The following is a 72,089-nucleotide window of genomic DNA, read 5'->3' as shown; positions in this document are numbered from 1 at the left end:
CCTGAATTTCTTCTTGTGCTGGTGCTTCCTAGCACGTAAGCATGAGCATGTGTGGTCTGGAGCCGCTGGACCCATCGCGTTCCACTGGCACCGGTTTTGGGACGGCTTTTGATTCAGAAGCTCTCAGGGTCAAGTGGAAAGATCACTGGTGTCTGGAGTCTGTGGGTCCTTCTGGCCTTTGCCACTCACATTAGATAAGTGACCTTGACTATGTTATGTAACTCTCCAAGAGTTTATCTGGGAGGAGAAACATGTTGGAAGGCAGCATGTCTCAGATGCTCTTGAACATGGGGATCATCTAGGAGGCTTGGGGAGTGCACAGATCCCCAGTCCCCCAAGAGCCACTGATGAAGAATCTCCTGGAGTGGAGCTTGGGAATCTGTGTTTCTAATCAACCTTCAGGGGATTCTTATGGGAAGTGTGGTTAGCGCTGTTCTAGGGAAACCATTTGACTGACGTCCTGCTCACTTCCCTTCTATCCCTAAACTTGTTCATATCAGCTGATTCCGACTGGCAACTGAGAAGGTGATGTTGTGTCATTGCTGGGGGTTTGTTAGACTATAAAAATATATGAAACTTTAGGGGTATCTGCATGGTTCAGTGAGTTGAGCCTTTGCCTTTGGCTCAGGTCATGATCTCAGGGTCCTGGGATCGAGCCCCACATCCGCCCTCTGCTCAGCAGGGAGCCTGCTTCCTCTCTCTGCCTCCCTCTCTACCTACTTGTGATCTCTTTCTCTTGGTCAAATAAATAAATAAAATCTTTTAAAAAATATATGAAACTTTGAAATATCTGGCCTGAGGACTCATCATCCCTACCTCTTACTGTGAAGTTAGTCTTGTGACCACTTCAATTTTCTTATCTATAGAATAAGCTGGTCATAATACATACGAATGAGGTGATTTTTGTTCTGAGTTAATGCTGTATAACTGTCAGCTATTATTATAGAACTTCTTGAGCCTCCCGTTGCTTGTTTGGTTTCTGGGGATTATGAATTCATGGAAAATTGTGGGAAACTATAGTTTTTACATATATATTTCCATTTCCACCATAACTCTTCTTTCCTTGCATCAGTTGCGTCAAGACTAAAATGAGAAATGTTTTTTAGGATTAAAAATTTGGTTCTTTCATACCCAGTGACAGAAGAGAGTGCTGGCTTCCTCACAGTTGTGTAGAAGATACACTAGGTAGTTAAGGTAGCCTACAAAAGAGGATTTATCCAGGATAAAACCAACAGATTAACAATAATCCGATAAGAAGAAAGATATAGTACAAAGGTTTAAAGAAGATTTGAGGACCATTTTGCACGATGTGCAGGCAGGTAGGAAAGTCTGTTCCTGTCTGAATCATTATAATAAAGTAAGCCTTCCTTGAATGTATTTGAGACACTGGATGAAATACAACCCCGGTATTCTTAGCCCTCAACATAGCCACAAATAGATTAGGAGAGCATTTGGGGACAGAGGGTCAAGGAAGGTTTTCAATGAAAGAATGTTTGGGAGGAACAGCCAAGGTCAGGCGGAGTGAAGCCTAAACCTTCTTCAGTGTGAGGTCACACTCAGCAGAAATGAAGCACAGTCCAGTCCCTTTGGCCCTTCCTGCAAAACCCTCTAGATTTTCAGTTTTATGGCATTGGCAATAAAGATTCCACTAACCTCCCGGAATGCCGACTCCACCTCCTCCCAAGACTCCAGCAGCCTCAAGGGTCATGGCCTGGCACAGAATGGCATTCCTGGGGTCACTGCAGAGTTGGCCACTAAGCTCTGTCAAGACCAAGGTCCAGCTCAGATGGATCCTAGCTGTGTGTGTAAGCCCAGGTGGGAACTACTGTCACCAGAAATGCAAGGAGCTACACTGTTCAGCTCAGGCCAGCTGGAAAAGATTTATGAAATGCTTCTTAAGTGCCCAGATACCCCCTAGGCTCTATAGAGGAGGCCAAAGAAATGGGATTTACAGTGCCCGTCACAATTAGCTATTGGACCTAGGTCAGTTCCTGTAGCTTGCTGAGCAGGTATTTGAAATATGGGGTTAATAACGCTGCTGTCATGCGGGCTACTATGCAGAATACATAGACACTGTGTATAAAGCCCTTAGCATTCTGCCTGATACACACTGAGCACTCAGTAAATGGGAGCTCACGTTAATATTATTGTTACTGTTACTTGAGAGGCTTATCGTTTAGTCGAGGTTGAAATGTCTGATTATATGAATCAGGAGGAAAACCAAGCTGGGCAAATTCAAGCATGGTTCTCAGGGGCTGTAATTCTCCAAGCGCAGCTGGCAGGAGGGTCCAGGCTGATCTCCTGTGGGACAGACCCACAGACCTTGGCTGTTTGGGGCTTTCTCTCCTCCCACTTGGGTTTATGCAGAAATGGAGTCACCTGCAGGACAACCTTACTACCATGTAGAAGGGAGCACTCATAGACATCTATTGTTATGATCACCCTCTCCTTGCTGCCTCTTTCCCTTCTATACTGACCCCCTTAAGTCTCCAATCTCGGAGCCTTATCTCTAAGTCCTTTTGAAATAAAAGATAAACCAGATAAAATGGGCCCGTGAAACTGGGATCGTGGTTTGGAGTTCATTCGTTTTGCCAGTCCTCGCTGGACACCCCTATGGGTGGATGTTGGGTGGGTGGTGAGTAGGTGTGGATGCAGCTGTGAGTGAAAGAAACTGTCTCCCCTCTGCCCCCACCACCCCCCAGAGAAGTCAGGCCATTGAAAAGAGGGCTGAGGGAGAAGAGGAGCCCAGAGGCTGGGGGACCGGGCCTTGCCTGCAGGTAACTTGCCTCTTTGAGCAGATGGTGCTTCAGTTCACCTCCGCAGACTGAATAAGAATGGACAGAGCCGGGCAGCATACAGGAGGTGCTCAATAAAGGCGAACTGAATAGGTGGACTAAAGAGGAGGCACAGCAGAGGGAGATGGAGGGAAAGGGCTGAGTACCCCTCCAGACCTGCCTGACTGGAGTCTGGGGAGAGAGGCGCTGGCTCCGGAGTGCAGATAGCAAAGGGAAGCCTGTTTCCTTGCATTTGACAGCTCTGATTTCCTGCTAATACTCCTACCATTATTTTGTCGCCCCTAAAAGTCAATTCTGGCAATTCCAGGACTCATTTCTGGGACTTCTTAGAAATGAAATTATACTTGGTGCCATTTCCCTTCCTTCTGAAATTACTATTGCTGTATTTTTAGTATGTTTTAGGGGAGTAAAAAGCATTACTTACCTCTAGTTTTCCATATAACCACTTCTGATGACTACTCCTTTTAAATACCTCTTCTTTTTTTCCAGGCCATCCAGCCTGAATTAACTTTTCTTTAAGAAAAGGCCTTTCGTGGTTTATAAATTTTAATGCAAGATGCTAACTGCCAGGATATTTTTGGACCACAACCAGGGATTTAACCAGCCTCCCTTAACAGATGAAACGAGGCGAGCCTGTATGCACCTGGACACAGGGGCCCTTTCATCGTTCACTTTCAAAGTCATGACACCTCCTGGTTTTAACCTCAGGACGTCAGGAATTTTCTTTTAAAACCTGTTTCCTGGAAATAGGTCTTTGCTGTGCTAATGGATAATTTTTCACTTCATATTTTTTAAGGTGCATAAATTCTATTTTTTTCCTCTTGCAAACACACACACACACACACACACACACACACACACACACACACCAGGGTATGGAGGAGCATGGTAAGAGTCTCCTCTGTATTAAATAGTACAGACCATCCCTGTCCTGGATTTTAAATATTTCATTAGCAACAAGGGATTCTTACACTGCCCTATTCATTCCCTGTTCCCCTCGGACACTGGACTGATTATTTTGATTAAAAGTGCTGAGTAAGAGAATGTGGGCTGAAAATTAGCCTCTTAAGCAAACGCCAGAGCCTTTAACCACATAAGGACCTGCTCCTCTGGCTATTTAGAGTTCTTGGTTCAATGCTGTAATTAAGGAAAACTGATTTTTTGAGACTTGCCCCCTCTCAGTGTTTCCTTAGTCTTTCTCCCCCTGTGCTGGACAATTCTCCTGATACAGAGTCACTTTAAGCTGGGAAAGTACCTTTGTGCAACATTTTGAAAAGAGTTCCCTCTAAGGCAGTAGACTTGCAGGAACATCCTTCTATATGTCTCATGGGCTGAAGTCTTGGTCAGCTAGCATCACTTATGGGAGAAGAAAAAGGCATCTGTTCCTTAGGCTTAGCTGCGGGAACACACTGGCTTACCGTCCATTTGCCTCCTGGAAGAGCAGCCTTGTGTGGTGTGTGACCCACACACTGAATGTGCACGTCCGGCTGGAACCAGATCTTGCTCTTAGTCTGCTCTCCGTTCATTCTTGTTGAACTGCTAAGAGTTCATCCTTAAGAATGTAAATAATGCATTTGCGAAAGCTTAGTGGGTTTCCTGGGAAGGCAGTGCTTTAGGGAGAAGAAAAGCTAGCATTTGCCAAATGCATCTCCATCTGGATGGAGGCAAAAAGTTGTCTTGGGCCCAGTGGTCCTGCTGGGAGAAATTGCTTGAGTAACCCTTCTGGGTTATGTAAATAAGAAAATCACAGAAACCACTGCCTCCAAGATAGGTTTCAACAGGCTCCTTTGTAGTTGGGCAAAAACTCCTCTCCCAATGGTCTTGGTGGGTGAATGCTGAAAAATGCCCCTAAGGGGGAGCTCCTAGAAAGAAACAAAATGAGACCTTCGCTTTTCTCCCCGAAGTTATTAAAACACATCTGATGAAGATGAAAGTCTCCAGTCTGGAAAGGGTCCAAGAAGGCCTAAAGAGAAACTCCCCTTGGGGGGGTCTGGCCCACTGCTGTAGGGCAGGGTTGCCAAATAAAGCTTAGGACCCCCAATGAAATCTGAATTTCAGATAAACCGTGCATCATTTTTAGTGTAAGTCTGTTCATGGAATATTTGAGATGTACATATATATCTTAAAGTTACTCATTGCTTATCTGAAATTCAAATTTCTCTGGGTTTCCTGTAGTTTTATTTGCACAGCAATGGGGCATGGCTCACAAATAAGGCTGCCTAACATGTGTTTGTGCCTGGGGCTGGTTGCTAAAGCCCCAGAACCTTGGGTGTGATTGTGGACTGAATACCTGACAGAGGAGCTTAGCTTGAAACTCCCAAAGGCTGGGTGTTATCAAACTCTTTTTTTTTTTTAAAGATTTTTTAAATCTTTATTTGACAAAGAAAGAGCACAAGCAGGGGGAGCAGCAGAGCTAGAGGGAGAAGCAGGCTCCCTGCGGAGCAGGGGCTGGGATCCCAGGACCCTGAGATTATGACTGGAGCCCAAAGAGGACACCTAACCAACTGAGCCACCCAGGTACCCCCAGACTCTTTTATTTTTAAGCTCTTTCTTCAAACATTGCATGATTAGGTAGGTAAAAGACTGAAATGGCCCTTCCAGATGGCTTGGTACAAACCTCTCGTTGTATAGCAAACAGGCAGGTTTCATTGTACCCCCTTTGTCTTATATCTGAAAAACTCCTTAAAACAAATAGGAAGAAACAAAGCATGCTGCTCCGGGACCAGAGTGACCGGACGGGATGGTACTCCCCCACCCCCTGCCCCCGCCACTCTCTGATGCTACTTGTCAAGATTTTGTGGCACCTGGGTTCCCTTTAAAAATTGAATTAGCCGCTCTACAAGTTACTGCGCACATTGCCTTGGATTCATTACTTCACTCTTCTATGCCTCGGCTTTCCTGGGTGTGGAATGGAAGAAAAGTGAGCAAGATTGCGGTGGCTTAAATAAGAGCAGGGCCAAGCCATTGTGAAGTCCTCAGTAAATGCTAGCTAATAATAGTAATAATTACAAGAAGAATAAGTAGGAAAAGGAGAATTTAGGAACCAACCAGGCTACTCTTTTTTTTTTTTTTTTTTTTAAATTTCTGAGCTCTACCCCCTCTACCCCAGACCCATAAAATTAAAATTTCTGATCCTTATATTTAGGTACAACCCCTAGTAATTCGTAGGTATTCTAAACTTTTGAAAACCCTGCCTTTTTTTTTTTTTTTTTTGTCTTTAAAAGGATTCCTGTCTGTGGGCGGCTTCCCACCTGCTTTTGGGTGAGATTGTGTCCTTGAGACTCTGGAGGAGAAGGGGAGCTTTCTAGTGCCTTCCTGTCACCAGCTCGGGGGCAGTGTCTTCTCCTGGCATGCCCCCACTCTTCTCAATTTCCATTTTACCTTGAAAACCCCTGTGGGGCTTCCCTGTGCCTTGCTCTTTCCTTGTGCCCAGACTCTTAGATTAATAGAATCCCAAGTTTTTGTGTTTGAGGCAGAAGATTGGATCCACTGTATTTTGTTTTAAAGAGTAGTAGTAATTGACTTCAATTTTGTTAATGGAGCCAGTTCTTTAAGATTAATAAAGATTGCCAAAGAGACCAGAAGCAGCCAATTCTTCAGGCCTTTGGGGTTCCACCCATCTGCCTGTGTCTACACTCTCTGAAACCACACAGTAGACTTGACTAGCGCCACATTTCAGGTAACAGTATCTGACACATATTTATAATTCCAAAGTATTATATACCACAAAATTGGTCTTTCCTGCTGTAAGATAATAATCCAGTCTTAAGATATTTACATAGAAATTTGTTTCAGCTTGAGTTATCATTTGGTTAATTATATAGGAAAGAAAAGCCAAGGGTGTGAGGGCTGTTTTTGGTCTGGGGTTGCTTTGAGGCTTTTCCCTCTGCTTCTGCTTTTCCCTCTGCTTTCTCATCTCTTGTAATGGCCTTACAACTCTGGGCAGGGCTTTTGTGTCTTCTAAGTTGGAGTGAGGAATTTTTTCAATGGCTAGGAGAGTGCACCAAGGATGGAATTTACTTAAGCAGACACCGAGATCTGGTTTCATGAAAACCACTCACCTGCAGTCTCCAAACACTTATAACTATTTCCTGGCAAATGGCTATGGCTTTGTGTGTACAGAGCTCCTTCCTTCCTCTCACCTCCTACATCTTCTCTGCTTTTTATTACATCTGTCTGTAACTTGAAACATTGTACTTTTTTGCAATTCTATAGTTGCAGAGTCTCAGTACCATTTTTGGACTTGAACAAGCATTACACGTTTTCTAAATATGTTGGAGATGTTGATTGTTTTTTAGTCTTTTTAGAAATGCCTTGGTGCCTCTCAACTCCATGAGACATTTGATAGTAGGTACAACTGATAAGGAGAGAAGTCAGCCAAGAGAAAAGAGCCCAGCACCAATGGCCACTACTTGCTCCTTGGTAAACTCAATGTTAGTGTCTTTGAAGATGAGACCAGGAATGCGGACCTTGGTATATAAGAATGGACCTTCCAAACACCGAAGTCTTTCCACATTGGAACATGACCGTGACGCCATGAGTTTGTAGCTGGACAACTATTTGTCAGGGTTTTAAATGAGACACGTTCACATGCCTCTCCAGACTATAGGATTCATCGATTGAAAAAAACATATATATTTTGAATATATATATATGAGATTATTTTGAAAAGTGCTCTGCATGTCAAGATTTAATTCAAAAGATGCTAAGTCTAGCATCCTACTTAGCTACACAATATGTTTTTAATTTTAATATAGTTTTAGTAAGCTTGAGTTATTTGTGACGTGAGCTTGAACTTAAAAAATTATGTTTCTTAATAGAATATGAGAATTCTCCATGAGGATTTCCCTGTCAATCTTAATCATCATCAAGACATGAACTAATTTTTCATTTGTCTGCTGCTGTGCTACATGCAGTGTTTAGAAAGACTACATTGTGCTCTAATATGTTCACGCCATCATGATGAAATGGATTCCCTGAAGATCTCCAGTAAATAATGAACTGTGGAGTAGATTCGAATGTCTTGGATTATTCCACAACTGGCCATAAAGGTCTAAAGGATGAATTTCTGTAGTGTGAGTTTACTTGGCAAAAGAAAAAAGAGGCTCTCTTCTTTCCTCCACAATTTCCCTTATGGCTCTCAGTGACCCTTCTCACTTTCGTTTCTCAGCACAGGGTGACTAAGATCTTTAGATGCCTTTCCGCTTGGCTGCTCCTCAGCTGGTTCAAAGTTGGAAAACCCCTTCACAGCTCCTATAGATTTGAACCCTCTGGGATTCCTGTTGTTTTTCCTTAACAAATCCCTAATCCAGAGCAACCCCCCACTGGACCCTCAGGAGCAAGAACATTAGGATGATGGTGGCTAAGCAGCTGCCAGAATGTCCTTTATGTGTCTACCTCACTAGCACAGGTGCTAAGTGAAAAGGAGAAACATCATTCTTGGTTACAGTGGAGACTAAGGGCCAGTGTAAAGAATATCAGGAACAGTCAATAGAACTTTGCGTAGAAGAGCCCAGAAAGAGATAGGTTTCCCTGAAAACTAGCAACCTAATGAAAAGTGTCTGTCTAGCCAGATATGACTGGAGCCAGAGTTACCTACAACCCAAAAAGTTCTACCTGAGTGCTTACTGAGGATGCGAAAAGCCCCAACTTTATTAGGTGTTTTGACTAAGCCATAAATGAAGAGGAAATTTGGAGAAAGGATTCTAAATGAAAGAAGAAATGCAAACCCTAAGGTGTCAGTGAGAAAGAAAACCTCAAGATAGCCTAGTGTGAGGGCAGTCATCCAGTTTTACTGAGAGAGCTTTGAATCTTTTGTACTTTTGACTGTTTGAATGCTGAATTGCTTGAGCAAATTTACTTCACTGCAAACTTTAAAATACACTCTTTTTGATGCTGCACAGGGATGAGAAGGCTTACCTTTAAAATCTTAGTCACCTTAATAGTTATCAGACAACACAAAACTTATTTTTTTAATTAGAGAAGTAACAATATGAGAAGTTCATATATCATTGAAAAAATGTGAATTAGTAAATGTAAAAGTGAATTATTAAGGTGATATAACAAGGGCTCAAACTGTCTTGCCAAAATTGGGGCAGCCCACTCATAATTAAAATATTTTACATATAAGACACATAAAATGGTTTTACATAAAAATCTTCATATTTTCATATAATTTTAAAAATATTCATTATACATTCACATAATTTAAAGAGTCATAAAGTTCTATAAATTTTTGGTGATAAACAGTGGTCCCTACCCTTATTCTCTATTTCCCCCTTATCAGAGGCAAGTATTTTCATTTGTTTTATCTGATTCTTTTGTTATTTACCTGTCTAAATAACATGCATGTGTTTTTTACCATTTCATATTTAGGCTTCTTTAATTGAATGCTGAAGAAAGAAAGATAAGAATTAAGTCTCTTTCATCTCCCGCCTCCACCACACACACACCCCTTTGATATCCGGCCTACTCTCCTCATTCTCCCAATATAATTGTAATTTTTGGTTAAATAAATTTTCAGTGTTTCAATTATGCTGTTTTTGAAAATTCTATACGTGACTGAGAGCAATGTAGAATTTCACTGTGTATTTTCATTTCTTGCTCAGCCTTTTCTTTTCCCTGGAGTTAATAGTTGCTTTGATTTTAAAAATTTGTTTATTAAAAAAATTGTCATTAATTCCAAACAAAACTATTAACTGCCTAAATCTTTTCTACAAAATTTCAGATATATTAGGTATCCTATCGACTTTATATTCTTGAAGGAATTTCTCCCAGACTGCTGATCAATCTGAACTTTAATTTGTTCTATGCTGGTTGCCACCTAGGCCTGAAGCACAGTTGATATTCTAGGATTTCTACTCCCGCTCAGTGTAGAGAGATCCTGTCTACTATATTGGGTATCTTCTGGTAGATATCCTTTGTTTTTCTTTCTCATTTTACTCCTTTGTTTAGATAGAACACATCTTCTAGTAGTTTCCTGGGAAGTGATGGAGAGATATAATATTTTGAGAACTTATTTTACATATGTACTTGAATAATGGTTTATCTGGTGTATAATTCCAGACTGGAAATAATTTCTTCTCAGGATTTGGAAGGCATTGTAACTCGTCTTCTAGCTTTCATGTTACAACGAAAAAGTCCCATAAGTTCAGAATTCGGATCCTTTGTATGTGGCATATATTTTTCTCTTTTTGCTCTAGCAGCTGTGACAGACCCTCTATTTTTTCCTGAAATTTGGAAATTTCATAATAATAGACCTTGTGCAGTTGTTTCATCCATTGTGAAGGATGTTGCTGGGCTCTTACATCTTTCAAGCTGGGAAATTTTCTTGGAGAATCTCATATTTCCTTGTTCTTGAGCTTCTAGTATTTGAATATTGGGTCTCTTAGTCTAGTCTTCTAAATTTCTTATCTTGTCACTTCATTTTTATTTTCTATATCATGCTCTGCTTTCAATGAGACTTCTTTATTGTGGAAGTTTTCTACTATCATAGTATTAATTTCCAAGAATATTTTTGAATTCTCTGAGTCGTTCTTTTTTAATGAATCCTGTTCTTGTTACATAGATTTAATACATTTTCCTATTTCTCTGAGGGTGGTGATGAGTTTTTCAAAAAGCTTTCTTTTCTGCCCATAATCTCTGTTTTCTCCAATTGCTTTGTTTTATTAGTTTTAAATCTCTGTTTTTCATGTTAGGGCAGGGATCCCAAAATTTGTCTGCATATTAGAGTCACCTAGGAAATTTGAAAAAAAGTCCAAACTCTTGGCCACATGCCAGACAACAATTTTTGGGAATAGGACTTAAAGATAAGCACATTTGAAGGTTTCCAGGTAAGGTTATGGGGTTTGTGGGACAATTTAAGTTCTCAGTGTTTTCCTCTTTTGTCTTAAGATTCAACTCTCCTGCATATGCCCAGTTGATTACCACTTATTCATCTGCCTCCAGCTTCCAAAAGTCGATTACTGTCATCTCCTTTCTTTTTTTTTTTTTTTTTTTTACTGTGTGTTTGTGTTTTTGTCACTTTACAAATCCCTTTACTATTATTTTAAGGGGGTTCAAAGAAGGAGCAGAGTGTGGAGTTAGGAAAATTTTGAATCCGAAAGTTCCTATTGGTACATTTACAAATATATCAGCTGTGATTTCACTTCACATAACTTTTTCAAAAAGGGCTATTAGGTCAAAAAACAACCCCAGTTTTCATTAAATATGAGAGCATATTAACACAATAGTCTCACAGTAAAACCTCATGTAGTCCAAGTTTGCTAACCTATCATTAGTGATAACGGAATTGGTTAAAGTTTAACTTTGTTCAGCTTGGCAGGACAGGATTTGCTTAAGAAAAACTACTTTTGTTCTACTTGGTAGAGGGAGGATTTGATTAAAAAGATTAGTGTAAACAAGATTCTAGATTAGCAACCTAGGTGAGAGAGAAAACATTCAGGGATATTATTAGAACTTACACGTAGAAAGACAAACTAGTTCTGATTACAAACGCTACTTGTCGATGTGAATCTGATATGGCATGTACTTGAACCATACTTTATTAGCTATTAATTTGTATTATAGAATTAAAAGACCTGGATTAAATTTGCACTTCTTTTTAAATAAATTTCATACTTTTTTTTAATAGACTTCTCAGGTACCTGAACTTGGAATTGTTAAGAACTTACTCTAATGAAAATAACAGAAAGACAAACTGTGAAATATAACATGTCATTTATAATTAATAAATCACTAAACACAGGCAAGAAATTCAAGGGCTATAAAATGCCATGCATTTTCACAGTCAATTAATACTAAATTATTTGGCACATTCAATTCTGTAGCTGGGTGGGAAAAATTACTATGTTTAATTGCTTTCAAATTCACAATTTTACCTGTGAAACAGTGGCCCTCTTTTCACACTCTAAGGGACTATTATAAAAGATGGGGAAATTGTGCCTCAGCTTTCCATTTCACAGGAATGTTGTTTGTTCTGCTTCTTTTTAATACTACCCATTGCTCTTTTCTTTCCACAGCCCATTCTTTCGTTCTTTCCTCCTGCCCTACCTTCCTTCCCTCCTTCTGTCCTTCTGTCCTTCCTTCCTTCCTCTGTCATTCTTCACTGATAAACATTCAATATGCTAATCTTTATGCATAAAATTGGAGTGTTTTCTGCCATGTGGATGGATGTGATTCAAAGAAATAACCCAAGATTTAGCTGCACTTCCTGCTCTTTGAAGAGTCTTCTTTGTGAAGAGTGCTGGCTTTCCCTAAGAAGCCCCAAGAATTTTGCTTAAAATTAGCTCCCCATTTCTGCTCACTCCCTGTTTGTGTGATGGGTCTGCAATAGCAGTCCAAAGCGATGCCAGTGGAATGGTGGAAAGAGGACCCCACCATGAATCTAGAGACCTGGACTTACAAAGTCACTTAGGGATCTAATGAGATTAGTGACTTCCAGCCTTATTAATGTAAAAGAAAAAAGGTTCACAGACTCCCTTACAATAGCAGCCATACTTCTGTTATTTCCTGTTGAGAACATACGTGACTGAAAGCTATTTTTATTCAGCAGTTCTTTCAAGTAAGTCTGAATTTTACTAACCACACCAGTATAAACAAACATTTGAACAATAGTCCCACATTCAGTTTGTGCTATTATTTAGCCAGTATATCACTGAGAAATTTTATGTAGCTTCTAGACAGAGAGCTCTAGCTATGGTGGAATAAACACATACAGATTTAGACCCTCACAATAAAGAAGGCCAGAGGTGTTGGCTTATAGCCAAAGTCTCTGAAATTCTCTGGCCTTTTCTGCATGGTCCCAAGGTGGTTGCTGGAGCTCCTGCCACAATCTCTGCTTTTCTTAGAGCCTGAAGAAGGAGGGGCAATGGAGGGAAAAAAAAATCTTTAAAGCTTTTTATTCTTTTATGCTTATATCTCCATAGCTACCCCATTTGCCAAGGAGGTTGAAAGAATGTAGCACATTATGCAGTAGCTCAGGTATCCGTTAGAAGGGAAGATGGGAGAAGGATGTTGGATAGGCAATCCATGACACAGGCTCTAGACAATGCTTAGGGTACGTATGGAATCATGGGCAATACAGGGGGTTCTCAGTGTATGGGTTGGAGACCACAGGGTAGATGTTTAGGACTTCTTCCATCTTTAACACTCTTTGATACTGTGACATCTTGGTGTGCTGAGTTTAAGGCATTTCTCAGAGGAGGCAGCAGGTAGTGAAAAGAGCACTGAATGCAGAATTAAGTTGTGGCTACGAATCCTAACTATCGGCCAGGAACTTGGGCAAATTGTGTAACTTCTCAGAAGCTCAATTCTTCCCCTACAAGAAGGAAATCAGAATGCTTTCCCAGAGGCTCCCTGTGAGGATTGAGTGAGACTTTGCACAGTGTCAAACACGTAGGTGCCCACTCTACGTGACTTTGAGTTGAGGAGTGTAAGGTCATGGTCTACACTCAGATCTGGGGACGACCAGGGGAATGTGATGATGTGCTGGACTTTGCCTTGAATCCCACTCGGTGGTGCTGAGGCATACATACCCGTCACAAGGCCATTTCCCAATACCCAACAGTGTGTTGCAAATGACTCGACCCCAGAAGCAGGTGTCAATCGGATTGCAGAGGTGTGAGGCCTGCTCCATCCTGCGTGTCTGTGCTCTGGAGGTCTGTGTCGGTATCTGCTTTATATTTCAGGATTTTCATTTCTTATACTAGTTCATTTACAGATGTTTGATCAGGTGTGAACTTCTACCAAGAAGACTATAAAAAAGCAATTTAACAAGTGAGTCTGAAATACCATATGAAGGGTCAGACTTTACACAAATTACGTACTGGACTTTAAAAATGAACAAAGTTGCTCTTTCTTTTTCATTTCCTTGAGACGCTCCTGGAAGGAAAGTTCAGGAGTTCAAACTGCCTGTTTTGGGCTGCTGTCCAGGCAGCCACCTCGCCTTGCCCTTTCTCACACTGTTCTCTTTCCCTGAAATGTCCTTTTCCTTCTATTCACTGGCAAAAATGGATTTATCTTTTAGGGCCTGGCTCAAGCAACGTCTTCACTTCAAAGCCTTTGATAACCTTGGACAGAGGTGAAAGAAATCTCTCTTTGTCCTATGCTGGTGTACTACCTATCTCGCATCTTTCCCATAATAACATTAGGAGTTTCGGGAGAACTTCCCATGTGCCTGACACTGTCCTTAGTGCTTTACATATGTTCATTCAGTGCTCATAAAAACATGATAAGGTAGGAGCTCTGATTATCTAGGGTAGGAGCTATGCTTATCATTAGCTGTGATTATCCTATTGTGGATGAAAATTGAGGCACAGAAAGGTTCAGTAGTTTTCCCAAAATCACACAGCTAGAAAATGGCCAACTTAGAATTTGAATCCAAATTCTTAAACAATTACAGCACACGCATAATTATTTAATTATTTATTAATGTGCTTATTAGATTCTCTTACTAGATTATAAAGAATCCTCAGGGGCTCTGTCTTATTTCTCTGAGCATATCCAACATTATTTCTTGAAAAAAATATATATAGTGTGTGTATATATATGTATATGTATATATGTACATACATATGTGTATATGTATTTATCTTGAATATATATATTGTGTATATACATGTATATGTATATATATTATCTATATTTATTGATATATCTATATATCTGTATCTATATATCTATGTCTATATCTAAAATAGATAATATATATAGGCCTGGGTTAGCAAATTCAGACTGTAAGAAAACTTTATTTTATTTTTTTAAAAAGATTTTATGTTTATTTGACAGACAGAGATCACAAGTAGGCAGAGAGGCAGGCAGAGAGTGAGAGGGGGAAGCAGGCTCCCTGCGAAGCAGAAAGCCCAATGCAGGGCTTGATGCAGGGCTTGATCCCAGGATCCTGGGATCATGATCTGAGCCAAAGGCAGAGGCTTTAACCCATTGAGCCACTCAGGCGTCCCATGTACAGAAAACTTTAAAAGTGGACAGAGATTACTCTGTGGTCCCAATTCAAGTTTCTCTCTTCACAGTAAACACTGTTAATCATTTCTTGTGATTTCTTTCAGAAGTTTTTATGTACATATCAGTATATATGCAAAGGCTTTAAAGGATTTATCCCAATAGGATCACACTTACACACATTCTGATCCTTGCTAGTATTTGATAGTCTATTTTCAACCTAAAAAGTAAAAGAAAAACCAAAGAAGAGATAATTCATGTTTTGATTATGATGCCTTGAAAACTTCACCTCCACCAGCTTCAATGTATATGAAAACTCCACCGACCTAGGGTCCATAAAAATTGTTGTCATTTAAAATTGTTGACCATGGTACTAAATCCTGTTTTTAAAATGTTATAACCACATGTTAGTAACCTCAAATTCTTTAGGGAAGAGAAAAAGAAATAAAGAAAGAGATAATTATCTAGCTTAACCAATGCACTTATCAACAGTGCATATGCAGAATCTTTCATTTTTGTTATTCTTGTGCATTTACAAAGAAGTATTTATTGGAGGTTTTTTGAGGAAAGGGAACTGGGGAAAAGAGAGCTTTGTGTGTGGTGTGAAGACTCAAAAATTCACAGTGGCAGCAGTCTTGAGAACCTGGCCGGTGGGTGTGTAACAAACCATGGGTTCCTGCCTAGCAGAGAAAAGGTTCCATAAATCTTGGATTTTCCAAAGAACTTTAGTTTCACACATGCTCTGAGTTCTTCTACTGTGCAAACATTTCATCTCCTTCTCTGGCAGGGAAAACACCTTCATTTTCCATATGGTGCAAATATGTACCTCTTTCAGAAATGGAAAGAGAACAAGTATTTCTGCAAAGGTGAACCAGAGACAAACAGGTATTTGTTTGTGATTTTGATCCTCACCTACAGACTGGACACCTGAAGCAGGACCAGCTCATTCTTGAAAGTCATCAGAAAGCTTTGACTCAGATGCCCTTTAGGGATGTACTCCTTTTCGTCTTAGCAGATAAAATCTTCTGTGCTCAGCCTTTCATGTAGCCAGGAAACCTTAACATGGCACTTTTCTCTGTCCACAATTGTCTGGTTAGCCTACTTTCTCTCCAGAAAGTCCCCCAAAACAAAACATATATTAGCTTCAATGACTTAAAAAATTATGGCAAAATATAGTTTAAAATAGACCATCTTAACTATCTTTACATGTACAGCTCTGTGGCTTCAAAGAATATTTACACTGCTGGGCTATCGTCACCACCATCCATCTCTAGGACTTTCTCATCTTGCAAAACTAAAGCTTTGTACCCATTGAATACTAACTCCCCATTCTCTCCTCCAGCTCCTGGTAAACATCCTTCTGTTTTCCATTTCTATGAATTTGACTCTCTTAGGTACCTTGCTTATGTGGAATCATACACTATTTGTTTGCAATGGGCTTATTTCACTGTGCATGTTTTCAGAGTCCATCCATATTGTGGCCTGTGTCAGAACTTCCTTCCTTTCTAAGGCTCTATGTAAATACCACACTTTGTTTATCCATTCACCTGTCAATAGATCCTTGAGTTGTTTCCTCCTTTTGGTTATTATGAATAATGCTGTGAACACGAATATACAGATGGTTCTTTGCTTTTAGTTATTTTGGTTATTTTGGTATAAACCCAGAAATGGAATTGCTGGATCATATGGCAATGCTATGTTTGTTTGTTTATATATGTATGTATTTTTGTTTTTCGCTGCTATATCATTCCACAGTAGCTGCACCATTTTACATTTCCACCAACAGTGCTCAAGGGTTCCAATTTCTCCACATCCTCACCGACACTGTTTTTTGTTTTTTTCTTTGTTTTTGTTTTTGATAGTAGCCATCCTGATGGGTAGCATCTCATGGTGGTTTTGGTTTTTGTTACTTTTCACTAAAAAAGAAATTCATTCTTCCTTTTGGGTTCAAGTGGGAGTGGCCATGACTTATTTGTGTTTTGAAGACGAATAAAAAACACAAAGTTCTGGACTGAATGGTAGCTCAGGGCACATTGGCCAGCCTATCCTTGGTCCTAAATATGGAATACGACCTTTAAATGGTACTGGCTGGGAAACTCTGCACCACCTGGCCATCCATGCTGGTCCTTAATGACCTCCCCAGGGGATTTCTGACAGTTAAGCGTGTCCTGACTCTTGGGGTGGGGAACTCCCCCTCTCTCATGTAATACCAGTGGCGGCTTTGTGTGAACTCTTATGTAAGAGGGAGACTGTTCTTCCAAGCATCAGGGTCATGCTTGGACACCTTCTATTTCAGCAATGGTGACAGTCTAGATGTAGAAATGCACAGAAATGTCTCCTTTGCCAGTAAAGAGAGGATTCAGAGCAAACACCATTTGTGCAGACACTTGAGAATGCTTGTTTGAGGAAGACTAAATCGTAGTGTTTAAGTTGTTTTTCTTTTTCCAAAAACACTTCCACATTTGTCCCCATATCTTAGCCTCCTAGTAATCTTTGGATCTAGTAGAAAGTATGTCCATTTGGCAGAGAAAAATATAGTCTTTGAGATATGAAATGCCTTCCTCAGGGACACACAGCTGGTAAGCAGAAATAGAACTAGAACCCAGGATGCTGGGTTCAATTTTGTTGGAGATGATCCCACCTGGGAGTTAACATTTTATAGGTTTGAAGAGCCTGTTTTCTCCAGGACTTTTTATGACTTGAAGCACAGTACCCTGCCGAGCAGTGCAGAACAGCTTGTATCTGGCCCTTTCACCATAAAGTCTTAGTGTGAAAGGAGTAGGACTCTGACTCCTTGAAGATAGGCATACCTCACAGGGCCTTCTTCACCTCAATACTCCTAACCCTTAGAAATTTGGTTTGGTTAATCTTGCTTTAATTAAATTTAGAAACCACTGCTTATGACTTTCATGATCATTAAAATCAACTTCTCAAAATATGAGTGTTATAGACTATTGAATATTCTAGGTTTTTATTGTTAATACTTTGCTTATCTCAAGTCAGAGATCGCTTGAAATTTTGTATCACTGATGATATTCTCTGAATAATTGGTGGTTTCCTACTGGGTTTTAAAAGGCCCGAGGTAGACACCCAGGCCTGGGCAGAGCTCATCAGGCTATTTGCAAACATGCAAGCCTCTGCATAAATGGTCCATCCTCTGGAATTTGCTAACTTGAGACCTATGAGACCTGCGTGTCAGAGAGAGCACATGGGTACTTAAGAACACAGCCGGTGAACACCACTGATAGACAAAAGGGAACCAGCTGGGACTTATGGCTTCTCTCCACAGAGGTCATCCATCAGCTCAGGTGGCCCCTGATGAATAAGAGCCCCAGAACATGATGAAGCTGTTGTTACTGGGAGGGTAGTACCAGTGCTTGAGGGGTTTAGATTACGATGAGTATTAGTGGGAACACAGTGACCGTTTCTTTAAATAAACCACTTAACAGTAGTCTTTCTTCTGCTTTAACCTGGTGATTCACAGACCTGTACCCCTGGGGATAAAAATATATGTTTATAAAAAATAAAAAATTAATAAAAAAAAAAAAGAAATGCAACTATAAAAAAAAAAAAACTAAAGCTGAGAAAAAACTTACTTCAAGTGCAGACTCTGATATGTGCTCTAAAACATATTCCCCTGCATAATGTATAACTATTATTTTTATTGTTTATATCAGTGTAGAAGTACCTTTGGAGGGAAGAGCATTAGTGACTGTAGGAAACAAATATTACTGTATCTTGCTCTCGAGAGTGAAATCCTCAGCATCTACTTTAAAATTACAGACCTTAAAATGTGCCTTATTTTTTTGTTTAACCAAATATACCCAACTTTAAGCATTACTGAAAAACTGTTTTTAATTAGTGGATTCTATTACATGCCAAACGCTGCCTCAGATCCCATTCCAAACTATCCTGACACCTCATAGAACCTCAAATAATGCCGTCCCGTTAAAGCTTATTCATGTACCATCCCACGGGGCTGACACCCCACAGAAGAACTCATGGAAAACAACCAGAAAATTTTCTTCTTGTGCCATACTAAAACACAGTTTTAAAATAAAAAGAGACTCTTCTGCTCATTTTATCTCATCCTTACTGAGACATTTGCAAGAGAATTTAATGAAAAATTGGAAACTAACTGGTAGTTAAGAATATTTAGTATATAGCACCATCTGGGAGTGAAAGTAGGGGTTTGCTAACATATCAACACTAACAAAAAATTGTAGCTTGCATTCATCAAGAAAATGTCATGCTAAACTCATCCCTTTTCTCATGGGATGTGGGAATGCCATGACTTAGATTGATTTCTGCAATTGAAATCTATGTCTAGTGGGAAATTGGGAAATTCAGAGACATATAAACTGGATAACGGAAGGTTGAAGTTGTAAGTAATTAAAACACAAGACTCAATGTGTATTAATGAATGGATTGATAGGAATCTAGAGCTGTGGTTTTCAGTATGTGCTCTGCTACAGCATGCATGGAAGATGACGGTTGCTATCCTTAGACTTGTATACATGGGTGCGGGCAGGGCTGTGCATAGCACAGCAGACTGGCCACAGGTCCACCCCATCTGTCTCACTCAAGAAAAAAACACCTGACAGGGCACCTAGGTGGCTCAGTTGGTTAAGTGTCTGCCCTCAGTTCAACTCATGATCTCAGGGTCCTGGGATCAAGTCCCACTTCGGTCTCCTTGCTAAGTGGGGAGCCTACTTCTCTCTCTGCCTGTCACTTCCCCTTCTTGTGTTCTCTCTCCCTGTCAAATAAATAAATAAATAAAATCTTAAACACACCTAGAGATGAGTTAGTGCAAGTTATAGTATTATGAAAAATCAACATACCACTCTGATTTGGAAAAGAAAATAAAAGGCTTACAGATTTCCATACCTTGTGCATTGTTAGTAACAAACTATTTGTGATGCTGTGAGATATCGGCTGTGATATTGCAGTACTATAAAATACTCAGCCCTTTGTCCCTTGATCTCACCCTGTTCAACATTTTAAAACCAACTTTAAAAAATACTAAAAAGTGTGCTTTGAATCTCCTAAGGAACCACATGGCTTGAGAGCTTCTAACACTACCAAAAATGAAAGTGGAGAGCAGGAGGGAGGCATCATTCAACACTGGAACTAGCTTTCAGCGCCGGAAAACCTATAGATGAAGGAAGCTTTAATCCAATATCTAAAAAATTTATTTTTAATAAGGTACCTTTGATAGTTCTATTTAAAGAGTTGTTTTCCTATAAGTCATGTTCCAAATGGACTTTTCTTAAAAGAAATAATGATAAGAATGTCAATGTGATCAATTACTATCTAGGTAATTATTTTTTAAAAGGTGTTTCTTATTTTAATGGAATATATGTGCAAGTATGAAAGATTTTATTTATTGTCAAATCTTAGCATGTCCTCAACACACACTGATAGTTTGGTGAATGAATCTCTGGTTCCCCAGACCTGAAAGAGGAGTCTGAATGTGGTGACAGAATTCACTTTCCACTAAGACGAACTTTGCAAATTCAAGGGATAGCACCCTAGCAAGCTAACCCTAACGCACTTGTTACCAACCCTTGACTGCACATTAGAGTCACATAGGTTGCCAGAGAAAATATAAGGCACCAGTTAAAATAAAACTTCAGATAAACAATCAATAATTTTTTAGTATAAGAATATTGTATGGACCATAGTTATGCTAAAAAATGTATTTGTTTTTTATTGAAATTTAAATTTAACTGAGCATCTTATGCTTTCATTTGCTAAATCTGAGAGCTATAAGCCTTGAGAAAATACCAAAGTGTGGGCTCCACTCCACAATTGTGGATACAATTGGTCTGAATGAAGACTCCAGGATTGGTGTTTTTCAAAGACTCTCCAGGTGATTCTATCATGCAGCTAGGACTGGAGGGTCATTGCCCTGTCATGAATGTTTTGACTTTGAACGTTGTTCCATGACTTCCGAGTGTAAGCTTAACCTCCTTTTCAAGGGATCTCTTGCCTTAGTTTCTCACAACCACCATCAGTGAGCTGTGGATCCACAGGCTTCATGTAAAGTGAGAACCACTAGGCAGCCTTGACCTCTCTGACATTCCTTAGATAGGGGGGCTTTTATTTTAGGAATTTCTCACTATTCAAATATTTGGGAAATGAAATGTTTCTGTGCAGATACTGGGTTCCTTTTGGTATCTCAAACCATTGCATGAAGCTTAAGCTGATCCAGGCCTCAACATAGTTCACATGTGTGGCTTACCATTGTGGGTTCCCTGAATCCTCATAATGAGCCTGTTATACCTGAACCCCTACACCAAAATACTCCATCTCCTGAGGATGTACCAGATACTAGGATTAGGCTCTGCTGGTCCCTGTTTAAATTTTTTTTTTTAAGATTTTATTTATTTATTTGATAGAGATTACAAGTAGTCAGAGAGGCAGGCAGGGAGAAAGGAGGAAGCAGGCTCCCCACTGAGCAGAGAGCCCGATGCAGGGCTCGATCCCAGGACCCTGAAATCATGACCTGAGCCGAAGGCAGAGGCTTTAACCCACTGAGCCACCCAGGTGCCCCCCTCTCCCCCATTTAAATTTTTGATGGTGTGTGCAAGAGCTGAGTCTAGACCTCAAACCTTGGTTGTCTTTTAGAGGCCGGAGCTGTATCATTAGACCTGAAATCAGTACATAGTTCATTAATAACCATGGGCAGACCTTTCAAAATGTCTTCTTGATTGGAATTCACAGCAATGTTTCTCTGGATTCCCATTTGTTCCGCTTTGTTCATTTGTTGGATTCCTGTCACCATTCAAGGGCTCAAACATTGGAGCTTGCCATGGCTTTGGATTCTAAGATAGGTGAGCTTATTTTATGAACTATGCACAGTGGGAGGATGGAGGGTTCTAGCGCATGGCCCAGATCTGGCCTTGTCTTGCACTGAGTGGGACCTGACGCTTCACTAGAAGATTAACAAATAGGAGACAAGTATCATTGCGCTATTGACAGAAACTGGAATAACAGGAAGGCAAGCCAATGTGGGGTATCAAATTGTTAAGTTTTAGTTTAGATATTCAGAGTTCAAAATTCTTATACCATGTCCAGATATTTAAGATCTAGTAATCGCTGGGATTATGGGAGTAAGACAGTTTTAAGATCATTTGTATGGAGTTGAGTGAAAGAATTGGTGAATTCTTCAAGAGGAATAAATCTTAGATCAATGTTCATAGATGTCAACTATACCGGTAAATGAAAAGACCGGTAGAGTGTTATGATGACCAAAATAAGAAGAAATGTCACACAGCTATCAGTTTCTGATGACGCATGAATAATTAGTACCACTAACAGGATAAGGTCTAAGCAGAAGAAATCAAGGGATCTTTTAAGAGAACAGGAACCATCAGAAATCTGATAGGTACATGGCTTACCAAGAGATGTTAAAGTTTTAAGATATTTTTAAAAGTGTCATATCAGAGTTGCTCATTTAGAAAGAAACCAGATAGTGTTTGCAGGGTGATGTGCTAGGTAGGAAAATACACTGAGGTGTTGAAGCCAGAAGGTGAACCCAGGCCTTCCTATAATATAAAGACTTCAGCATTGAGGGAGCCATGTAAGGAGGAAACCAGAACTTGTAGGTGTGAGTTGGAGTATGTGAGTCACAAGCCAAAAGATTAAGTGGACTGGAACATATAGTCCTGGTAGAAACAGAACAACAACCCTGGTGAGAAGCTGAGAGCTCTCAGAATCTCTCAGTGTGTTAGGAGGAATCTCTCAGTGTGCGACTTATCCCCGCACTCCCTCAGTCTAATAAGACTAATGGCTTAAATCAAAGCAAATATATTTTTTGATATTGGATAATTCCTTCTGTTTTGTTAGCAGAGGAAATGGAAAGGTGAGCCATGATTTTTTTTCCCCACAGCCAAAGTTTATGGCAGTGAAACCTATATTATATGGCAACTTTGTGAAGCTGAACTTTGATAAGTAGAGGTCAACTCTTTCATATCCTCTGGAAAGTGATCCGTAAAAGCATTGAAGGAGAATGTACCAAAATACAATGCTTCAAGACAAATTTTTTAAAAGTGGAACTTTCATCAAAGAATATCAATCATATGCACACAGTTCTATTATTTCTAAGCACAAGGATACAAATATATTTATATACTCACTGTCAGCTTTTTCAGGTTCTAGTTTGGAGCTAGTATTCTTTGACTGGAACTTGAGCTTAGAAAGGGAACTTATTTTAACATTATTAGTTATTAAAATGAAACATTATTTAGATATTAGGTTGGGGGTAATTCTGTTAAAATTCTTATTTTTAAATTTTAATAATGATATGAGGTCATCTAAGGGGAAAGGTTATGTATAGTCTGCAGACATTAATTTGGTTAAATCAGTATTGATGGGGCAATATTTAATAAAAATATGGATGATTGTGAAATGTATGTGAATGGTATGCTGTTTCATTAAAATATATATCCACATTATATAATATACTAGCCCTACTTATTTAATCATTTTTAAAAAAAAAATTTAGGATTTTGAGTTGAGGAATTTTTGCAGCTGGAGTCTCCATTTTATAGAATATGGATTTTCATAGGAGTTGTAATTCTCATCTGGTTAACTCTCTTTAAAATTCTAAAGAAAAACTGCATTTGACTTGACATTTATTGTAACAACTTTCAGTAGAGAAAATTTTGTGGCGATTCTAATTATAAGAATTCATAAAATGTACTTAACACTATTATAACATCTACCTAGAACTTACTTATTTTTAAATAACACTACTTCTCTATTAGATGGGAAAAGTTGGTGCCAATAGAGTAATTCTGTGGGAGTGAACAGAAAATGAACAACAACAAAGTAATAGTATGTGAAGAAGTTCAGAGTTGACCGATATTGCTAGTAAGTTATATATATAGGTGTGTGTGTGTAAATGTATTCCACCAGTAATGAGGTCAGTTTGAAAAATATATTGCTTATAGCTGAATTAAATAAAAATGAAACATTTTACAATAATTGTTAAATGCCAAATTGAACTGATCTCATTAAATGTGAAATTCAAGTATATTTAGACTATTGCCTAAATTTTAATACATGAACATAATGAGATATGACCAGAATAGTTGGAAATAGTTACTTCTTTTTTTCCTTTTAGCAGTTTCTCATTTCACAGTTTAGATTTATTTTCTGGAATTTGATGAGATAGCTTGGTGCATGAGTATGAAGTATGTAGACCCTTTCAGTCAATGGAGGAGGAGCACACACATGTATTGGTCTATGCTGTCTTATACAAGTATTTTGCTCATAATAGTTACTTAAGACTAGCTTTGAGTGTAAGTCAGTGTTCACAAAGAAGAGAAAGTTCATTAAGCACGTTGAGAGAGGTGCAGCTGCATGTAGTAAACACAGATGGAGTACACTTTTATGAAGGCTCCTAACTGAAAACAGACTTTAATCCTGTTCCTGGAGTACCCACAATTGAACTTTCCCATCAGTGATTGTGCATTTCTGCTGCAGAGACCAGCTGTCACCTCATCATAGGCATGTATTTATGTCTTGCTCTCTGGGTGTAGTCTAGCATAATCCCCAGGAGGGTAGAAGTGCAAGTCTGCAATTGTTTTTTGCTTCCTATGGAAATACATGGCATGCATGATAGTGCGCTCCTCTCACCTCACAGAGAGTTCCAAGTGGGGCTCTTCACAAGCCAAGGAAAATAAGCCAGCCACTCCCCATTCTCAGGGGATGTCTAGCCTAAGGCTAAAGATTCTCTTCAGATAGTTACTGCAGGTGCTAATAGAGTTTTCTTAATCCTATCCATCATTATGTCTTATTTGAGAAGGATTTGTTTATCCTCCAAACAAAAATAGACACTTTAAAGCTTACTTGACCTGTGTACTTCCTACAATAGTAACCCAGTACCAAAATATATTTTAATGCTTATGCTTATGCCTATACCTAACACAATCTATAGCTCCCTACTTTTTTTAAACATCATAAAAAACTGACATATAATAACAAATGAAAGGCCAAGAACTATGTGTACATTCAAAACTGTATTGTGGTGGGTGGATTTTTAACGAGAAGAAATAAAGGTCGAGACTGTATGCCACAATGTCCTATTATGTTTTTAAGGATGAAGGTGCTGTGGGAAAAATGACCAGTAGTATCAACAGCCTTCCTCTCAGCAGGAACACGTTAAACATGGTTAAATTCTATACTTAGGTGAAATTGGATAGAAGCTGATTTCTCATCTCCAGTTGAGCTGATTGGGCTACGTTCTGTCAATCTTTTAAAAGAGAAATCTAGTTTATTTAGGAATAACAGAGGAATTGCCATTCAGGACAAGCAAACTAAGGCAACCACTTGCCTATGAGAACAAAAAAGGAAAGTGTCCATTTATAAAGAAAAGGAAGAATTTGAAGGTGTTGTTTTGAACAAAAGTTTATTGGAGAAAGAGAAGTTTGGAGTGGTGGCAGCTTCTCATTGGTTGCAGGCACTGGAACTAGTGGTGGCCTGTCATTCGCTCTAGGTTGGGCAGGGAGAGGAATTCTCCCTTTTTCTTGCTGGGTTTTGGAAGCTGTGACAGGTGCCATGAGCATGAGAATTACCCCCTTCATGGCCTCCTGGCTCCAATTTTGTATTAAGTTTCCTTAACACATTTTCACATTTCCCCCATTTGAAAGAGATCTTTCTTCAAAAAGATTGCTGATCAAGAATTGGATCATTTAGCTCTCGGGGCTCAGACCTAGTTTGAGGCGACATGGCTAAACGCACCAAGAAGGTCGGAATCGTGGGCAAATATGGTGCCTCCCTCAGGAAGATGGTGAAGAAGATTGAGATAAGCCAGCACGCCAAGTACACTTGCTCCTTCTGTGGCAAAACCAAGATGAAAAGACGAGCTGTGGGGATCTGGCATTGTGGCTCCTGCATGAAAACCGTCGCTGGTGGCGCCTGGACCTACAACACCACTTCTGCTGTCACAGTAAAGTCTGCCATCAGAAGACTGAAGGAGATGAAAGACCAGTAGAAGAGCCGCCATTTGAAACATTGCTAGCCTATAATAAATGGGTTAATTTATGTAACAAAATTAAAAAAAAAAAAAAGAATTGGATCATTTATTCCTCGGTACCAGGAAGGACCGTTTCTGTGAGTACTGGGATACTAAGGAAAGCACTACATAAATCGATTATGAAAAAAATTTGCTCTCAGTAGTGATGGAGGTAAATAAAGTGAAGGTTGGGAAAAATAGAATGGTGGGGGTTGACAATATTGTTTATGGCTTGGAAGTCCCAGACGAGCTATTTGGTTTCTTCACAGGTAAAAATAAGAATGTCGCAGGGACTGATACAGGGGATAAGGGGGCCCTGGCCCTTACCGTTTTATTATAGGCTTAATGTCTTGAAGGGCCTCTTTATTAACAGATATTGATTAATTATGGGGAGAGGTTTTGGGGGATCTATTTGTATCTTAATAAGAGATGCACTGTATATTCTGACAATATCAGTTGAGGATTTACCCAGAAGGGTGGTAGCTGATCCTACAGGGACAAATGATTAGCATCCTTGGAATTAGCTCTAGGGGCGATCAGAGACATAGCAAATAAAAGATGTTGAGTGTCCTGAGATTTACCTAGTGGGTAATTTTGGTTGCTGCTGTGAAATTCTAGAATCATTTCCCTCTTTCAGGAGAAAGAACTTCCAGCATGATATTTTCCTAGGAAATCTTGACCCAATAAACCAACAAGGGTGGAAGAACTAAGGAGAAAAGGATGGGTATCTCCTAGAGCGCCTAAGCAGAAGCGGATCATTAGACATATCAACCTGTTACGGTTTATCAGAGACTTTCACTCTTTGAACGATTTAGGACGCTGAGGCAGGGGATGTTTAATGGTTGTGGGTTTGAACACTGGAGTGTAGCTCCGGTGCCAATCAGGAGAGAGAGAGACTCATTTCCAGTCTGGAGCGTGGTTTCTCCAAGCACATTCCAAGTACAGAGAACAAAGGAGGAGAGTGTCCTTTCATGGAGGAGAGGAGGAAGTTGGAAGAGGTTGTTTAGAACAGAATTTCACTGGTGCAGAAATGAGAGTTCGTAGTGGTGGTGGCTTCTCACTGGCTGTAGGTGTTGGAAGTGAAGGGTCCTCTCATTGGCTGCAGTTTAGGGCAGTTACCAGGGTTGATAGGAAATCTTCCTTCTTCCTGTGGAACTAAGCAAGCTACAATGAGTAGCATGTGTGTGACCATCCCAGCATGGCTTCCCCCTTCCAGTTTTGAGTTAGATTTCCTTAACTCATTTCACAATGCTCTTTAAGATCTCTCTAGATTCAAATGGATTTTATGATTTAGTAAGTTTTTGAATTCCTTGTCTTGTTTTGAACTCTTAGAATATTGTGGATTTTGGGGAGTACATTGTGCGGTTGAGAATACAAAAGAATACAAAAGTTATGTATCTGACCCACTGGACTGTGAAGCAAACTCCTTCCCTTCCTTTAATTTCTCTCTAAAACCTCATTTAAATTTGTGATGTTAAATCTAAGGTGTTTTTTTCAGGCTCCTTCCTGTTTTGCCATGAACCAACATGAAAAGTAAATAGCTAATTTCCACAACATCAAAAAGGTTACCTTTTGCTTTGTTTTGCCTTTGTCTATTGAAGTAGCAATCTCTTGGCTTTGAGAATAAGGACATTGTTCTTCTCAGAATCAGCAAATGAAGCTCTCTGCCATAGCTGCCTAAGACCATGAATTTGGAAAGGAACCTGAGCAGCATGTTTTACAAACTCAACCCCACCTCACCAGTCACTACCTCTGAACAGTGCTTGAGAAGACACAGCAGGAGAATTCTGAAGAACTCAGAGACTACTCCCATCTCCTGGTAGCAAGGAGCAAATCAGAAACTTTGCTGATAAAATCTGGAGGAGAACTCCTTTGGTGTTGACAGGGCTTAAAGTGGTTGAAGCAAAGCCCTCACCCGCTGAGAAATGGAGACCTAAATAAATAGCACAAACCAAACAAGCATGATTTTTTTTCTATGATCTGCCATAAAGACACTTTTACTTAGGCCTTACTTCGATAAATCATCCCCATAAATAGATGCCAAGAGACAAGATCCATAGAAAAGCACCAAGCAGCAGATTCTTGCCAGCGTGGGAAGCTTCTGAGCATGCTCTGTAAGTGTGCCAAGATTTATTCTTGATTCTGTGGCATCACAGAACTTGAGCGCTAAAGGGATGTTGGAGTAATGGATATGATGTCTGACTTAATCACCATTAGAGATATGGTAAATGGCTTTGGCAGGAAAATGCAGAGCCATTTATTTAGCATCTATTTTAATGTTGAGTTAGGTGCTCTCCAAAGAAGCGTAATCAGACACTTCAGAGGAGATAGGTACTGCTTGTCTCCTTCATAATCACAACAAAGTGAAATGTGGCAATAACAATATCTAACCTCTTCTCATTTTATTACCAAAAGTATCCTTTAAGCAGTTCTTGGGGCACCTGGCTGGTTCAGACAGTGGAGTGTGCGACTCTTGACCTCGAGGTTGTGAGCCTCAGCCCCAAGTTGGGTGTAAGGATGACTTAAAAATAATAAAATCTTCTAAAAAATATATTCATTAAGTGTTTCTCTATGTTAGTGCATTATTGAATGTTAAAGTTATGGTTGATATAGGTATATGAATAATAGATCTTAAATATATGCATTAAGCAAATGAATATTTACAGGACATGTTCTGATTTTTATGAGGTCTAAGACATTTGCTGGGAAGGTGGTCAAATGATACGTTAGTTCAATAACCCACACTCAGGGTGGACTCTCAGATGTGAATTGGTAACACAAGCCTTTAAGTTCTTGCAAAGGTCTGAGAAGACTATGAGCTTTCTCCTAGAGGTTCAGGCCAACAAATTTCTCTGCATGAAAGAGGGAACCTCTGGGTGCCACAGGAGACTAAGGACAAGACAGTCAAGCCTGAAACCAGATATAATAAGGGGTGTGCTACAGCACCCCTTCTGAAAACTACACAGCTGGTTGAGATGCTCAGTAAATACTGCCCCACATCAGCCCTGACCCCTATTTTCTACTCAGTCTGTGTTTATCTGTCGAATGCCGTGTGAGATGCTAGAAATACCAAGATATGCAGGCAGAGTCAGGTGTGAAAACAAATAATGCCAACACAGTATGATAAATACGTGATGGATGTATCATCAATAAATGTGGAAGAAAGAGTGACTTCTCTTCTGGAAGAAGGATGTGGAACCAGAGTGTTTAAGGAAGAATTCACAAAGGGAAACTTCTTGAGGTAGGGTCTTGAATAATGAGTAAGAGTTTCTACACTTTCTGGAAGTATGATCCCTGGAGCACTTACAACAGAACCATTTCCAAATCTTGTGAAAAATGTTCTTGCGCTGCAGCCCAGACCTACTGATTAGGAATCTTTGGGGCAGGAGATAAACTTTGGGCCACTATCCCAGTGTCTAAGGTGGGCAAAGGTATTGCTGATAGAAACTCTCCTACCTCTTTACTCCCCTGCACTGCTTTCTCCTTGAGTGTCAAGGCACACTTTCCAATTCCTATGAATAATTAACTTCTAGGAACAGCACAGATAATATTCCAATATTAAAAATTATACAGCCATAAGCCTACTCTTGTGGCCAGGTGCACTCATACTATATTCATGTTTGCTGATGCAGAACTGAATTTCATAGCTGGAAGTCTGCAGTCACTCATCTTTCAGAGTAGACTGCACTGGATGGTCTCCATGCACATAGACGTCCCAGCCAAGCCAGATACTGACCTTCAAGGTTTCGGATCTTAGGAGGGTCCTGAGGGTGGTTAGGTCGTGAGTTGTTTGGGAGGGCTCAGGACATCGTCCAGGATGGAAGTGCTTCCCTATTTGTATAACTGGTAGAGTACCAGAGTACCAGCTGAATACTCTCCTGTGTGTACATAATAAAACAAAAGAATGAGATAAGAACACGGAGAGTTCACTAAGGTGTTCAGAATGTGCTCCATAAATTGAGCCTTTAAGTCTATCTTAGGAGTGAAAGCACAGACAGTTAGATGGTATCAGACGTTATGTACTATCTGTGTACTGTAAAATTTTTGTTTCATCAGAACTGGGTTCAATAAAATTTCTTTTGCTCCTTTTAAGGGGTTGATAATCACCTTTATAGCAACCAAGTTATAGCACTTGTGTTAACAATCCTAACTGTATTCTTTGCATTTTTGAACTGATCAGAATATATTACTGATTTCCTGTAGAGTTTACCATTGGCACGGTTTCCTTGTACCTTAGGTCAGGTTGTTGTAACAAAATACCATAGACTGAGTGGCTTGCACAGCAATTTCTTTCTCACAGTTCTAGAGGCTGGAAGGCTGAGGTCAGGGTGCCAAGGGTGGTCTGATTCTGATGAGAATCCTTTCCCTGTCTTGCAGACAGTTGCGTTATCTCTGTATCCTCCCACGGCAGAGAGATAGAGGAAGGACCAGGTTTCCTTCTTATAAAAACACTAATTTCACCAGAGAGTCTACCCTCATGACATCATCTATACCTAATTACCACTTAAAGGTCCCACCTTCTTATATTGGAAGTTTAATTGGGAGTTTGGGCTTCAATATATGAATTTTGGCAGGACACAAACATTCGGCCCATTGCAGAACCTTTACCCCTTAGTGTTTCTTTTCTATGAGAACTGAGTTTGGCAGAGACCCTAGAAATTAGGTACATCAGGTCTCACTCACGCACCCTTCTGAGTCCTTGCTAGGACTCCTTGGGTCAGTGTCAAAATTCTGGGCATTCTTCAAAGCTCACTGATATTCCACACAGTTCTGGACTTCTATTGGCCATTGCCCTCAAGGGCAGCCAACATCCAGACCAGCGGAACATTTGTTAGCTCCTTCCTGCTTTCTCCACAGTCCTCCCTCTGAGCTTAACCAAATGTGATGATGGCTTTTTATGGACAGAAGACAGATTCAAATAAATACAAGCAGCCATGACAAATATCTTGTGAAATATTTCTTAGCACGAAGTCATTATGGATGTTATCTGGATCAATGTTTTCAACATTGTAATGTGCATGGGAATCACCTGGGAATAGTTAAAAGGCAGATTCTGACTGGATAAGGGAAGGGAGGAGCTGAGAGGCTCTGCGGGTCCCAGGTCACTGTCGTCCCCAGACCTACTTTGAGTAGAAGGGACTAGATAATGAAAGGTTTGGGGATAGTATGACTGATTGTTTCTATCTACTGAGTTTAAATTATATATTCCAAAAACTATATAACTTTTTAAGAGCTTTAAGAAACTTTTTAAGAGCTTTGCAACTTCTCATTATTTTTTCAGAGATAGCTTTTTAAAGCTACTTTGTAGTGTGCTTGCAAAATTTGCTGTGCAGGGTAAGATATGGAAAGACAAACCATAATGAGGTTAGATATTTTGCTTGATAAATCTAAGTTCAAATCTCAGAACCTCCTTAACAACCCGTGGGACCACACATCACCTCACCTGAGGAAACACTGCGTTCCCCAGGAGCCTCTGCCAGCAGATGCTACTTCCACGAGCCAGCCTGTGGTTAGAGGCTGGACCAAAATGCTGATTGCTTACTCAGAGCAGGAGACAGGAGATGGAGTGATAAAAGTGAACCTAAAATAAAAATTAAAAAGCACACTGAGAACACTATGTGAAATGAATGCTTGTAAAACTGTCTGCGGCAGGAAGAAGTAGAAGAGTTTTATTAGGTGATGAAAAAACACTGTATACTTCATGTGAAAACATTCCAAGGTTGGGTCTTATGTAGTATAAAAGAAGAATCTTACTAAGTAAGACTCAATTTAATCAGAGGAACATCAAAGAGCTATAATCCCATTTATACCTGCATTTGAAATTGGTTGTTCTCTCCTCTCTCTCTGTCTCTCTCTCTCTCTCTCACACACACACAACACAACACATTGCAATTCCTTAATAATCTTGATGCCTTGTTTTTGAAGTGCTCAGGTGCTTGTTTTTCTGGTGGCAGAATCCCAAGAGGGCAGAGCAAGCCACCATTTATGGTTTTCAGATACACTTTTGTGTAAAGGGCTATAAATAATTCTACACTGCGTGAAGTGGTGTTTCTCCACTTAAGTGGAGTCAGGCTGCCTTCTGCTCACCTCCGTTTTGGTAGAGGAGCTAAATCACTTTCAATTAATTGAGCTTTGACCAGGAAGCAAGGCAGAGGATTTCAGGTGTGGTTAGAAATGCTGGGTTTTTTTTATTGGCTTGCCCTCCTTGGATGTCCCTGAGATCACTTTTGAAGAGGAGGTTTTGTGGTCTCTGGGCCAGTCTACCTGAGGCTCATTTCCATACATGTGTCCCTGGGTGGCCAGCAAGGAAGAGGCAGTGGTTTGCTGGATAATCCATCCTAGAGAGGATCAAATACCCTTGCTGGTGGTTGAGAGGAACTCGGGATTTGGAGAAATACCACGTCTCCAGTGTTATTACTGTCATTCAAAACTATGGTACAGCAGCCTGGATGGTAAGAAGGACTCAGGGAAGAAACCCCACCTCGACAAAACAACCCAGAGTGAGGGGAGCTGAGAACACAGAGACAGTGGCTCCCAACCCTTGCAGTACCTTAGAATTGGGGTGTGTATGTGTGGTTGTGGGGCAGAGGGTGGGGTGGATATTAGAAAAAACAGTAGTGTGCAGCCGCACCCCCTCTTTAGGGGTGGAACCCGTGCATTAAATATTGTCAAACGCCTGCCCCCCACCCCTAGTTTTGACCTGTTTAGAACAAAGGAGGGTTTGGGCCTGGAAGGTGGGGTATAGCGTGTGTGGCCAACAGAAGTCACGTGGGTAGTTGGGGAAAAAGGAGCAGTTAGAGTCAGAGGGCTCAGCATTTTCTGGTGGGGAGGGCAGGAGAAGTGATGATGAGAAGGATATAAAATAATATGAGTTCATTTATAAGATGTTTTGGGTAAGCTTATCCCTTGGGCATAAGATGAGGGAAAAACACAATCTATATGATCAAAGTACCTGACGTGACTAAATATTTAGGTGACGATTCTTAACTTGTTCTAACTGCTTCTTCTAAAATCGGCAAAGGCCGGCTGGTTAGAAGAATGGAGGCGAGCCTATGGTTTTAATGACTTGTACCTCTCATCCACAGCCTGGCCTGGCCCTTGGGATGGTGGGGCAGATATTAGGGGTCTGCTACCCCTAACCCGTCAGTCTTCACACATCGCATCAGGACTGAACATATGGTCTGCATGGTATTGGCCATAACAAGGGCTTATTGGAATAAGAAAACCTGAAAGTGTATTTAAATTAAGAAAAGTCTGTAGTCAATGAGGAATAACCTGATACAGTGCATTTGACCAGCGCTGTTCCCTACTCAGTCTTTCCTGCTCGAGGAGACAGTTAAATGTGGAATGTGGTAGTAAACTCTTTTTTTTTTTTAAATAATTCTGTTCAGTACATCTTAAAGTTGAATAAAAGTAAAATTACCACGTATCTTCACTTGACAGATGGTCTAATTAGACTCTCCTGAACCAGCCTTTAATTTCCGGTCTTTTGCTTTCTGAATGAAGCACTGCCCATGTAACAGTGAATGCATCAAAAGGCTTTAATTTTCCTGCAGGATTATTTTCTCAGGTGACTGATTATCCTTGATGTTCTTCTCAGCAGCAGGGGAGGGTCTGCTTACTGAGTTTTGAGGCCAGGGTGAACACTTTCCTTCCTGGATTTGGTCCGTTCGATCCTGTCTTGCCTTATTCTGTGCCAGTCCCCATGGACCATGAAACCGGTTATGCTTTGTGAACATTCCTTTCATCAGCCCGGGGACTTTAGGGAGTCTTCTCACTTAGGGCAAGAATTTGAGTGTGCCCTGAAGATGAAAAGAAATAGATTTACTTTACAAAGAATTTCTAAAATTATCTTTTTTACTCAAACAAGGAAATGTAGTTTTGATATTCTGAAAATTCCTCTTTTTGTATTTCTTTTATTTTATTGTATTTCTTTTATTTGTATTCCATTTTTTTTCTCTTCCTCACGACGAGCCCAAAGTTTAACAGTCATTATACATTGTTATCATTTTGTTTTTGTATTTCTAGGTATTAGGTTAAAATTACCAAAAGGTGTTCATCTTGGCGTCTCCACAGCAGTGATAATGACAAGCCCTCAGCTCGGGCTGTGCAGTTAGTATAGTCATGTTCCATTGTGATGGTAAGAAAACAGTTTTCTGTAGCAATCATAATCCCCAAATACAGGGCTGAGGATATAACTTACCATCAGTTAAGTGATGCAAAGGATATGAGCATCAGTGACAGGGATACATTTCGGATGGTGCTGGGAGAGTGGGGCTTTTCAGTGACACAGCCTGATTAAAGAGTATTGTCAGTTATCATATGGATTCACTCGTATGTGGAACATAAGGAACAGAGCAGAGGACCACAGGGGAAGGGAAGGTAAACTGAATGGGAAGAAATCAGAGAGGGAGACAAACCATGAGAGACTCTGGACTCTGGGAACCAAACTGAAGGTCACAGAAGGGAGTGGGGCGGAGGGATGCGGTGCCCGGGTGATGGGTATTAAGGAGGGTACGTGTGGTGATGAGTATTGGGTGTTATATGCAACTAATTAATCACTGAACACTCCATCAAAAACGAATCTTGTATTCTATGCCGGCTAATTGCACATAAAAAAGTAAAAATAAATAATAAATAAATACTCTAAAAAAAAAAAAAAAAGGACATTGTCAGAATGAGGATACCCGTCCTGCAGGCACTTCTTTCCTTTACTATACACGGGTTCACCAAGCATATTCATCATGTGGTGCTGGGGAAACAAATGTGAAGACAAGGGTCCATATCCCAGGTTGGGGACAGGCATGTCAAGTGGCCATAGAATACCCAGAAGATGATCACTGCTTTGAGGGCGTCCAGAGGAGGCAGTAGCTGTTTGCCTTTCTGCTCTTTAAAAGTTTAAATCCACTTTAAGATGGATTTCTAAGGTTGGTTTGTATTGAATGGAAAGGAGAGGGATGAGGCAAAGTCGTTCAACAGAACTAATTTTCCTTTTGGTTGTTCTACCACGTTGAGGAGAAACAGAGTTGTCGTGTAGTACTGGGACAGACTTGTGGTCTGCGGTGGGAGTGAACTCCACAGTGGGTAGGTGGACACAGGCTTCCGGATGGATGTTGTCTTCCTGAGTAGCTCTTGTTTCCATGGCAGTCAGTGAAACTGCCTGGAGACAGAGTATAAGATGCATACAATTGGTCTAAATGTCAAAATAGTCATTAAGCAATGAATCTTGACCTCTTACAAGCAATTTGCAAGAAATGACCTCATTGTTCAAATTATGTACTTGCCCTTGAACCTGCTGATTAGAATAATTCTTCTCTAAAGCACATTATTTCAGAAAATCATAATGTAAGAAATGGTGTTATTTGAAAGAAGTCCTCAAATTATTTTGATTTTGCACTGCTATCAGTAAAATGCATTTAAGTAAATCCCAACGTTTATCAGAAATATGCACATTGATAAACAATATGTGTATATTTATTTTTATAAATAAATTTAGCATATGACAGAATCTTATAAATTATATACCTGTCCAATTTTATTCATACATGTTTTAAAACATATATAAAATGTAAATTTTAAAAGAACAGAAAACAAATAGAAATGAGTTCTAACATGTCCTTTATACAACCTGAAAACTACTTTGGAAACACTCCCCACTCAGGACTCCAGTCAAGAAAACTGTACAGAGTGGAGAGAACAGAACTTGTTTTAAATACTTGGGCATTTGGGTCTCCTTTCTTCTGTATGTCATTCTAAATGCATCAATGGATTATTAAAAAAGCAATGAATAATTGGTCATTAAAGGAATCCATATGCAAATATAGAAGTATTTATTAAGTGAAGGAATAATGAGTGAATTTGAGTGCACTGAGGCGCTCACACTCATCTCCGTCATCAGTCTGATTTTAGCAAAGGAACTTAGTTTCTGACATGACTTATTTATTAACAGAAGAGGACAGTAATCCTTACAGGAACATCATGCTTAACATAGTAAAATGGGTAGAAAATATGTTCATCTTTGGACAAGATATATCTAAAGACTTGTGCTTCCTATTTTATCATCTTCTTCAGATAACATGAAAACCCTCTTCATACTGAAGTTGCTGTTCAGAAGCAGGAAAGGAGAAATACAGCTTCTGTTTTTTGGAAACTCAGTTCAAATTTCCTCTAGATGTCAGTATTACATAGAGAAATAAAAATACAATGACCTGTGGCAATGAATAAAGACCTCCTTACATTATTTAAGTGGTAAAACATATGTGATATATAATTGACAAAGAAAAAAACCAGCCTCTTTTGGAAGCTGGTTTCTTATATTCTTCAGAATCGACAGCTTCTCCTGTTGGTCAGCTCCCATTGCTCTACCGTAAGAATGTTCAGAAAACTCCTAAAACGTTGCCACTAGTACCTGGATGACCTTAGAGGCAAAGGCTCATCAGTTTGGCACTCCATGGAGTCTTACCTCCAAATTCTCCATTTTGCCTATTTTTATGAACTGAAATTGATTGATACATACCTGTTTTCTTTATCAAGTCCACCTATGTTCATCTTATCCAGAATAAATCCAGAAGCACAAAGCCTACCCACCAAGAATTTTCATTTCAAAAAAGAAACACTGAAAAACAAAATTGTACAGTATCTTAAACACAATTTGTTAGACTCTCTTATTTGGCTAATTTGACTTGTTTTCCAAGTTGGACTTGAATTCTCTCTCTCTTGCCTTTCTTCTATGTTAATTCTAATTGTTTGGTAAATATTTATTTCTTCACTCTACTAACTTGTTTCCATTTTATACCCTTCTCTCTCTCTCTCTTTTTTTTTTTTTTTAGATTCTTATTTATTTATTTGACAGAGTGAGAGAGAGATCACAAGTAGGCAGAGCAGCAAGCTGGCAGAGAGAGGGGGAAGCAGGCAAAGACAAAAGGACTCAGCTTCCTGCTGAGCTTAGAGTCCTATGTGGGGCTCTATCTCAGGACCCCGAGATCATGACCTAAGCGGAAGGCAGTGGCTCAACCCACTGAGCCACCCAGGTGCCTCTATACCCTTCTCTCTAATCTTCCTTCTTATCTCCTGTGATACTGGCTGTGCGATAGATACTCAGTAAATACTAACAACACACCTTCCCTGTAATCTATTTTTTTTTCTGAGTGACAGTACAGTGTAATAGTTAAAAGCACAAAATGAAGAAGACAGCTAACTAATAATCCTGGCTCGACCATTCCTGAACTGCATAATCCTTGGAATTTACCTGATTTCATTATAAAATGTGGCTAATAATATCTATCCCAAAGGGTTCACCTTTGGGTTCACCAAAGGGTTGCTATGAGGATCAACTGACATGCTTAGAAATGTGCCCCGTATGTAGATAGTGCTTAGTGTATATTAGCCACATCAACATTGACATCATCACCACCATCACCCTCTTCCTCATCTTCATCACCACCACCAGCATCATCCCTGTCACCACCACCATCATCATCATCACCACCACCTCCATCATTATCACCACCATTGTCATCATCATCACCATCATCACCACCATCATCGCTATATCGTAGTCACTGGGCTAAGTGCCAGAGATTCAAAGATGAACCAGTCTTCCTGCCCATTTAAGCAAGGCCTACAGGCTAGTGGGAAATTAATGGAAAAAATATTTAAAAGTGTTGTCGGTGATGCTGGGGTGGGTGGATATGCTGCACACAGAGGGAAGAGCAGCTGGCTTTGCCTGAAGAACTTGAAGAACATTTGTCCTGCACTTTTACTTCGAAGAGGAAGTTACAAACTCTGAGGATATAATCTCTAATTCGGTTTTCCACAGATTTACTAAACCTACCACCTTTGTGTTTCAATGTCTCTATCTGAAAAAGGGAAATGCTCTGAAGCTATGAGACTGCCCCTTGGATTATTAAAAGTACATCAGCAGTCTGTCTTGATGCCCCTGAGCTGCACTTACATGGAGTTTCATGCTTGCAAGTCACCCTAAGGCAGATTTTACTCTCTCTTCGAAGAAAAGAAACTGATTCTTTGGACATCCACACAATTTAATTAATTTATAGTGCAAAACTTTGGAATTTATGATAACTTGGGTGGATTGGGCTAATGTTTATATTTTATGTGGTATTTAAGAAAAGTTGGCTAAGCCAATTCAGAGAAGCCAGAACTATGAGAAGGATGTTTATCTGCCTAGGAAAAGGGTCATCTGTTCTAAGCCATGTGAAAGCTCATTTACAGTGGCTTACTTTATTTAGTCTCCTACTTTTTGGTTTACAAAATCTTAGTCACATAGATCCTCTCATTTTTATCTGATTTATATGTGAACCATATCAAGACAATATAACCAGAGGTCAGAGGTGACGATACATTATCAATATCCTTTAATCCATTCATGAAGATGGGCCTTCTTTTACAAACAATGCCAGAGTTTAACAGATTTCTTTTAGAGCAATGAGATAATTTTTTTCAAATATTGTAGTCTATACAGTTTCATCAATTCAGACTGTCCCCTAACTTACTATTAATTCTAGTGTTTTGTTTTGTTTTGTTTGGTTTGGTTTTTTTGAATCATGCAATACAGTGGTTTTCAATCTGGGATGATTTTACCCCCAAGGGACACTTAGCAATTTCTGGAGACATTTTGGATATTAGAACTGGGAGGGAAGTTACCATTGTTTTCTGGTGGGTAGAAGACAGAGATGCTACAAAATGTTCTATAATGCTCATGACATTTTCCACAACAATTACCCACACCATGTGTCAGTAGTGCTGAGGTTGAGAAACACTGATGTAATTAATAAGTGACTTCAATTATTCAATTGTGTATCCACAGGCTAAGGAGAAGTCATGGTCACAGCTTGGCCTGAAGGAAACAGCCCCTGTCAAAGACAAAAGGACATCGGCCCTCACAGGTAACATCTTTAGAAGACTAGAGATTTATGCATAAAAAAGCTCTGGTATAAAAGTCCTGTTGTCATTGTTCTTATTCAGAAGGAATTACGTGTTCATAAAGCCCTGTGTTGGGAGAAGCGCTGTTTGAATAACTTTATTTGATTGGCTTTGGGTCCTACTAGTTACAAACTAAAAACTCTTTGGGAACCCAAATGTCAGTCAATTGGTCATGTTCACATCTACTTTGCTTTTCCAAAGCGTATATCTTCTGATAAAGAGAAACCTGAATAGAAATGCCATTATGTGAAGCCGAAATTATACTGATCACATGCGTCCTCCATTAAAATATTTTGTGGCTTTTAGAGAGATCTTCCCAGAAGAATCAGCCCTCCTCTGAGAAAGAAAAGGTTAATAAACTCAATGAGAAAAATTCTGAGAAGACCAATGCCTCTTTAGTTCAGAGAAGTTTTGCCACGTTTCTTACCGAAAGACCACAAGACAAGGTAGAAGATTTTGCTCTAAGAAGTTCCATAGAGCCAGGAGAAAATAAAGACACAAGAGACATTTCAAGCACGCAGAGACTGAGCAGACAAGAAAACAGTAGTGCTGGAAATGATAAGCAAGCCATCGTGGATAAAAATGAACGTCTAGTGTTCAAAGGAGAGAAAAATGGGCTTCATTCTAAGGAAGATACTAGTGGAAAAGAAGTTGAGATGAAAGGAGGATCAGCAATTGCAAATGAAACAGTGTTGGACAAGTGTTCAGATAAAAAGCAGTGTGTTGGTAAAACTAACAGTGATCAATTCTGGGAAAGGTAGGCTTTAAACCATTGCTCGCCTATAGCTGATGTCTTTGGTAGACTTATGTGCTGTTGCAATTTAAGGCCATACCAAAAGGAGAACTGAAGTGAGTTTTTAAAGCAACGGTTTTAGAAACTAGTTTCCCAGCTGGTGTGGGTTTCTCTTGGCCCTGTTTCTTGCCATTACTTTTTCTTCTTGCCTGTGATATTTTCAGGCATTTTTACTGTTTTCTTCTACTAACTGATAGATAAAGATAATGACTATTATCAATCAATATTTTAAAAAATATTTTATTTATTTATTTGACAGACAGAGATCACAAGTAGGCAGAGAGGCAGGCAGAGAGAGAGTGGGAAGAAGGCTCCCCGCTGAGCAGAGAGCCCAATGAGGGGCTTGATCCCAGGATCCTCGGATCATGACCTGAGCCGAAGGTAGAGGCTTTAACCCACTGAGCCACCCAGGCGCCCCGAATCAGTATTTTTTAAGAGATTAAGACGTTCTTATTTTTAGCAATATAAAGCACATCCTTCCTAAGATCAAGAATTGAATAATGAGATCAGATTTATCCATAAGTTAAGAAACTAATTCTTAACTTATGCCTGATAAATTGGCTATTTTCCGAGGTTATTGTAAGGATTGAGTAAGAAGTAGATTATAGAAGGACTCTTCCTCAACTGCAAAGTTTCACATATAAGTTCAGGTAATTATGTAGCCAATCACAATCAATTACTCTATATTGTGATGGGCCACAGAATGTATCTGGAACAGAGTATCCAAATACCTGTGTGTTTTTTAGGGAATTAAGATATAATTTTTATTTCACTTATAAATAATGTATTTGAAAGCTAATCATGGAGAAGCCTAATTTTTAAGGAATTAAACGTAAAAACCAATATTTATTATGAAAGTCCATCACTACGAGGATGTGCTTGGTAAGGTAAGGAGCTGTTAAAAAACTGAAGTTAGTTCAATTCTTTCATCAATGAAGGTTTACTCTCCCTGCTGTTTATATTCAGAGAGATGATTACTTCCCTTAGTATACTTAATTTAGTCATCTGTCTCTTCTGTAAGAAAAGGAAGTGAAAAAAATGAAGATCGAATTATCTAGGTATCATAAAATGACTCCTTTGGTAAAGATTCCGTGGAATAACTTGGGGTCATAATGAGGTCATCAGGGGAGTCCCTGGGATCCAAGTCATCTACACCTGTTCTTGGGCTCCTTCATTTGACGGGGAAACATACTGCTCCATTTCATCCCAAATGCCGAACCAGCCCACTCTATCATGAAGCTTCACCAAACCACCATGTTCAGCAAGCTTTAGTGCTAAGACCTTTGACCGGCTGAAAGTTATCTCCTTGAAACGTTGAGAGCTGCAGCTGGATTTTATTTTCCAGGTGTATCAGCAATGTAAAAGCCATTTCCTCATCCCGAATCCTGGAAAACTCAGCACTAGTGCCCACTTTCCAGAACGCTGAGAAAGCAGAACCCACTGGCAGCAGCAAGCGGAGGGTGATGGAGGAGTGCTTCACCAAAGAGGACAACAAAAAGTGCAGAATAGATGTAGCAAGCCCAGGTGAAGGACACGCATTTAGGACACAGGAAACTGGACAAGCCCAGGGGGGCTTACAAGGCAAATCCCTGGAGTCCACTGGAACTAAGATCTCCAGACAGCAAGATCTGGTGGCTCTACTGGGTAGGAAATGGCTTTTGTTTCAGTCTTTTAGAACTTCTTAATCTTTTCCAGCAAACATTTCCAACTGAATTCCACCTAGCCTAACAGCCTGAAGGAGGCACAATGCCAACTGATGCCATTGGTGTATGTAAAAAAATCACCCTTCCCCCCCTTTTTTTTGTCTGAAGAGATGAATGCCACCAAGAGAATTCTTGCATGACTTCTTTCGTTTTCAGCAGATTTATGGTGTAAGAGATGAATGGCTATATCAAATTAGATTCCCGGAGACTTCTAGTATCTGAATTTTTAAAAATATTAGCACTTGGCAGAGTTCCTAGCACAAGATAAGTGCTCCAGAATTACACGTTGAATACATTTAAAGTTCTGAAACCAAAGTTATTATCAACTCACCTCCCCTTGTATCCTTGTATGCATGTAAGAAGCTGAATGCAATAGATGCTTAAATATGGAATAAATGGGGAAATGAATAGGCTCATGGAAAGCAAACCATGGAAAAATTAAAAGAACGCTGGAAGAATATTACTGAGTTTGTGCTTTAGAACTGATCATGTCGTGGACTAGAGTTAGAACACTTAGACTTGAGGGTGGGAAGCAGGAGAAATTTGAGAGCTGTAGCATATGTACTTAGCCAGTTTTATTGGTGGTTTTATTTCCAGACAGGAAAATTTCATCTTTGTGCCTTAAATAAAGTCTAAACTATTTTGGAAAGTAATATAGAATAATAGCCAACATTTCAATGACATGAAGAATCTCTTCATCTTTCTTTCTTTGTTTTAATTAAAATAATGGACCTTATCAGTGTTTTTTTTTTTAATGGATCAAACAATTTCTTATCTTTGAACTTACAGGTTTCGGGCTTAGGAGAATTATCTGTATGGACTGTACTGGGATTAGAGCTTTTCAAACTATTGTGGCATTTCTAAAAGTTGTTCTGAAGATGGTACAAACCATAGTTTTGTGGTCCTGACATTCTTTCTGAAAGATGTCAGGTGTCACTTTTATGTCTTACAGACCATAATATGCAATAAAAACATACATTCCCTGGATCACTAGCCACAAAATAGGGCCCAGTTTGGGTGCCAGAAAGAGGTCTGTTTAACAAATGGCCCTTCTCTTCCTCTCACCATCTAGATGATGTCCCGGCTCCTCCCGCCCCGTTTAATCACCGTATCGTGACAGCCAAACAAGCAGCCATCAACAGTTTTTATACTGTGAGCAGAACGGAAATTTTAGGAGGGTAAGTAATGCTCAATTTTAACACGCTTTCAACAAAGGAAGAGAGTTTTCAAAGAGGCAGATCCTGAAGATTGCGTAAATGTTTGCCAGCCTTGACCCGAGAACCAGAAACATCATAAAGAAGCATTTTAAGAGATTGCAAGCATTTCTGAAAATCGTCACTGATGTCAGAAATGTTGATGTGGTGACAGTGACTGAAGTCCACATTTATTATCTGCTTTACTTCCCATGTTGTAATGTCTGAAAGTGGGAGAAACCCTAGTGAGTCACCAGGAAGCTTAGAAGCTGTTCAAAACTTGAAAATGGAGATACAAAATGTAGAAATGAGTGAACACTGTGTATTTATTGTGGCATGTGTTAAATCTTTTTTTTTTTACCATTATTGTTGGTTTTCCATCTATGTCGTTACTGTATTAATTGCTATTATGTGTTTTGAGTGATTGCTTCAGTCACCGAAGAATTGTTTTGAAGGATGTCTAAATGTACACTCTCCCCTTGAAGGAGGAAAAGTACAGTCCATCAGACCGAATTTATTAGTGGGGGATATTTCTTCCTCTTCTACAATAGTCACAACCCTCCTTTGACATCTTGTAATTTAATGTCTAAATTGTAAAGTTTGCTACTGTCAGCAAATCTATGTGAAATAGCAAAAGGAAGCAGAATGTTTATACTGCTATACACAAAAGTTACTTACCAACACATGGAAAATATGCATAGAAACTACAGGGCATGTTTCTGCATTTGGTCATTGGTGGGGGGTCATCCCTACTGTGAAGTTTCTTCTTCCTCTTCTGGCTCCATATTTCCTTTGTCCTCCACCATGGGGAACCACCTGAATGCTTCGCTCCTCAGCCTGCTGATGATAGAGAACTGCCCTTGAGACGATGAGGAAGGGCAGACAGACAAATGGGAACTCTGAAACGTGAATAGGTGCCCTGGGAGTCTTTAGTATTACTGCACGTAGAGGCCCATTCGGGTCATGAGGGACTTCAGTGGTAACCCAGCAATTGTCTTGGAAGGAGAATAGTTATTTGCTGAAGATGCTTTGAGACAATTCCAAGGGCATTTTCTTTCCTTCCTTCTTTATTTTTTTAAAAGATGTATTTATTTTAGAGAGAGAGAGAGAGAGTGAGCACAAGCAGGGGGAGGGGAAGAGGGAGAGGGAGAAGCAGGCTCCTTGATGAGCAGGGTACCTGATGAGAGGCTCCATCCCAGGACCCTGAGATCATGACCTGAGCCGAAATCAAGAGGGCGATGCTTCACCCATTGAGCCATCTGTGGCACTCCCAGGGCATTATCTTCATCTGTAGTCACAGGTGAGGTTCCTGGGCTGTGTTCATGTGGTCCACTAAAGAGACTAGATCTGGAATGGTAGTTGGAATTCAGGTCCTTCTTTGGCTTCTGTTTACAGGAATGTCATTCTCTGAGACCCATCTGTTTTTGCACAGATGTAGCTGAGTTGAGCGGGACGTAGTGGTGGTCACCACACTGCCTCTGTCACTTGTTGCCACCATCCTCACCTCTGCAGTCCTCCAGATGTGGTGGGCCTTCAGGTCACAATGTTGCTCAGGAAGCTTCCCCTTCGACCCACACCATGATAGCCACATTGCACAAGCAGGCACCTGTGTTCTGTTTTACTAAATCAGGAATCAAAGAAAGAGGTCGTATTTTAAAATTGTTCAAGACTGTGCATTTCGATATGTGATTACATGTGTAAGAAGCTGTCCTTCAAAGTATATATAAATTTATATCCAAGCTAAATTGTCAAAAAATCTCATGGGTGATTATATTATACGTATTTTTATTATGTGTATCCATGTGCAATATTGCTATTACTTTATTTATATGCAGTTTCCAAAATAATTTTATATGGCTGACCTACACCCTGTATTGTTCATATGCTTACAGAGCCTAGCTTATTCCACTCATATGTATTCAGAAAGCTTCTCTTTTTTCCTATAACAAGTTCTCAAATTTTAGGCTGCATGTGAATCACCTAAGGAGCTCTGAAAATGCAGATTCTGGGGACTTACCCTGGATTCTGGCCTTAGTAGGTCTGGGGTAGGGCCGGGAAACCCCTCAGCCCGTGACAGAGAGACCGCACTTTAATATTATTTTAGAAGCTTATTGGCTATAGTAGATACACTTAACAGGTTTGTTCACTCAAACCCCGAAAGAGAAATGCCCCGACAGCTGCGTCTTCCACTGGGGCGCACCTCACGCGGCACCACGTCCTCTTCTTCCACAGGGGGCGTTTTGGCCAGGTTCACAAGTGTGAAGAAAAAGCAACAGGTCTGAAGCTGGCGGCCAAGATCATCAAGACCAGAAGCACGAGGGATAAGGTAAAGACCGTGTCACGTGGATCTCTCCTTGTCATCATCATCTTCACTTCGCTAAAACATCTGTCCTTCTTCTCAGGATGAAGTGAAGAATGAGATCAACATCATGAACCAGCTGGATCACGTGAACCTCATTCAGCTCTACGATGCCTTTGAGTCAAAGAATGACATCGTCCTGGTCATGGAGTAGTACGTGTTCTACCGGCCCCCAGCCCCTCCCCTGCACAGCTACGTGCAGACCCCATGATTACACAGCCGTAGCTCTGTCTTGCTTTGGAAGTTGCTAGATCTGTGCTTAGTGCACTTCTGATTCCGACTGGCATGTACCAGACAACTGCATCGGTTTCAGAAGGAAAATTACGTAGGAATCCACATCTCCATGTGTGACTTTACTGAGAAGTAGAATAACCTCATAGACATAGCTTTAGATCTAAGCTATAAAACTGTCAAATAGCCAGCCTAAAGGTTATTATGGTTAACCTGAAGGAAAATGATTTTGAACTACACTTTATTTTCAGCCTAATCTTTAATACAAAGTTCACATCAAATTCTTAGTAATTGGGACTAAGAGACTTGCAACTAGGTTTCATTTTTGTAAAAATTTAGTAAGCAGTTAGAAAGTGAGTAGTTCTCAGTAACGCTGATTCACTATTGTGATTCAGTTCATTCTTTCCTCCCCTTGGGGTTTTGTTTATCATTGCGCAATGGGAATTTGGGTAATAAAATGTCTAGCATCAGAAGCACACAGGAGTGGATTAAAGCCTCTGCCTTTGGTTTAGGTCATGATCCCAGGGTGCTGGGATCAAGCCCTGTATCAGCAGGGAGCCTGCTTCCTCCTCTCTCTCTGTCTGCCTCTGCCTACTTGTGATCTCTGTCTGTCAAATAAATAAATAAAATCTTTTTAAAAAAAGCACATAGGAGCTCTTTAACACTGAAAGTCTGAGGAGACCCCATTTGACCTTTGCTTGGTATTTGGGATTCCTCTCCCTGCCTTTGTAAGGTCCTCTTTATCTTTTGTATATGTTAAATATACATATATGTTTGTATATGTTTGTAAATGGCAGATGTGGACTCATTTCAGAGCTGCAGCCACTGGATGATGGGGACCTTGAGGCTTTCCCATAGTGAAATTGATGGTAGCATTAAAGGGCCTCAGCTAAGCATCATCTATCTGAGATAGTGATGGAGGTAGAGAAGTCACACACACCTGCTGGAGGAGTTAGGGGAGCTTAAACACCCAGCTGCTATACCAAGAAATAGCTGTGTTCAGGAAGGAGTAATACTCAGGACTTCACACCTCTTGCTTCTGCAGTGTGGATGGAGGGGAGCTGTTTGATCGCATCATCGATGACAACTACAATCTGACCGAGTTTGATTCCATCCTGTTCATCAAGCAGATATGTGAGGGCATAAGACACATGCATCAGATGTACATTCTCCACTTGGATCTGAAGGTAAAGCATGCTGTTTGGAATGAAGCCCCTTCCACTCTCCCCTCCTGTAGATCAGTGGGTCCCATCACTATTTGCCAGCTTGGGAAATTTATGCTGTCATGAGGTACATATTTGGAAATTAAAGAAAACCTGGATTCTTCGCGTCATCTTCCTAATCCCAGCTTTCATCACCCCCTAATATTTGCACATCTCTACCTTCAGGGACAACTATTCAGATTCTTGTAACTTCCCTGTGAAAGAAATCTTGTAACTTCCTGTGAAAGAGATCCTTTCCCTAAAAGATTAGGATTAAAACCACCACCAGCACCAGCACCAGCACCAGCACCATGGGGGTCATTGCTGTATCCCTCTCATTTTTAGAATAAGTAGGTAGGAGGATTTTAGCTAACTCAGAATTCCCTAGTGGTAGCCAAGTTTTCCCACTCTCCAAGCATCCTTAGTGGTCTCCAACTCTTTTAGGAGGCACTGGACTTTAGGGATTTGTTTTTCTGTGGTCATGCTAGAGCAGTGAGTAGATACCTATGGCAGAATGGGGTATAGGACAGCCAGAAGGGCAGTGCTGAAATGCTGAGGAGCTGGGAAGGGTGGTGGAAGTGGGGCTGGCACCAAATTGGACATGGTGGAGAACCTATGTAAGCAGCGGGGAGCCAAGCCACCTGCCTTTCTCATCTAATTTAATGACCCTTCCCTTTTGATCTCTCTCCCATTATGAAGTGCCTAGAATTGGACTATAAATGGTTAGAACTAAGGAAAGACCCAGGCTCAGTAACTCTGATCAGCTCTAATATTGGGGTTAAATATCATAAATTGCCTCTTCTTGTGTGGCACAATCATTTTCTCATTTTCCTGTTTGCACAGCATGACCGTAAGATAAAATATATATTCTCTAAAACATACCATCAATTGCAAGTCATAGGGGATTATAGAGCTAAATAAATTTAACTTCCTTAAATTGGTTTCCATGGTCTACTCTTCTTGTAACTTAGCTTCCCTCACTGTTTTGATTTATGTGTGCTACCTCTCCCATTCACAGGGCAGGAGGAAGTGGTGTATGAAAGACAAAGTCAGAGGTTGAAAATCATTAGCAAAGCGCTGGCTTCAAACTGAGTTTTAGAATATGTGTTTCCATGGAGCATTTTCCTTGAGTGTAGATTCTCTGCAGATATCCCTAAAGGGATTTGATTGGCAACTATAACTAGGACCTGACCTGTCCTAAGTCAAAAAGCTCAGCATGTGGCTTCATAACATTGATTGAAGACTTGCAATGGGCAATTTTAGTTATGGCTTGAAGGCAAAGATAATAGTAAAGGCGACAGCTGGATGGGTCATTAAGGACCACTCATCCCTTACAGAAATCTCCTTGGAAGAAAAAGGACCAAAAATATTAAGAGTGCTTATCACCATTGGAGGGGAGATTATAGGTGACTTAAAAATGAAAAATGGTCTCCTTTATATTTTTCTGGGTTTTGCAAATCTTATTCAATGAACATGCTTTTCTTTAATAGTTAGAAAAAAAATTAACTTTTTGAAGTGCCTTCAAAGCATAAATACATTTTTATATCATAGTATTCTTTGACAATTGGACAACTTTATTCATATTGATCAGTTATTTAAGCTTGAAACCAAATGTTCTTATAGAGTGTCTACTTCATCATTAATAGCTTTTATTCATGGACACCAATTTTAGAGATATTTTAGAGATATTTTAGAAAAGGACTTCCAAAGACATTATGTCAACCAAATGGTCCATTGAATGTTGATCAAGTGCTTCTTAGTTTCTGATCTCATTTGAACCTCCTTTCCACCAAGACAGGAAGAGAGGGAATAGCTGTGATCCCACCTATAGGATGGGACATGGGATCCTGGGCATTCAGCAACTTGGCTAATGTGCCCCAGCTCTTAGGCATGAGTTGGGACTAGAACTTGAGAGTTCCAAGCAATTCTTTGAAAATTCTTTTTTATGGATGACCTAGACTTTAAATCAAATTCCCTGTTTTTCTCAGACCTCAGTTTTTCTGACCTGACAAATACAAGCATCCTTATAAGACACTCCATAAACACCAAGTTGCAATTCTAATATCCATGTTTTCTCCCTCTTCACCCCCCTAGACTGTCACCTTGACGGAGAGCAAAGATTTAACCAGAGTCAAACTCAAGAGAACACTTAGTCAAGGGTTTGGGCACTGAGAACAAACTCAGCAAAACTTTGGAATTGCTGAGAATGAGGAATGAATGAGGGGGAAGTCTTCCTTTTACACATGACTTTCCCATAGACTGAGCGCAAAGGGAAAATCTGGAGGTCAGGAGCGTTCACGTTATATTGCATACTCAGTGTGGTTGTTTAAATGAATCAGGCTATTTCTCCTGGAACTCATAAATCTTCGGGAAAGATATTCCTCCAAGAAGGGGAAATTCGTACTTAATAATTTTAGAGGGGCAGAGTCAAGTCCGAGACAGCCTCCACCAGTCCATTTGGAAGGTACTGAAGCAGGCTCCTTGTCTTTCTTCCCTCAAAGAGGCCTCTGCTTGAACTCACACATTATGGTAAACTGCAGAACCAGGGAGAGAGACAGGCAGGGTAATGCAAGGTTGGCAGGGTACCCACAACCTCATCCACCACAAAATTAAAGGAGAAAATACCCACACAGACAAGCCAGACCCAAAGTGAAAGGCCTGATATGTTTTTCCTGAGCATTGCTGTATTTTTAGTTGTGGTTCAAGGACAATTTGAGTGAATGATGGTTGTTTTCATTGCTAATGTGTCTCTTTCTCCTGGCAGCCTGAGAATATCCTGTGTGTGAATCGGGATGCTAAACAAATAAAAATTATTGATTTTGGATTGGCCAGAAGGTATGTGTATTTGGACATAGGTATATGAATGGAGGTAGTGAGCATGTTGGTGCTCTTTCTTTGCAAAGATAAATCTGATACACTTCTTGGTTTTAGACTCTCATTTAGAATTAACTTGACAAAAATTATATCCCAGACTTACCTTGCTGACTTTGGAATTGGAATGTTTAGAGGTTTCTACAGTGTATCCAAGAAAAAAAAATAAGAAAACTTAAAATCTTATACAGTGAAAGTTATTAAATTTGAAGACATTAATTTAGAATTTGTAAGTTTGTCTTAGTCTTCTTATTTGTTCCATCCATAAAGAGAAGATTTACTTTTAAAAAAATGAATATGAGATTGCAAAGGGTTCTGGTTCCTATATGCTTTTTAAGTGAACAGAGTTTATATGTGGACTTCAGTCCTTTATGGTGAATATAAAATGGATGCAAATAATTGCATTTCACTTACGCATTAAGATGGCCATACTCAAGCCATTGGTATGTCAAGGATTGTATCAGTTTTCCTTTTGTTGTGTTCTAGATTTCAGGTGTTCTAACTATTTTTACCAGCTTTCCCCACCACTGTTTCAGGTTATTAAGGTTTTCCAGTATGAATTATGACTCTTAAACTCCTGGAACTTTTAAAAACAAGTTTTAAACACTATTTCCTAAATACATGGTTTCTTTTAAAGCCTGTGTATTTAAAGTTTGCTGTGTGGCTGAAGTTATTTTGTCTTATAGACAGCATCTTTTCAGTTTCTATGACTGTTGCTGTTTGATTGACCCTCTCATCCCTCCACTTTGTCTCCCAAATTCCAGGTACAAACCCAGAGAGAAGCTGAAGGTGAACTTTGGAACTCCGGAATTTCTTGCCCCTGAAGTTGTGAACTATGATTTTGTTTCCTTTCCCACTGACATGTGGAGTGTGGGCGTCATTGCCTATATGCTGTAAGCAGGTCTCCAGTCTCTCTGACACTTACACACAGGCATCAATTTAGGTCTTTTAACAGATAAACAACACCGTGCCATGTTGAGTCACTTTCTGGGCTCTGTGAATCCTGTGGGTGAAAGGAGTAAATTCTTTCCCTGCTCATCACCTGAAAAGTAAATGTATGTCTACTTGTAATTGTGTTAACTCTTAGGACAATACCTCATGTAATAAAAGTAATTAAAAAGAGACTTGGGGGGGAGGGAGTTTGGGAGAAGGGGGGTGGGGTTATGGACATTGGGGAGGGTATGTGCTTTGGTGAGTGCTGTGAAGTGTGTAAACCTGACGATTCACAGACCTGTACCCCTGGGGATAAAAATATATGTTTCTAAAAAATAAAAAATTAAAAAAAAAAAAAAAAGCAACTTGGGTCCTGATCTCCTAAATGATGAAGGTTAGCCTTACCCCTCAGGGGTGACCGTTTGGTGTTTGCCATCTGAGGGTGTGGCAGACTTCAGCAGCTGTAAAGGCTTTAAAAATGAGGTTGTGCTCTCCTTAGAGATTTCATATTTCAGGGTGGCTGCTGGTGTTTCTGCAGGTGTTTCTTTAGAGGCCAGGGTGGAGGAGTGAAGCGTTTTCCTGATTGCAAAAACATATGATAAAATTATGCTTAATTATTAGGTTATTTGCCTTCTCTCAATTTTAAACAACAGAGCCAAGAAAAAGCAACCTCTCTGTAAAGGGTTTGAAGCTATTTAAACAAGACTCACTCTGGTTCCTCTGTCTTACAGACTGAGCGGTTTGTCTCCCTTCCTGGGGGACAATGATGCTGAGACCCTGAGCAACATCCTGGCCTGCAGGTGGGACTTAGAGGATGAAGAATTTCAGGACATCTCAGAGGAGGCCAGGGAGTTTATCTCCAAGCTTTTGATTAAGGAGAAGAGGTAACCCAAGTTGGTTCCGGGCTTTAGAAGAAGGAGGGAGAATAGGGAAGCATACGCTACCATAATACATGGAAATAACTCCTAAATTCTCTTTGTGACATCTCTGATGCCTGAGAAAAGTTGTAAGTGGAAGGAGTTTGATGCTCTTGACCTTGCTTACTGAGATCAGGGACTGGTTTGGTCACAAGGCTTGAAAGGGGCTACAAAAGCTTCCCTGCTTCTGCCTTTTGCAATAAGACTCTAGCAATTAGGGGCTCTTACTGGGCCTCAAAATGAAGGGTTTGGGATAAGTTATTTCCATAACCCCTTTCACATCTACAAAGCACATATCCGGCTCTGTGTAGCTGAATACTTAACTATCATTTCATTTCAGAGCCTGCTGTGGGCCAGACTGTGCCAAGTGCTTTATAGGCTTGTCTTTTAACCCCTATCCATCTCCGAGAGGTGGGAATTATCATTCCTGTTTTATTAATGAGACTCTAAATAGTTTTCCCAAGAGCATATGGCTAGTCAGTGGCAGAACGGAACATCCAAAATTCAACCTTCCCCTAAGGCTGCCCACTTAACTATTACATATTATGTGGTCTTCTATTTTCTGTCATGCTAAAACCACGTTAATTCAAAATTCAGCAGATGGAGGCGCCTGGGTGGCTCAGTCTGTTAAGCATCTGCCTTTGGCTGAGGTCATGATCTCAGGATGCTGGGATTCAGCCCCGCATGGAGCTCCCAGCTCAGTGAGGAGTCTGCTTTTCCCTCTACCCTTCTCCCCTTTTGTGCATGTGCGCACTCTCTCTCTCTCTCAAATAAATAAATAAAACCTTAAAGAATTCAGCTAATGAAGAAAAGTGACTTTGAAACAGAGGGGCTTGCATTTTAGAATTACAGGCAGTGAGGGGCTCCTGGGTGGCTCAGTCATTAAGAATTACAGTCAGTGGAAGGATATTGTGATTTAGTCAAAAACACTGTTTTTCAGGTGGTTTTATATTTAAAATGTAAAATGGTAAACAGTGTTTAAGATTTTCAAGGCCAACCATACTGGCTTCACTGTTTTATTATCTTTATGGCTTTTAAGTTATTAATAAACATGACCGTGAACAGATAGGAGGGTGTAATTTGGGGGGAGGGGATTAAAGAAGCAACATGGGTCTGGAGCTATACCTGCACCAAGGAGGTGTTTTATCAGTAGTCTTCCAAGAAATGGGTCTGGGGCATTGAGAACACATATGTAAAGTCTGACCCTGTCTATAGGTAACCCATGATCTAAGAGAAGAGATAGATATTTTTTTTCAAGGATAGAATACAATGCAGTTAATGCAAAGGTAGTCTGTTGAAAAGGGTCAATCAGGACTGCGTCCTAGAGGGTAAGGAGGACTTAGCCAGGCAGGGGGTGTCAGTGTGAGGAGGGGGCACTGTATAGACATGGGTTTTATCTTTCATGGAAAGGCACAACACCTGATATTACCATTATTATTATTATTATTATTATTAATATTTATATATCACTGAACAATAGGCAGTGAACAAATGGAAAATGTCAACTCTATCAAATCTTTGGTGGGAGAGATCTACATCTACTGAGAATCTATTAGACAGATATGCTTTTATGTGTTATCTGATTTAATGTTCTGGATTAAATGAAGACACGGAGGCTGATAGCAGTCAAGCAGTCACATGGCTAGCCCAGGGCAGAGTCATAGCCTTGCTTCGTGGCCTCCAGTGCCATGTCATGCCTGCTCCTTTGGTCTGAGCGATTCACTAATACCTTAGGAGGGATAGCTACACATTTAAGCAGAAAGACAACTGGGCAAGTGTTCAAATCAATAGTTGGATGAAACTACAGTCAAAACCTGGTACCAATATCAGAGAATAAATTTCTGGATGCAAAAATAAACTTGAAACTGTACCAAAATTTTAATTATCTGCACTATGTTATTATTTATTTTTAATAGTCAGCTTTCAGAAATTTATATTACTACAGTACAGAAATAATAATTTTTGGCACTGTCAGTTATTGGAATGCTTCAGGAGGTCCAATACTGAAAATTTATGATATTCAACAAAATAGCACTTCCAGGTGAGGTTGGTGGAGGTCAAGAGTTTCAAAAAAAATTATATCTGGCTGTTTAAGGTCCTACTAATGGTGATGTTGTCACCAAGTTATTAAACTTTCCTTCATGGATTCAAGTTAAGAGTTACCATCTCTTCAGGTCTTTTACTTAAATGTTCAGTATCTGATGAAGCAATTTTACTGAAGAAATCTACAAACTGGAGCTCCATGCCCATTGGAAACTACTTTCTTGATACTATTTCAGAAGTAGGCTCCAGACTGTTGCACTCACTTATAGTTTTTATTTTGAAAGGTTATTAGGTTTAAGGTTATAAATGTTAGCACACAAGACAAATTTATAAAACTTGGAATTAGAAAATAATATCATCTTTATAATTCTTTCCCATGTTATTTTAAAATCGTATAAACCTTTGCTGGCTCAAAAGGATATAGTTTCTTTGTAAAGGTATCTAATGAACTCTCTCTCGGTACGTACATTAACCCCTTATCTATTTAAGTCTTCAAAATTTCTTTTTAAAAATATTTATTTATTTAATTTGGGAGAGAGAGAGAGAGAGAGACAGAAGAATGTGTGGGAGGGGTAAATGGAGAGAGAAGGAGAATCCCAAGCAGACTCTGCACTGAATGTGGCAGAGCCTGATGTGTGGCTCAATCTCATGACAGTGAGATCACGACCTGATCATGACCAAGAGTTGGAGCTTAACCAACTGTGCCACCCAGACACCCCCAAAATTACTTAATTCAAAAGTTAGTGATGCATATTATTCAAGAGCTTTAAGAGCTTTAATATGTAAAGTCACTTTTATAATTATCAAGAATCATTGTAGCATTTTGTTTTTGGAATAGTAAGTATACATTTATTTTTTTCTGCTGATGGATAGATGTTCAATTCATGAAGCTCAAGCATTGCATGAAAAATGGTTACTTGTGTTGGAAAGTGGATGTTCAACTATGAACAACAATTTTGAATTATTTGCCTCATTTGTCTCACTGCTGTTGTTACCCTGACTGGATTTGATAGTACCCTACAATCATCAGTGATAGTTCCAGAGAAGATAGAACTGCCTGTGAATTTGACATTTGGCCATCTGGTCTCTCAAATGCAATGGCCAGAGTTGAGGTGAATGACAGATTCAGGCCTCCTTAGTGTGTCTCTGCTAACAGCCTTCCAAATTTCCCTTTAGCTGGAGAATAAGTGCAAGTGAAGCTCTCAAACACCCTTGGCTGTCAGATCACAAGCTCCACTCCAGACTCATCACACAGGTAACGGAGGCTTGTTGCTTTTCCTCTTCTTTTCTACCTGACCTCAGTCTTTTGATGATCAGAGGCTAAAAGCATCTTAGTCTCATATGGGGTTCTGTCTAATTCCATCTCTAATAGCCTTCCAATTTTATGCTAATGTTGAACTGCTTAAAGTTGTGTGAGTTTTTTTTATTTTTTTATTTTTATTTTTTATTTTATTTTTTTTTAAAGATTTTATTTATTTATTTGACAGACAGAGATCACAAGTAGGCAGAAAGGCAGGCAGAGAGAGAGAGAGAGAGAGAGAGGGAAGCAGGCTTCCTGCGGAGCAGAGAGCCCGATGCGGGGCTCGATCCTAGGACCCTGAGATCATGACCCGAGCCGAAGGCAGCAGCCCAAACCACTGAGCCACCCAGGCGCCCCGAGTTTTTTTTTTTTTTTAAATAAATACTTCTTACATGGTTTAGGAGATATTTTCAGCATAACTATTTATTATGTTTATTATTCAATCATTGTACTCATTATGATATAAATTACATCACTGTACTATGTGCACACACTTATACACATATATAGTCTAGAATATATAAACAAACAATATTTGGGAATATATGGGTTAGTGTACATTCAGGATAAATATGCCTCCCTAAAACAGAACTCAGAATTTTAATGTTTATGGTTACATTGTTCAGTCTTCTCTGAGCACCACAAAGCTGTGAGACTCAGGTTGATCCAGAAAACAACATAAATATATGTGAAGGAGACTCTTACCAAAGACTGAATGAAGATGGACCTAAATACTTGTGGTTTTTTTCATCTTTTTTTTCAAGTTTCTTATTAAATTCAAGTTAGTTAACATAGAGTGTAATATTAATTTGAGGTGCAGAATTTAGTGATTCCTCACTTACATGCGATACCCAGTGCTCGTCACAAGTGCTCTTCTTAATCCCCATCCCTCATCCAGCCCATTCCCCGCCCACCTCCCTCTATTAATCCTCAGTTTGTTCTCTATCCTTAAGATTCAGCTTTCTGGTTTGCCTCTCTCTCTCTCTTCCTTTTTTCTGAGTACTTGTTGACAATAATTGAGCCCATACTCTGTGTTAACTTCGTACAATAAAATTCCTAATCTACTCTTACTGCCTCAATTGCCACTTATGTTCTTGTAGCCATCTGTCTCTTTAGCACAGATTCTTTTCCTAAGTTTCAGATCCATATATCCCCCTGCGTACTTAACATTTCCATTTGGATCTTCTCAGTCCTAAACTGAACTTGTCTTCCCCATCTCTCCTCCTCCTCTGCCATCCTCCAAGAATGACCCCCACTGAGTGGCTTAAGCCAGACCCCCTGGGCTTTGCTGTTTCCTTCCTCACCTGCATCCTTCCATCTCGTATTTAATTTATCTCCAAGTTCTGTACATTCTTTTCTCTAATTACTTCTAGAATCTGTCTAACCTTCTCCATCCTGTTGGTTATCCTGGCATATGACACCCCTCATCTGAATTACTGTAACAGCCTCCTCTGGACTTTTCCACTCACATCCTATGGATCATACACATAACACAGAACCAGAAGTGTAACATTTAAGATACTCAACCAAACATTTAGGATGTCTAACTGGCCAAGATATATAGAGAGGCAATAAGCAATATCTGTCCTCAGGCCTCATTGGGGAAAGTCTAACTTGAGCATCAGTTAAGATGGTGGTCATCATGCTCTGGAGCCATATGTGCTTGATACACTTTCATTTCTTCCATCTCTGCTCCCCATCCTTCCTACTCCCCAGGGTTTTAGAGTGGAGCTTTTTCACTGACCAACAAACCTTGGAATGACTGTGTTTCAGGTACTCATTTTTTCCACATCCAGTTCTTATTTAAATTAACTTTACTTCTAAATTCAGCATCAGAACTAAGTTTTATTTGTGTCTGAATATACCTTTCCTTGATAATTGGTACCAATGTCAAGTAAAAATAGACTTTTTACCTAGTTGGTACCTCACCCAGACTACATAAACTGCTTATTAGGGTTACCAACCTATTTTGGGCCAATTTTCCACCAAGGTATTTTTATCCAAGCTTATTGGTATCCAAATACACTTTGACATGGCAGGACAATATGGAAACCACTGCAGATAAATAACGACATTATACAGTTTAAAAAGTGCTTAAAATATTTTTAAACCACATAACAACAACAAAAATCACCTTTTTGTTATTCTGTCCAACTGTTGGTACTTAGGTGAATGGACGTTTCAAGAATGATGGGGATTTGGAAAAAAATTTCCATTGTAGAAATCTAGTTAGTTATCATGAAAGTTATAATTATATGGTACTGTGCCAGGCACTGTTCTAACTGCTTTACAGAAGTTAATTCATTTACTCCACATGCCAATTCTCTGAAACAGGTACTGTTATTCTTCTCATTTAGATGAGGAAACAGAGGACAGAGGTTAAGTACTTGTACAGGATCCCACCAGGTGAAAATGATGGAGCTATCATCCCAGTGTAGACAGGCAGGCTCTGGAGTCTGAGCAGAACTTCACCACTCTGCTATCCTGCTGGATAATGGGCTTCTGGGCAAAGGGGGCCTGATGATGTTTCCAGAACTCTTTACATTCTGTACATTTTTGGTGTTACTAAAAGCCAGTATTCAAGCTTAATGTATTTTATTTTTCAAGGAAAAATTAAGGCTAGATTTTTCCAGAAGATTCATTTTTGGAATAATCTTGGTTTCGATACATTCTATAAAATCAGAATTTAACTTTATGTTGAGAATTGAAGTCTTATCCAAAACTATTTACTATTTAAATCTAACTTTTATTTTTAAAGTGTTTCCAGAACTTTTATTTATCTCTTTTAATTGTTTCATGCTTAAAAGCACTTACCATTCCTTAACCACTAAGCCTGCCTATAATCAGTCAGTAAATTTAAGAAGGATTTTTTTCCCCCAGGAATTAAAGCCCTGTAGCTCTCTGCCTTCTGTAGTATGCTCTTACATTTCCAACCATCCATATATAACCCATCTTCCATCAGAAACAGCTCTCAGCTGGAGTGGAACAAAGCATTTCCAAATTACAAATCTGTTAGAACTCATCAAGCACCTACTGGAGACTTAATAAATGCTTTGGGCCTGAAGGAAGGAAAACTGAACAACTATGACATTGTTTCTTCTTTGCCAGAACTAATAAGTCTATCTTTCCTTTCCATTCCCAGCTTTATAACCTTAGATCATGCCCTTTTTCCAATTTACGGAACTAATAAAATACCTTAGAACACGATATTCTACCTCTGTCCATCTGTTCTCTAATTCACCAAATCATTACTTCATTAATGACAACTCTGATCATCTTACTGTACCACCAAAAATTCTTCCACTGTTCCCCATCGTGCACACCAAACACACATACCCAGCAGTCAAGGCCTGCTATGACAAGCCCTGGTCTCAGACATCTAGTCCTATCTCCGCTACTGCTTCTAGCTTAGTCAAAATCCCTCTGTTTCTGATTCTGAGAGTGATAACAAGGGAAAGTGGGGAACATGCTCAAGTTGGATCCTGAATGTAGGTCAATGTGTCTGTCAGAGGGTCATGAACATTGTGGGCTTTTTTTTTTTTTGGTAATTCTTTTAATTTTTATTTATTTTTTAAATTTCTTTTCAGTATTCTAGAATTCATTGTTTATGCACCACACCCAGTGCTCCATGCAATATGTGCCCTCCATAATACCCACCATCAGGCTCACCCAACCTCTTACTCCCTGCCCCTCCAAAACCCTCAGATTGTTTTTCAGAGTCCACAGTCTCTCATGGTTCATCTCCCTCTCTAGTTTCCCTCACTCCCTTCTTCTCTCCATCTCCCCAAGTCCTTCATGTTATTTCTTATGCTCCACAAATAAATGAAACCATATGATAATTGACTCTCTCTGCTTGACTTATTTCATTCAGTATAATCTCTTCCAGTCCCATCCATGTTGATACAAAAGTTGGGTATTCATCCTCTCTGACAGAGGCATAATACTCCGTAATATATATGGACCACATCTTTCATATCCATTTGTACATTGAAGGGCATCTTGGTTCTTTCTACAGTTTGGCGACTGTGGCCATTGCTGCTATGAACAAACAATGTAGGCTTTTAGAACATCTCTCTAAGAGCATTTTCTACTCAGTAGCAAGTCATTAACTCTTCAGGTGTTCTCATAAGTTAGGAATGAAGTGATTAAAAAAAAGTTCTAATCTTTCTCTAAATGTTTTCTGGTGTCCCTAGAAGAAGAAGAATTGTTGCTCTAATGAGAAGAACCTTGTGACCAAATAGCCCATGGAAGGCACCCATTTGAAAGGTTGGTCTTGGATCTTTTCCTAAAGGGATGTTTTTGCAAGCCTTCAGAGAGAAGAACAAGAAATAAGTCAAATGTGTGCTACACTGTGGGAAGGAGGGCAGTGTTTCTGATTTTAGACTGCTTTGTGTGCAACATGGATCTGCCATTTTCTAGCAGGAAAAACCCATTTCCTTATTTATGGATTGAGCATAGTCTTACTTCCTATGCTTGTTGAGTGGCTCCAACAAGATAACCCAAGCAAAGCCTGCAGACCAAGGCCTGGCACATAGAAGGTGCTCAATAATTAGCTCAGGAGACTTTAATAGCCGAAGAGGACAGTCTCTGGTTGTCCTCACAATTGTGTGGGATCAGAGGAAGTATTTGTAATTTTTTTGGTTTTTGTATTGTTGGGAAAACCAATCTCAGAGACTCATAGACTACATAACTCCCCCAAAGCTGTGCTGCTAGTACATGGTAGAATGTGACTTCTCAATTGTCTCTGAATTTAAAGCCCATGCTTATTTTTCTTCCCTGAGTTGCCTTCTGGTATTGGCCCATTCTTGGACCTGGAGTAATCACCACTTCATACAAACTTCATACCACTTCATACAAAGCTTCTACCCTGCTTAGAATTTTGTCAGAAAACATAAGCAATAGTTTTACACATGAACACATTTGATTATATCAATAAGCAAGCTTAATTTATGCTCTGAAGGAAAGCCCTAACACAGTGTACTTATTACAGAGGACTTTTAGGAATCCCAATATTTATATTGTTGTTGAGGGACCATTTACCTTCCAGCAAGTCAGTTCTCTAATTTGGGACAGTAAGTCCATGGCCATTGCTTCAACTCAATTTTAACAAATGTGTAAGACCTTCCAGTCTGTGTTCTTGCTGCCCACTGGTCTTACTCTTTTATTCTGATTGGTATTTATTCTGGTCTGAAGTTTTGGTTTGTCTGTTTGACTTTATATTCTTGTAAAGTGTTGAATCTTTCATAGAATAAGATCATGTAAAAACAAATCAGTAAATCATAACAAAGTCACAGACCGGAGTTAGAAAGCATTCAGTCCTTGGTGCATGGGTCATTTACTTAGAAATCTGTCACATATCTAGAAATCTATGAAATACCAAAAGAAAGCCTTGGGCTTCCTACTTACAAAGACCATTCTCATGTGTCAAAGTAAAGTTTTTGGGAAAGTAGAAGAAAGCTTTACATCTTGTGAAAATGCAGAGAAGGAAAGTACTCTCCATGCTCCGAGGCCTGGGTCACTGGGCTTGCTGAGGTGCAAACCAGCCTTCCCTGTGAGTGGTGGGCACCAGAGTTTGCAGGCGGCTCTCCCTCCCAATTTCATCCACAGTGACCATAAACCTCAAGGGTTCACCACAAACTGCATTCCTACCATGAGCACTGGAGTCACTTTTGAGGCCTGGTAGGAATGAATTCATTGGGTGACAGGAGGTTGCATTGCAAGGCAGACCTGTGACCAGGATCCAGCAGGGAAAGAATGAGGAAGGAATGACAGTGGGAGATGATAGAGTCCTTCCATGTCACATTGGCACGTTGACCAATGTGATGGAGGATGGTGGCAGTCCAAGAGGTGACATTCTACAGAGGACAAAGACATGTGAGCCAGTCACACTGGCGCTTGGATACCGTTTTGGTTGGAATTGCTTGATGGCGACCTTTCTCTGGGCCTGCCTCCAGATAGTCACTTGGGCTGGCTGCCTTCCTCTCCTTAGTCCCTCCAGCTCCAGTTAGCCACAGAAATTCACCTTGGTTGCACTGCAGGTCGGGGAAGAGCTGTTTCAGGTCCATGGGATGTGGGCACTTCCTAGTTTACTTCTTTCCTTTTTTTTTTTCTTTCAAATTAAAATGTAAGCTTAATATATTAACTCTGAGTGCAGCCTCATTTGAGAAGGTTTTTTTTTTTTTTAATCATTTTTTTATAGTATTTCCTGCCAGGATAAGATGGGGGTTTTGGCAAACTTTGTTAGCAGTAAAACCAACTTTGTGATAATATTGATTTTTAAAATCTGGTGGTTGAAGATTATTCCTGTGGAAAAAGAATGACTTCCAGGCCCTATGAATAAGGCAGGATCCACAATGTAAATTGAGGCATATAAATCTCCAGCAATTTGTTAGAGGTTTTTTGATGCGTTGAGGAAACACTAAAATCAACCTGGTGGCATTTCTCTTTGGGTTTCCATTCCATCTTCTGCCAACCTGTGAAATAAAAATGGAGGATACGTCCTCAGATCCATAGGAGTGATGTAGGCCTGCAAACTGTGTGGGCCCATGTCACACACCGTCATAATGCAATGAAAACATTCCCACACCCGCTTCTTGATGTCACCTTGATGTGGGGTCAAGCTGACAGGACAGACAGTGTGGCAGAAAGCTCGGGAGCTGGCTAGGCTTCATATGAAACAAAGCGGCCTTGTCCCTCGATCTTGCAAATAGTACGAAAATATCTTGCATAAACTGAAAAAATAAAAACCCAACCCAGCTCTGGTAAGCAGTGGAATCCTGCAAGGGGTTTCTTTTTTTTCCTTCTCACACGCACACATGCATTATAAAAAATCATGTGTGGTTTTCCTAAGGGGCACAACCAACTAATTACAATTTTAAAAGCCCTGCTGAATTAACAAGAGTCATATTTTGTTTGCTTTGCAGGAAAACTGCTGTGGTTGCTGCTGTGTTGGGAAGATTTTTGGAAAAATCAGCAGTTCTGATGCCTTGACCCCAATGACGACGGGTGGCTATGGGGGCGGGGGGGGGGGTGACGCTGCACTTGAACTTGGAGCACCCAGTTCAGGGGGTGCCTACTGCTGTGGTTCTGGGGGTGTAGACAAGCCCCATGCCCCTTTCCTCACATCCCCACATCCCATGGTAGGACACAATTGGGAAGATGTTTCCTTGACATCTTGAGTTTTCAATGTTCATTTTTTTATTTTAGTTGCTGGGATAAGGGGTACATGATTTCTGCTCTTTCTCCGCTTACTAGAACAATCAGACTGGAGATTTACTGGAGACGTTTAAACCTGGAGGATACCTTGAGAGGGAGAAAACAGCTTCCAGTCCTTAAGCTATCTATGCCTTTCAAAGGGGTGATCATATCACCAGAAGAAAATTATGTCTTTTGCACCTTTGAACACTTGGTTTCTCAGATATATATATTTGATTTGGTCTGAAATCAGGTGACTCCAAATGATAAATAATTTGCTTTCTGGAACTTGAGCTGTCTCTGAATCCTAAGGCAAGAGGCATCAGACATCATGTCTTCCATTGGTTCTGAACTTTTCTCCCAGTTCATTGGTTTCTTCCAAATAGCAATACTTTCAAATGAATGGCATGCATTTCACAAGGCACTCTCTGCTCTCTTCTGACTGAGCATTCATGAGATGAAAGGCACTAGTTTTCACCACTGGAGCAAGAGGTGTTTGCTTACGGCTAGTGTTTAGAATTTAGAGTAATGGTAACAGTCCCAAGAGCTTTCCTCACGCTGCTGTTGTCAACGAGAGATGGGCCATGAGGATCCCAATTCCTAGGGACGGCACTTTGCTTCCAGTGTTGAAACTACTTTGACAATAATGCTCAAGTTTCTGGTTAAATTCCAACATTTCTGAAGCCCAGTGATCTCACCCACGCAAAGTCTCACATGGCTCAGCGGTTGTGAAGAAAGAACACTCAGAAGTCAGAGGTGAGGCAAACACTCCTGCTCACTCTTTGGATATGAGAATGATTCCAGTTGGAAGCTTCTTGTTCCTGAGCTCATGAGCCATCTCATTACGGATTTTTAATAACGGAAGTGAGCCCTACCATATATAGCACAGAAAGGCGAGGGCCTCTCGATGGTGAAACGTGTGTGTCATTTCTTGGTGAAGAAGAGGCCGTGCAGAGCCACACAGAACTCCTATCACACATCCAGCCTCATGCTTGCCATTCAGCTTCTTAAGCTGTCCTCCTAGTTCCCATTTCCAAAGAATTCCTGTGTTGAGATCAGCTATAAGAATGTGTTTTTAGCTGTAAATGGTTCTAGACTCCAATAGACACCATACACCTTAGCAATGGCTGTATTAGTGAGGTCAGTTTTACCTGGCATTGGCTTTTCTCCATCATTGCTCGTATCCACCTAGTGGATCCTTCTAGCATGCCCGTGAATAACTGCATGTGTAATGTTCTTATTCTCATGTGCAAGGTAAAGGGGAGGTAGAGACAGAAGAAAATGTGTAATTTAGTGAAGACCACATGCCAATTTAGTGGTCATGCTAGCTATAAAACTGACTCCTCTCTAGCTTTGCTCTTGCATTATGATGCATTTCTTTTTTCCTTTGGCCTATGCATTTATTCAAGGTTGGTTTTCTCCTGCTCCTCTTATGTGACTATACTTAAAATATTTAATTTGGTTTCCTTAAAAAAAAATACAAAAAAACAAACAAACAAAAAAAAAACTCAACACAGCACAACAAAGCCCTGCGATTGAAGTGTTATATTACTGGGCTATCTTTAGCTGATGGTATTCATCGAGTCTGGAAAAATACAAGCCAATGCGTGCATTAATATGCAGACCGCAGAGAGCTGGCATCTTCTCAAATGCTAAATAAGATGCAAGGGTCTGATTTGAAACCCCTCATGGAAGGGCGTTTTCTGTCCTGGAGGGTGGAATCTACCAGATAGAGCAGGAGGTCTTTTGCATCCAGGTCCCATTCTGACTCACCTTGGCAGAGAAACTTTCACCAGACCCCAAAACATGGGAGAGGCAGCGTAAGCCAACGGAAGGAATGATTTCTTTATCAAATGAATCCACTAAGGACCCTGCAGTCAGTGGGTGTAATTTAAAAAAAAAAAAAAAAAAGAGGTTTAGAAAGGAGACTCTACTTTTAAAAAAAAGGATCCCCTTTGAATTCGGAGTTTAATTTTCACATTTGGATGGGGAGCCCCCCCCCCATGTCAGCAGGGTGCCTTTTATACGAGAGCTGAGGATAGTCTGCATTGCAAAGTTGATGATTACAGACTCGAGTTACAGCGAAATGGGAGAATTTCAGTCTCCTGCTCATCCTGTTCCCTCCCTCCACACCCAGTGTGGCTGCTCCTGCTAGAACTGGTAACTTGGTAGATTGCCACTCTGATGGGAAAGGGGGCTTTGCACAGCCGAGAAATCAAACCAGATGCAAGCACGGACCAGAGAAGCTGAGTCTGGCAAGACGGGGGCTATTGTGATCAATTTTTCCAAGAAGTCATTAGGATTTGATAGCCTGATTTGCTCCTCCGCCTAATGGACGTTATGGCTTCAGTTGCTTGCATCAGGCAGTAGCCATTTCTTTGGAAAAAGGCAGAAATTCAGCACGGATGTGGCACTTCCCACTGCCTGGAGAGAAATAAAACTCACAAAGGATTCAAGGAAAAGCATGCCGTCATTTGTCATTTGTAAGATACCAACACTAACCCAGAACCTGTTGCTATTTAAAAATCAGGGAGAAAAGAGCTCATGCCCCAGTCCATGCCATGAAAACATCTGAAATTGGAGTCTCACCTGAACTACCTTGGGGAAAGATTTCTAGGTTGAAATGGGGTAATTCTCATGTTTGTTTTTAGTCTGACTTGATATTATTTTGCTTTCTTTCCTCAAAAATGTAAATAGGCACGCTGCTATTGTTGTGGCTTACTTTGATGTGAATGTGTTTTGAAGGCTGTGTGAATTATGTATGACATTTTCACCATTTTTATGGAAATTAGCATAGCAAAATTTTTTCTTGTTTTATAATCAAAATATGTATTTGATATCAGGAAATGAGGGTCTTATTTTTTATTTCATTCCTTTTCTCTTCCTTCTGCTCCCACTACCCCTACTTGAGGCATGAGCCAAATGGTGTCAGGTTGCATACATGTACTAGTTCTCTATGGATGACAGGCCAGTTTCGATGAGGAAACCTCATTTGGAAAGTCCCTCTGTGCGAGTGTGACAAGAGGGCAAAGCAGGTGTCTGTTCCTGGGCAATTTCGGCATGGGTGGAGGCTGTGCCCTTGTGTGGCTCACTTCTTAAAAGCCATGATGCTTCCTACCTTGCTTTTGCTTTATCTTTTCGCTTTCTTTTTTCTTCTTTCTCTTTCTTCAGTTAGAATCAAAGTCCATCTTCTTATCCATCACGGTGCTCCCCTAAAGCCTTTTTGAGATAAAAATGGTATTTCCAAAAGTCAAGTTGCTTGCTGTCCTAAAGGAAACTTGAAGCTGGACTATTAGATGACTAGATGTTTGAGTCCTGGATGAAGGTGACTTCCTTGTCTAGCATGAAGTCGATGGTTTCTCCCGCTAGAAGTCCTACATATGTCTCCGAGCTCCATTTTAGTCAAGTGTCCTTTCTGTAAGTGATCTTGATGTGGGTAGTTTCACCTTCCATGAAGGCTTATAACTCAACTACTACTTATTCGAAGGAGCAGAAAACATGAATACCCGAGTGTTCCGGTCTTGAACTGTATGTATTTTGTAGTTGTCCCAGCTGATGAATGTCACTGAGTCCTTTCAATGAGGTTTAGTAGTGTAGGTATGAAATAAAAATGGATTTTTAATGTGGTGATTGCACATTTCATGTATTTTTTTTTATTTCTGAACATAGTTTCATTCAGCTGTATTTCTTTGCCTTACAAAGATGTACAACCGTCATATATATGTATTATATTGAAGAATAAACATGGACCTTATTTATCCTTTGGTTAATGAGTTAAATTATTCAGAGTGGACTTGGTAATTGCAATACAAACTCTGTCCTTTATGATAAATTCTGATATGTTAAAAATCCCATGGCATTTAGAACACAATACCTTAAGAATAAGGTTTTTTTCTTTTTAAAGATTTTATTTATTTATCAGAGAGAGAGAGAGAGATAGACAGAAAGAGCATGAGCAGGGACAGGGGCAGAGGGAAAAGCAGACTCTCCACTGAGAAGGGAGCCTGACCCCAGGACCTGAGATCATGAACAGAGCCAAAAGCAGACACTTAGCTGACTGAGCCACCCAGTCGCCCCAGAACCTCATACCTTAAAAAAATGATGCCACACTACTTATTTGGGGTTCCAGAAGCATTCATTTTTGGCAGGGCCCAAGGTGGCAAAACGACTCTCCCACTTGAAAAGAGTGGTGGTTGGGATGTATCCACACAGATTTGGGATTTTTTCCCTATTAATTTCTATTAATAGAAAACATGGGCTGAGGTATATGTAAAGTGTCTAGTGCCAGAACAGTGTTTAATAAATTATTAAGATACTTAGCAATTCAATCTCTTTAAGTGTATCTTCGTGATTATTCCTCAGACAGGTGTCTGTAAGGTGTCTGCTTCAGAAAACTTGCTACTGAAATATTTCAGAATATAATGGCTCCCCGTTGTCAGCTGCCACATCACTTTCGGGGTCAGCCTTGGCTGGAAATGCTGCTGGGATGCCTCAGCTCCCAGCACACGCATGCTTGAAGATGATATGCTTTCTGTGCCAAGTCACATGTTAGCCCGGCAGTGACTGGCATTGACTCTATGTCAACAAGCCCCCTCAACCCCAACCTGGCTTGAGATAGCCCTACCAAATTTTCTATTGTCTCACACAAAGGGATCCTATCCCTCTCATTGAAACTCGGGTTGTTTCCAACTTGCACCGTTAGGTGAAGCATTCTGACTTCTTCCCCAAAGTGAGGAAACCTCATGGATCATCTGCGATATTGTGATATTTAAAAAAAAAACAACAACCATGTATTTGATATCATCCCTGGTTCCTGGTGCAGAGCTTCCAAACACTTAGAATTTCCTGAGTGATAGGGGTGAGAGAAGTATCTTTTCTTCTCCATGATCAGCCCCTTCCAACCATTCCTGAGTTTATGCCACTGATCAGACTCTTGGAGGATGGGGTTGGTTGCCTGAGGAAACAACCATGTGATTAGATGATTGGAATTTTCAACCTCACCCCTCCACCTGCAGGGAGGGGAAAGGAGATGCAGATTGACTTAATCACCCACGGCCCATGATTTTATCTGTCATGCCTATGTAATGGAACCTCTATAAAAACTCCACACAAAGGGGTTTAGAGAGTTCCTGGGCTGATGAACAAGAACACCTCCTTGTGCCAGAAGAGTGACTTACCTCAAACTCTACAGGGATTGAAGTTTCTGTGCTTAGGACGCTTCTAGACCTTGCCCTATGTACTTTCTCAACTGGCTATTCATTTGTATCCTTTATTACGTGCTTTATAATGAAGTAGTAAAAGTGAGTAAAGTTTTCCCCTGGATTCTGTGAGCCATGGTAGCAAATTATTGAGCCTTAGGAAGGAGTCATGGGAAGCCTCCATGTGTAGTCATGTCAGACAGAAGTGTGGGTAACCTGGGCACCCACTGTAGTGATTGGTGCTTGAAGTAGGGGCAGTCTTGTGGCACTGAGCATTTAACCTGTGAGGTCTGTGAGAACTGCAAGTTCTTCATGCCAGAATTGTTTAATACAAGGGAAAACCCCACACAGTCAGTGTCAGAAATGTTATGAGAAACAGTTTTCCTTACCCTCCAGTACTGGCACAATATAGGTCCCAATGGACAGCTCCGCTCTTCAAGGTAGAGGTTCAGGTCCTAGGACTCAGAGGTAAGAGCCAATCATCTTGCCGCCCTTCTCCTTGCTCTGTCCTGAAGTAAAGTGAGTGGGGCAATCTCCCTCACTACCCCTACAAAGGGAGGACCCTGCCACCCACTTTGTCACTTCCTCCTACCACTCCTTGCTCTGAAAGGGGACACCAACCCCACTTCATGATCCACACCCATCAGGAAGATAAGCAGGTCCCGAGGCTCCTCCTTCAGTAACTTACCTCAGCTGCTCCTCATAGTGGGCTTCTCTGAGTGCTTGGAACTTATGTTCCCCAGACATTGCTGTGGGTACAAATAGGGTCTCGTAAAAGGTACTAATCTGTATTTAGTTGGCTCATGGCTTCACCTGCAGAGCCGAGGGCTCCTGAGCCTCTTCCAACCTCACCCAGTTATTTTTAGAGATTTCCAAAGGCTTCATACACGAGTTCAGGAGCCAGCACGTCAAGCAGAGAAGTTTCTCCTGGCAGGACACCATCTGAGGGCACCTCCTTGTTGCTGCTTCAGCCCACCCTGAAACAGCGGCCCCTGCCAAGCCCCACCTCCTTGCTTCCTTCAAGAGGCCAGCACTCTAAGATGTCATTTCTGGAATCCCCGTCACACTAACACTATGTGCACAGTGTCATGAAAGTGCTGAGAATGCTCACTGCCCTGTCAGTCATTCTTGGTGCTGGGAGAGATCGAAGCCACCACAACTCCTGGGATCTTATTGGGAGCTGTTAGAAGCTTCCAACAGGTAGAAATAAGTGAAGGCTGTAGTTTCCCACCTGAGCCAGCTACTCAGTGGTTCCTCGACCTCACTCCTGCCTAGGGAAGTTTAAGAATTCAAAGGCCCCTTTCCTCTCTGTGCTCTCTTGCCCATTTTAGTCCAAGCTGGTGGTGCACCTGGTGACATGAATCTTTTAAAAATTTTATAGGTCGCCTGTGAATTTTATTGGGATCGACTCTATTAGAAAAGACCACCCCCACAGATCTCTTCGAGATACACTTTTCTCTACCTTAGACTTCTGCTGAGCCTACTGAGGGACTTAGGAGTTCTTAGAAGCCCTGTTATTTGACTGAATGATTCCATGTTGTATTGTCTTGGATATTTCGAAGGTCTTTTAAAAAATTGAAACTCTTGGCTTCATGATTGGACCATTGTTTCTTCAGAGAGCTCTGGATTTGATCTTTACCTGGTAGCCATTTCTTTTTCTTTTGTTTTCCTTTTTTAAGATTTTATTTTTCTAAAAAACATGCACGCCCAGCGTGGGGCTTGAACTCACAACCCCAGGGACTCCAGTCATTTCTTAGTTGTACTATCATTTATTATCTGGAGAGGCTGGAATTTTTAACTCCCTCGTTGTGTAGAACGCCTTCCTTTAGTTTACCTCTCTTTCCCCACATTTTATTATAAGCAGCAAGAAGAAACCAAGAAGTACTGTCAACAGTATCTGGAAATCTCCTTAGCTAGATCACAAAGTTCATTGGTAAATTTTCTACTTTCCTTCCTATCAAATGACAGTGCTAAATTTCTGCCCCTATATTACAAAGATCATTTTCCTCCAGTTTCAGTTAACATTTTATTCACTCTCTTCCTCAAGCCATCACTCACAACCTCCTCGAAGATTATTAGGATTTCATGAAACACTCTTCCAGGCTCTTCAAGCTTTCAAATACACCCCCCTAACCCAAGTCTTCCCAGCTTCTTCCCACAGCCTGTTTCCAAAGCCTCTCCCACCTTTCAGGTGTTTCTTATGGCACTGCTCTACTGCATCTGATGGCGACCACACAATAGGCTTGCTTGTAATTCTGCAACTTCATACACCCCCTTCTCTCTCTCTGAAACGTTTGTCTGTTATGTTGTCTACCTGATAAACACCCCAATCCAACTATCCTTCCCCCTCTGGGGCAATGGCCTTATCACATCCTCTATGTTTCTCATGGGGATTGTTACATTATTTCCAACCTTCTGCTTTTCTGGTCTGACTTCCCTTTTCCTACAAGCTCCTTGAGTATAGGACTTGGCTCTTATTTTTGTCATAGTTATTCTTTTCTCTGTAAGTTTCAACAGAGATACCCTTTGAATGCATGAATCCTCATTTTGCTGGATTTGGGAGAACATTTCAACAATATTAGCAAGACTTATTGAATTAACTTCTAAAAATATTTGTTTTTCTTTTGGATTAGACCCCTTTTTTCCCCTTTCATGTGTATCAGGTGATTAATGGCAAAAGTATAGAATATTATGAATAAGTAAGAGTTTATTTTCCATGTGTATTCATAATTTTAAAAATTTCTTTCATAATATACTTAAAAATATGCCAACTCGAGAGAAAACAATTCAACAAGGATATTCATAATTCTTGCTAATTAATGTCTGAACTTTTTTTCCCCTCAATTACTTCACACACCTGTTCACTGTAAATTTCCTGAGCAATTTTTATACCATGTTAATGTTGCCCAGAACTTGGACGCACACCTGAGGTTTTTCTGTATTTTAATTATTTTCAAATTAATTTTAATATTCTGAATAATTTCAAACTTACCCATATGTTTAATAAAATTGAACTTTACATTTCAAAAATTATGAAATTTCCCCAAGGTTTCAAAAGACAATGTATGGTCTACTTTTATAAATACTTTAAAATAGTTTTAAAAAAATCTTTTTACCAAAATGCTTCCTTTTTGTCCCATATCTTATCATGCAAAATTAACTTGGCAGCTTTTGTGGTGTGCAGTACCTCACAGCTTTCCAAAGTGAAACATGTTTTCGCTCCTCTGCCAAGCTTGCCTTCCAAGTTGCCTATAACCAGATCCCATGGCTCTGCTCAGTTTTTCTGCAATAGCTTTCACTTTCCTTACGTCCCTCTCTGCAGTCCTTTTGCTTCAGCTTGTGCTATCTTACAGATTTGGGTAACAACCAGATGTTTCTTAAGACATCGAATATTTATGTTAAAGTACTTTACAACATATTCTCAATAGCATAAAGAGAACAAATCAGATAATAATTGTTTCTGGTATGAGAATCCACTGGGGCTTGTAATTTTCAAAATAATAGCCTTCAACGTATAAGATAAGAGGAGATCTTGTTTGTATCAGCAAAATGAGGTTTCCATTTTCTCCTAGTAAGCTGTAAACAGTGTTTACTGTTCAGCATTTATATAGTCGTTTATATTCCATATAACTTAATAGCCATTTTTATTAGTTATTGGTAGTTATTATGTGGTATTGGTATCCTGTGGAGACAGCTAGAGAAATAAAAAAAAATTAGGCTTAGATGGGTATATGCAGCACATGGACTTTCTGACTTTAAAAACAGTCTATTGTTTTTGTATGAGCATATACACACATGTACACATATTCCCAGACTTATGAACAGATGTACAATTGTCAGAACAATGGAAAAATCAAATTAAGATCAAATAGAAACCCATTTAGTCAATATAAACCTAACTTAGAAGACCAAAATCCTGGGGCACCTGGGTGGCTCAGTCGTTAAGTGTCTGCCTTCGGCCCAGGTCATGATCCCCGAGTCCTGGGATCAAGCCCCGTATTGGGATCCCTGCTCTGCAGGGAACCTGCTTCTCCCTCTCCCACTCCCTCTGCTGTGTTCCCTCTCTCATTGTGTCTCTGTCAAATAAATAAATAAAACATTAAAAAAGAAAAAAGAAGACCAAAATCCTAGGCCAATATTTGCCTATTTACCATTTCCAGTTTCTCTTGGAAACAAGCAAAATGGGTAGATAACAATGATAAATAGTGGGATACATAAAGTAAAGAGGATTTGAAGATACTTAATTTAGAAACAGGACTAAAATATACATTTAAGTGACTACTGTACTCAAAATAGTCATCTTCTTTGACTATACATTTATTCCAATCTCTCTCTCTCTCTCTCTTTTTTTAAAATTTCATGCATGTTTGGAATTTCTCTTTAGGAATTGCCGACTATCTTGTTTGGAAAATACCTCCATCAGATCAGTATCATTTCTTTAGGCCAACAGTGGGATTGTTGAGTCTCACCATTCACTTTATGTACTAACGGTGGCACCAAATGACTTCTGTTTTCAAAAATTAAGTAAAATCTTTAAATACTTGCTATCATTGAAGTTTAAAAAAAAAAAAACTGTAATGGATACCCTAAAAATTATTTCTTAAAAGTCCTAAAATGGTTTTGAGATATGTTGGTACAATTGAATAGATGTAACTCTCAAGTTATTTCCATGATGATGATCACATCCATCTCTAATATAAATGTTAACAGTCATATAAATTGGGTATAAATGCTACTTTCCCTGCATCCCCTAAGTTTTGATATGTTTTGTTTCAATTTCATTCATCTAAAAGTATTTTCTAATTTTACTTATGACTTCTTCTTGACTTACTGGTTATATAGGAGTGTGTTTCTTAATTTCCACCTATTTGTGAGTTTCCTTCCATTACTGATTTCTAACTTGGGATCAGAGAACATACTCTGTATAATTTAACTTCTTCCAAATTTACTGAGACCTTCTTTTATGACCTAATCTATGGTCTATACTGGAGAATGTTCTTCATGCATTTGAGAATAAAGTATATTCTGCTAAGGTTGGGTCTGAAGCAAAGCAAAGGCTGTACTTGGGTCCCCTCAATTCTAACTGCAAAATCTAGTATTCCTTGGCTGTCTCCATAAAAAGAAAAGCTAAACCTAGGTGCCTCTTGAGTAGTATATGTTGCAGGAATGCAGAAGCAGGAGGAACTTAGAAAGGAGGAACTCAGCTATGAAGGCTGGAGAAGTCAGGACCAAACCTCTCTCTTTGCCAAGGTAGACCCCAGCACTGACCTTTCACCAACATGTCCTCTCACTGTAATACTAAAAATCACACCCAAGGGTGGAGATTAACATTCCAGTTAGACTTGCAATACATGAAGAAGCATGATCTTTAGGTGCACAGGAGCCAAGAAATCTCTACCTCTACATGCTTAAATGTTACCCTTTTTCCACCTGG

The 72,089-nt window shown here is 40.0% G+C and overlaps 1 protein-coding gene and 1 pseudogene across 3 annotated transcripts; both read left to right on the top strand.

Moving 5' to 3' along the window:
• The first annotated feature begins 25,459 nt into the window (after positions 1–25,459).
• On the top strand, positions 25,460–25,791 carry LOC309864682 (large ribosomal subunit protein eL43 pseudogene; annotated as a pseudogene). Its single transcript has one exon. The product of its transcript is annotated as a large ribosomal subunit protein eL43 pseudogene (transcript).
• An 8,034-nt stretch (positions 25,792–33,825) lies between these two features.
• Positions 33,826–61,673, top strand: MYLK4 (myosin light chain kinase family member 4). 2 transcript variants are annotated; one of them, XM_082730388.1, is made up of 12 exons: positions 33,826–33,916; positions 38,603–38,681; positions 42,287–42,392; positions 44,640–44,733; positions 44,810–44,919; positions 46,043–46,184; positions 48,964–49,034; positions 49,835–49,963; positions 50,735–50,887; positions 54,140–54,218; positions 58,460–58,529; positions 61,187–61,673. In XM_082730388.1, exons 1-11 carry the CDS (start codon positions 33,914–33,916, stop codon positions 58,502–58,504), a joined length of 1,011 nt encoding a protein of 336 aa, XP_082586514.1. In that variant the 5' UTR covers positions 33,826–33,913; the 3' UTR covers positions 58,505–58,529; positions 61,187–61,673. The 2 variants fall into 2 exon arrangements, with proteins under 2 accessions (XP_082586514.1, XP_082586513.1); XM_082730387.1 differs by lacking the exons at positions 33,826–33,916; positions 38,603–38,681 and adding exons at positions 39,333–39,475; positions 40,857–41,155.
• The last annotated feature ends 10,416 nt before the right edge of the window (positions 61,674–72,089 follow it).

The sequence above is a fragment of the Mustela nivalis genome (genome assembly GCF_964662115.1).
Source record: "Mustela nivalis genome assembly, chromosome: 5".
Classification (NCBI taxonomy): domain Eukaryota; kingdom Metazoa; phylum Chordata; class Mammalia; order Carnivora; family Mustelidae; genus Mustela; species Mustela nivalis.
Note: the sequence above shows the minus strand (reverse complement) of the source record. Positions and strands in the feature narration are given on the sequence as shown.

What these genes read in the sequence shown, in the direction of transcription:
- MYLK4 (XM_082730387.1), top strand. Translation starts at nt 39,375, where the DNA reads ATGAAAGGAGGATCAGCAATTGCAAATGAAACAGTGTTGGACAAGTGT. An exon ending in CCAGAAGCACGAGGGATAAG is followed by an intron (nt 44,734 to 44,809) that starts GTAAAGACCGTG and finishes CCTTCTTCTCAG; the next exon opens with GATGAAGTGAAGAATGAGAT. An exon ending in GGCGTCATTGCCTATATGCT is followed by an intron (nt 49,964 to 50,734) that starts GTAAGCAGGTCT and finishes TCTGTCTTACAG; the next exon opens with ACTGAGCGGTTTGTCTCCCT.